This window comes from Electrona antarctica (assembly GCF_951216825.1).
Source record: "Electrona antarctica genome assembly, chromosome: 21".
Lineage (NCBI taxonomy): Eukaryota > Metazoa > Chordata > Actinopteri > Myctophiformes > Myctophidae > Electrona > Electrona antarctica.
The window spans coordinates 4,236,182-4,308,270 of record NC_136802.1 but is presented as its reverse complement, the minus strand read 5'-3'; the positions used below and the strand labels follow the sequence as shown (position 1 = coordinate 4,308,270).

General features: G+C 45.0%; 2 protein-coding genes across 3 annotated transcripts; both read right to left on the bottom strand.

Annotated features, from left to right (window-relative positions):
- Positions 1-12,792: 12,792 nt before the first annotated feature.
- On the bottom strand, positions 12,793-16,896 carry nop10 (NOP10 ribonucleoprotein homolog (yeast)). Its single transcript, XM_079490513.1, has 2 exons — positions 16,640-16,896; positions 12,793-13,672 (listed from the first exon to the last, which is right to left on the bottom strand). The coding sequence occupies exons 1-2, from the start codon at positions 16,691-16,693 to the stop codon at positions 13,532-13,534; spliced, it is 195 nt and encodes a 64-aa protein (XP_079346639.1). The 5' UTR covers positions 16,694-16,896; the 3' UTR covers positions 12,793-13,531.
- Positions 16,897-22,042: 5,146 nt separating this feature from the next.
- On the bottom strand, positions 22,043-65,189 carry lpcat4 (lysophosphatidylcholine acyltransferase 4). Of its 2 annotated transcripts, XM_079490762.1 has the most exons (14): positions 64,506-65,189; positions 61,127-61,502; positions 54,709-54,821; positions 52,806-52,866; positions 50,331-50,389; positions 47,507-47,541; positions 45,651-45,705; positions 37,373-37,455; positions 31,737-31,801; positions 31,570-31,630; positions 29,515-29,686; positions 27,400-27,492; positions 24,670-24,805; positions 22,043-23,754 (listed from the first exon to the last, which is right to left on the bottom strand). In XM_079490762.1, exons 1-14 carry the CDS (start codon positions 64,584-64,586, stop codon positions 23,567-23,569), a joined length of 1,578 nt encoding a protein of 525 aa, XP_079346888.1. In that variant the 5' UTR covers positions 64,587-65,189; the 3' UTR covers positions 22,043-23,566. The 2 variants fall into 2 exon arrangements, with proteins under 2 accessions (XP_079346888.1, XP_079346887.1); XM_079490761.1 differs by lacking the exon at positions 31,570-31,630 and having other exon boundaries at positions 31,676-31,801.
- Positions 65,190-72,089: the final 6,900 nt, after the last annotated feature.

Genomic DNA, 72,089 nt, shown 5'->3' with positions numbered 1-72,089 from the left:
TTATCCTGTCTTACTACTAATATTGCTGCTATTCTGTGATTATTCCATTTTTTAATCCCCTTTTTTATTGTTCAAATGTTTACAATTATTGCCGTTACAAAGTCTGACTCAGAATCGACTTCATTGTCATATCACAAGTTTACAGGTGTAAAGAAGTGGGTCAAATTATGTTTTGTCTAGTGTGTGCGTGCACACACAGATTTGGTAGTTTTCGTGAGAAGAGAGAGGAAAGAGCAGGATAGAAGCAGGTAAAACATCAATCTAATCAAAGATAGCATACATACAGTATACAGTATAGGCCATACAGATAGCATGTTTAGTAGCATGTATGTGGGGGCGACTGTGGCTCAGGAGGTAGAGCAGGTCGTCCAATGATCCATGGGTCGGCGGTTCGAATCCCGGCTCCTCCTGTCTACATGTCGAAGTGTCCTTGGGCAAGACACTGAACCCCAAATTGCTCCCGATGTGCTGGTTGGTCCTTGCATGGCTTCCGCCGCAATCGGTGTATGAATGGGTGAATGTAATGCACAATCTATGTAAAGCGCCTTGGATAAAGGCGCTATATAAATGCACCATTTACAATTTTATAACGTTTGCATCATACGCATGTGTGTTAGGGCATTCACTTCTAGTCATTTTTACTAGTTGCCTAGTTTACTGGTCGACTAGTCGACTAGTTGTTTAACTACCTATTATGTAAAAAACAAAACTGTGTACATTGGTGACTATAACTATAATCTACCTGATCTTGAGGCTTTTTGATCCCTTATCAGTTGCTTAATGCCCTAATGCAGGGGTGCCCTAATGCAGGGGTGCCCTAATGCAGGGGTGCCCTAATGCAGGGGTGCCCTAATGCAGGGGGGCCCTAATGCAGGGGGGCCCTAATGCAGGGGTGCCCTAATGCAGGGGTGCCCTAATGCAGGGGTGCCCTAATGCAGGGGGGCCCTAATGCAGGGGGGCCCTAATGCAGGGGTGCCCAAAAGGTAGATCGTGATCTACCAGTAGATCACAAGGGCTGTGCAGGTAGATCACATGACATGCCCCTAAAAAGTATTAAAAAAAACTATTTTTTGCATCTGCCACTTGAATTAAGGCGACTTGATTGATTGACATCAAAAAGGGCCTGTCAGCTCAAACCCACTATTTTGTTTTCAAGAGTGTTGCTTGTTGCACAAACGTCAGTAGCATTACAGATTAAATACAACAAACCCTAGCTATTCCATTTCTCCCCCTCTATTTCCAACTCCAAGTGCATTTGTCTTATATGTAACGCCAGCTCTGCTATTCCATATTTAAACTATTTTCAGCAATGGTATAATATTATTTTTTTCGGCGGGTAGATCTTGTTGAGCTTGTCATTTTGAAAGTAGCTCTCAAGTCAAAAAAGTGACTTATTATCAGAATATTATCATGGAACGACCTGCAGTCCAGACTAAAATTGGCCTCGAAGATTTCTTTGAGAGGTTTCATGGGGATCATCTCAGATGTACATGCACGTGTGCAGATGTGTTCTAGTAGCCTTGGTATGAAGGCCTCCATATTTATTATTGCTTTTAACCCATTTAGACCTGAGGACGATTCTACAAATGTCTTCTAAATCCTGTTTCTATGTCAGTGGTTTTCAAACTATTTCATGTCAAGGAGCCCCAAACATCTGTAATTGGCCGTCGACCCCCATCTGAAAATATGTTGTTCCAGGGACCTCCCCAGAAGCAAAGATTTGAGTTAAAAATGTTCGCTCTGAAATAATATATATTCAAAGATTTGTGCCACATTTTCACGTTTTTTCAAAAATAGCTAAAGTATAACATAATGCTTAAAACACCACAAGGGGTTCCCGTCCAGAATGGGTTTTTAATGCTGTACTTGTGAATTTTCTCTGTGTGCAATTTTGCGCCCTGTTTACCTAAAGTGTATCACTTTAGAGATATTTTTGTATTATATTTTATAGGTACTTTATGGTGGTACCATGGATGTATTATTGGCTGTTGTTGTGTAATTTGTCATGTATGATGTTGTAGCTTTGAAGTGTCATTTTATTTCTGCCTCTTGGCCAGTTCCCACTTGAAAAAGAGACGCAGTCTCGACGTGTTTTTACTGGTTAAATAAAAGGTCAAATAGAAATGCTGGTGTGTACATGTTCTTCAGAATATTAGCGTCATGTGCCAGGTGTGTACATGTTCTTCAGAATATTAGCGTCGGGTGCCAGGTGTGTACATGTTCTTCAGAATATTAGCGTCAGGTGCCAGGTGTGTACATGTTCTTCAGAATATTAGCGTCGGGTGCCAGGTGTGTACATGTTCTTCAGAATATTAGCGTCAGGTGCCAGGTGTGTACATGTTCTTCAGAATATTAGCGTCGGGTGCCAGGTGTGTACATGTTCTTCAGAATATTAGCGTCAGGTGACAGGTGTGTACATGTTCTTCAGAATATTAGCGTCATGTGCCAGGTGTGTACATGTTCTTCAGAATATTAGCGTCAGGTGCCAGGTGTGTACATGTTCTTCAGAATATTAGCGTCAGGTGCCAGGTGTGTACATGTTCTTCAGAATATTAGCGTCAGGTGCCAGGTGTGTACATGTTCTTCAGAATATTAGCGCCATGTGCCAGGTGTGTACATGTTCTTCAGAATATTAGCGCCATGTGACAGGTGTGTACATGTTCTTCAGAATATTAGCGCCATGTGACAGGTGTGTACATGTTCTTCAGAATATTAGCGTCAGGTGCCAGGTGTGTACATGTTCTTCAGAATATTAGCGTCAGGTGCCAGGTGTGTACATGTTCTTCAGAATATTAGCGTCAGGTGCCAGGTGTGTACATGTTCTTCAGAATATTAGCGTCAGGTGCCAGGTGTGTACATAATTAAACGTGCCACCATGAGGTGGCAAAAGCACCAGCAGTGCAGTGCAGTGTCCCGTACTCGTTCATAACCCATTCTGGGCGGGAACCCCTTTTGGTGTTTTAAAGCATTATGTTATGCTTTAGCTATTGAAAAATAGCAGATCTACAAGCTCGTAGCACGGCACAGAGTGCCGCGCTACGAGCTTGTAGAACTGCTATTTTTTGATAAATCATGAAAATGTGGCGCAAATCTTTGAATATATATTCTTTCAGAGTTTCAGTTTTTAACTTAAATCTTGAAAATGTGGCGCAAATCTTTCAATATATTCTTTCAGAGCGAATACTTTTAACTCAAATCTTTGCTTCTGGGGTGTCCCTGGAACAACATATTTCCAGATGGGGGTCGGCGGCATATTACTTAATTTTTGGGGTCCTTGACATGAAATATTGAGAACCACTGACATAACAATATGAGGTTTTTCAGAAAAAGAATTTAACTTAAAAAGACATTTTTAAATGTATTTCGACGTCAGGTCTAATTGGGTTAAGGCGCAGACAGTTGGGTTCACTAGGTCATGTTTGTGCCGCGAGGCGCTGATGAACGGCCAATGAACCATGAATGAACTATAAAAAGTGCCCCTCGGGGCATAGGTCTCCACCAGGGCAGGTCAGGTTGTGGCCTCCTGGTGGCGCTATAATAGGCCAATGTGAAAAGGGTGCCATTTCTTCATACGCCTTTGATGGCAATTGGATGATTTGAGGCATTTTGTTCCAAAAATGTGTTTTGCAAAAATCAACCTGTTGGTGGCGCTATAACAGGCCAATGTGAAAAGGGTGGAATATATTCATCAGCCTAGTAAGAAAATGTGTGAAAGATTTCACATAAATTGCACGCTGCGTTCATGTTTTGAGGCTTTTGTTCAAAACGGGGCAATCTTGCAAACTGTGAAAGCCAATTATAGCCAATTAGGATGGAATATGAAATATCGGACAGATCCGACTTGAGCACATGACCATAGAGATACTGTGTCACGATTTGTGAGATTTTTGGACAGAATCTGGAGGAGTAATATCAAAAAATGTGTTTTACAAAAGTGGGCCTCCTGGTGGCGCTATAAAAGGCAGATGCGGAAAATGCAGGTCAAAGGTTTGTCCTTAGCCTCTAGGGAGTGTGCATGCAACGTTTCACACAGATCGGTGCAGTTTTAGGTAAAAAATGTGAAAAGCTGCCTCATGGTGGCGCTATAACAGGGCGTTCTGGAAAATGTGGGGCAGAGGTTCATCGTTGGCATCCAGGGAGTGTGTGTGCAAAGTTTGGCATCGACCGGGTTAACGGTGCCGGAGATTAGCTGGTAACAGACGGACGGAAGGACACACACACGGACGGAGTGCAAAACATACTCCCTCCCCATGCCTTCGGCCTGGTGGAGACAATGAACCAGAACAAAACAGTTTTTACTCATACAAGATGTACCAATAAAACTAAAACGTTGACTGAATCTGGTTCTCCCTGCATGTACTCTTCCATTGAGAAAGTTAGACGCTGGTGTTGTCAATGCCCATGTCAACCCGTCTGTAAACCTTTTTTTGAGGGGCGCTATAGCCCCTCCTATATTCAGCTATTAGTGTAGATTTTCGTCTCACACACACCTTAAATTCCCATTGACAATGAATGGAGAATTTTCCGTCATAAGTGTCTGAGCAAATAGTAGTGTCTATTTTTCGTCATGATGATGTACGATGATAAGAGCGCCCCTCACTTCACACAGGTGTGATTGTATGCTTTCCGTCCGGAAACATTAGTTGGACCATATACTGCTTTGATGCCTGTTATTACAGCCACTATGGTTGCATGCTGAAAATAGCAGATCTACAAGCTCACGTTGTGAGCTTATAGATCTGCTATTTCCAGCATGTAAAATCAATCAACACGACGCCATCAAGGCCCGTTAAGATACATTTTACTAAATCAACTGTAGATTTAGTCGACTAAAATCTTATAATATGTACTCGACTAAAACTAGACTAACACTAACACATTCCAGGTGACTAAAATGAAAAAAAATGAAAACTATTCATGACTAAAACTAAAACTTTGCTGTCAAAATCAACACTGTTGCACACAGTCACTAATATGGCTCAGTAGGAATCCACAGGATATGTAGGGCTAATAGGTCTATGTGCTTCTGGTCAGTAGGAATCCACAGGATATGTAGGGCTAATAGGTCTATGTGCTTCTGGTCAGTAGGAATCCACAGGATATGTAGGGCTAATAGGTCTATGTGCTTCTGGTCAGTAGGAATCCACAGGATATGTAGGGCTAACAGGTCTATGTGCTTCTGGTAACATAACAGGATATGTAGGGCTAATAGGTCTATGTGCTTCTGGTAACATAACAGGATATGTAGGGCTAACAGGTCTATGTGCTTCTGGTAACATAACAGGATATGTAGGGCTAACAGGTCTATGTGCTTCTGGTAACATAACAGGATATGTAGGGCTAATAGGTCTATGTGCTTCTGGTAACATAACAGGATATGTAGGGCTAACAGGTCTATGTGCTTCTGGTCAGTGGGAATCCACAGGATATGTAGGGCTAATAGGTCTATGTGCTCATTCTGTACGCCCGTGGCCGGGCAAACAAACATTTTGAAGAAATGTTGAAGAAAACATGACCCCTGGGTGGCCACTGGTTGACAAGCAGTGGGCCTACTGTACTGCCTAAAGCTCATAAGCTCAATATCAGCTGGGATCCCCCCCCCCCCCCCCCCCCTTGGAGCAGCAGCAGATGATCGTCATTTAGCCTAGAAAACAGACAGTGCCGTGTGGGCCTGTACATCAGGGGTGTAGTGTGTGTGTGGGGGGGGGGGGGGGGTTGGGCAGTGACGTACAGTGACACGTAGACCCTGCATGTCATTTAGTCTGGATAACAGACAGTGACGTCATGTCTACATCACATGTAGGCCCGCTAACCTATATAAGTGACCCACACAGTAGGACTGCATTCCTTCAAGTCATTAGTTCAAGGTGATATCAGGACTGCATTCTATTACAGGGTGAAACCTAAAGAAACTACTGTGTGAAATGCTTCGTTGGACGGTGAACCTAAAGGGGCTTCCAGAGACATCGTATGATGCTGTTGTAGCCATGGACCACAAAGTGTACTGCTTTAGAGGAGACTTTATCGGGTCGGACTGAAGTGCATGTCTTCAACACGGTGTCTTTATGGAATTGAGCGAAATGTTACGTCATGATGATGTATAATGATAACAAGAGCGCTCCTCACTTCACACAGGTGTGATTTTTGAGGGGCGCTAGCCCCTCCTATATACAGGTTTAATGTTTGTCTTTAGTTCAATGTTTGTTTTGTAAACACCATTGACAACGAGGGGAAAATGTACGTCATAATGTGCCTCTTTACGTCATATTGTCTCTTTACTGTTAATGGCTTTTAATGTTTGTGTTGGCACCGTTTGTTTTACATCACCTAATCAACATGAGTTAGACTTTAATATATTAGCGTCCCTCACTTCATACGGGTGTGATTTTTTTTATTTTATTCAGCTCGGGGCTTTATATATATATACTAAAGTGTGTATCACTGATTGGGCCTTCACTGTGTTAAAAGCCTTTGTCAGTAATAATAACAACAACGTGGTAATGGTGAAAAACTAACAGATGGTCTTGCATAAAGCAAGCTAAGCCAATTACAGCACAGAGCCACCATCATAAGAAGAATTGCACTGGTCTCCCTCACTGAGCACCACAACACTATAACTAACTGCTACTAAGCTGGAGCAGGGAGTCCCCACAGGGGCGTGCACATAGAGACGTCAAAGGGGGCTTCAGTCCCCTGCCCTTTTTAGCCTTGCCGAGCCATGAGGCCCATAGGGGCAGGAGCCCATCTCCTGTTTCTGTAGCCATGAGGCCCATAGGGGCAGGAGCCCATCTCCTGTTTCTGTAGCCATGAGGCCCATAGGGGCAGGAGCCCATCTCCTGTTTCTGTAGCCATGAGGCCCATAGGGGCAGGAGCCCATCTCCTGTTTCTGTAGCCATGAGGCCCATAGGGGCAGGAGCCCATCTCCTGTTTCTGTAGCCATGAGGCCCATAGGGCAGGAGCCCATCTCCTGTTTCTGTAGCCATGAGGCCCATAGGGCAAGAGCCCATCTCCTGTTTCTGTAGCCATGAGGCCCATAGGGGCAGGAGCCCATCTCCTGTTTCTGTAGCCATGAGGCCCATAGGGCAGGAGCCCATCTCCTGTTTCTGTAGCCATGAGGCCCATAGGGGCAGGAGCCCATCTCCTGTTTCTGTAGCCATGAGGCCCATAGGGCAGGAGCCCATCTCCTGTTTCTGTAGCCATGAGGCCCATAGGGGCAGGAGCCCATCTCCTGTTTCTGTAGCCATGAGGCCCATAGGGCAGGAGCCCATCTCCTGTTTCTGTAGCCATGAGGCCCATAGGGGCAGGAGCCCATCTCCTGTTTCTGTAGCCATGAGGCCCATAGGGCAGGAGCCCATCTCCTGTTTCTGTAGCGTGAGGCAGCTTGATGTACGTACAAGTACACCCCCTGGACATGACGCTAGTATGTCGCAGGGACTTACCCCCAATCCAACCCTTGATGCTGAGTGTCAAGCAGGGAGGCACTGGGTCCCATTTTTACAGTCTTTGGTATGACCCGGCCAGGGATTGAACCCCGACCTCCCAGTCTCAGGGCGGACACTCTCACCACAAGGCCACTGAGCTGGTCCCCTGCCCTTTTACCCGTCTGTAAAACAACTGCCCTTTCACCCGTCTGAAAAACAACTGCCCTTTCACCCGTCTGTAAAACAACTGCCCTTTTACCCGTCTGTAAAACAACTGCCCTTTCACCCGTCTGTAAAACAACTGCCCTTTCACCCGTCTGTAAAACAACTGCCCTTTCACCCGTCTGTAAAACAACTGCCCTTTCACCCGTCTGTAAAACAACTGCCCTTTCACCCGTCTGTAAAACAACTGCCCTTTCACCCGTCTGTAAAACAACTGCCCTTTCACCCGTCTGTAAAACAACTGCCCTTTCACCCGTCTGTAAAACAACTGCCCTTTCACCCGTCTGTAAAACAACTACCCTTTCACCCCTCTGTAAAACAACTGCCCTTTCACCCGTCTGTAAAACAACTGCCCTTTCACCAGTCTGTAAAACAACTGCCCTTTCACCCGTCTGTAAAACAACTGCCCTTTCACCCGTCTGTAAAACAACTGCCCTTTCACCCGTCTGTAAAACAACTGCCCTTTCACCCGTCTGTAAAACAACTGCCCTCTCCAGACCACGAATGTAGCATTTATACTACATGGTGAAAGAAATGCAAATTATGCCACTCCTTTCCCTCTGTGCCATGCCGGAAGGCAGCATTTCAGGAGAATAGCTTTTTTTCCCCCAAAGTCTCCTGAACTTGAACACAGTATTTTGCGTCAAAACAAATTTGTTTAGAAATCCATGTCGTACACACCGCATCTCCACTAGCTAAAGAGCGATGCGTTGCGCCCCGAAAATAGCTGATCTACAAGCTCTCAACGCGTCGCGGCACATTGTGAGCTTGTAGATCTGCTATTTTCACCCCAAATGTGCCCTCTTACGGGATTTCAGCCCCTGCCCCTCTAACACAACTCTCTGCACGTCCCTGAGTCCCCAGAACCAGGGGGTTCCCTTCACTTCTATGGCAAAAATATCACATTTATAAGCTCACAATGCAATATTATATATATATATATATATATATATTCGGGTGTAAAATAAGCTAAATTCATCATAATCCGTGAATCATTGAATGTCTGTCTCTTGTTGAGAGAGGAACGTGGATGCCAAGGAGGCAATGCGGCAGGCGTGCGTGTTTGTGTACGCACGCAGCAGCTCCCTATAGTCCCTACTACAAGAACCAACCACACCAAACCAGTTCCTTCCCCACACACACACACACACACACACACACACACACACGATAATAATAAGCCACAATGTATCCGAATGGATCCATTTCCTTAAAAACAATTGCACGTTTGTTTGTGTGCCTTTTTCCACAGTAACAACTACAGTATGTCAACAGGTACGCCCCATCCCGGTCCGGGTACACAGACCGGGTAAAGTGGTACTGTACACACACCGGGACCGGTACACATACCGGGTACACAGAGTACAGTTCGTTCTGCCTCAAATTAAACCACATGATAATGAGGATACATTGATGTTCCGCGTTAGTCATCGAGTCAGTTGCTGGTAACTTTGTATACTTTATTTATTATCGTGGGTGACATTGTTGCCAATCATAATAATACTCACGGTATTACATACATATAGTTACTTAGTTACAGACAGTAGCCATCGTTACATTACAGTGTTACATTGTTGCATCGTTGTTGCTACATGGTTTTGGGGGCTGGGGTCCCACTCAGACAGTCAGTCAGTCCCTCCTATTAAACTAATTGCCATGATCAAAAGAAACATCGCATTTTTATACATCTTTCCTCAGCATAAATAAAGTGAGTGATATTTTGGAGGTTGCCTGCAGTGTTTTCGCTACATTGTTGCAGTGCCTGTGATGCTTTATTATGGTAGCATCGCTGCTTCTTTGCGTCAGTGAGTGATCAACGCGTTGTTGTTGCAGCCATGCAGATATGCTGATAGATGGGGGGGGGGGTAGTCTACAGATCTACAGTGCCTGGGATGTTTTTATTTTCTCCTGATGAATTGAAAATGGTGGACCCTGTTGTAAACAAGTGATCATGGAAGGTGTCGTCCACAGACACACACACACACACACACAGTAACAGTATTTTGTATTGACTGTCTTGTTTGTGCCTTTCGGTTTTGAAATATTCCCATTCTGCACACTAGTAAAATGAATGTTCAATAAAATCAATGTGTCCAGTCAGTCAGTCAGGCCTGTCTGCCTGTCTGTCTGTCTGTCTGCCTGCCTGTCTGCAGCTACTAAGTAGGCTAGACATGCTGTGTCTTCTCTTCTTCTACAATAACATTATGTGACATGTTCCCATTCATAGCGACACACACACACACAAAGCCAAAGCAAGCAGCATTACATAGCCTACCTGGGGGTGGAGAGGAGGGTTCGAATCCTCGTTCAACAATAAGCTTCCATGTGAGGAGAAGAGGGGCGGTGAGGTGGTCCGCGGCAGGGCAGGCAGGGGGTCCTCTCTCTCTCTCTCTCTCTCTCTCTCTGCGCCTGCTGTGTGCTCGTCGGCACTTTGTTCAACAACAGACAGACAGACTACAGGGTCCAGCGCGGAGGACGGTGCGTGTTGTGTCGGTTGTCCTGTTCGGCTTGCCGTCGCTCGCAGTGTGGTTGCCAGGTTCTTTTTGGGTGGGTGGGAGAGAAACAAGCAACTCGTGTCTATGAAAAAAGACAAGCCCAAAAGAAGCGAATATACTGTAGTAATAGGCCCCCTAGGGTCACCACTAGGCCGCTGGTTCTCAAGGTGGGGTCCCTGAGGGTCCACCACAGCTAAATGATAGTTATAGGAACCAAATGGACCCTTAAGTTATGGGTCTGTAACTAAACTCTGAGAGTGTACAAAGGGAACTTTACACACCCCCTTTAGGGTCCATTTGTACACTCTCAGAGTTACATTAAAATTGATTTTACAATATACATTGGGGGTCAATGGAAAATATATCGTAAAAAACTGGGTCGTATTATAATCGGGGACTTTTTAGACCAGGGGTGGGCAACTGTCGATGGCGAGGGCCTTAGTATATATTTCCACACTCACTCCAGAGGGGCCACAGTGCATATTACTGTCGTAGCAAAAATAGCCAATCTACAAGCTCAAAACGCGTCGCAATGCGACGCGTTTTGAGCTTGTAGATCAGCTATTTTTTGCTATATTTGAATTGAAAACCTGAATAGTTTTTTGCTTTTTTTTAATTGGAATCCTTTTCAGTAAGCTTTGTATTGAATTTCAAATGCATTTAGTTAGTTATGTTAACTTTATGAACTGTGAACATTAAGTACTAGTCATTTCATACTAGTCATGAAGTAATTAAAGCGGGTTTGGAATTGTAAACAGCTGAAATCAATCAGTATTCTGATATTAACATGCGGGCCGCGTTACAAAACTTTGTTTGTGCCAACTGCTGTGGACATTTTAAATAATAAAATGTTTAAATAGTTCACCTAATACCCACTGCTCATGATCACTGTTGCTGTGTCTATGTGAATGCATTTTATATAGTATTTTAATGCACTTGTAATGTATTTTTTGTAATGTTTTATTGCTGTAACTGACTGCCCGTGTGCCAAAGACGAATTTCCATTTTATGTAAATTTAATGGACAATAAAGTTTTCTTTATCTTTATCTTTATTAAGTGAAGGTGGGGGCCACATGTGGCCCCCGGGCCACCAGTTGCCCACCCCTGATATAGACTATTTGACATTCAATGTTCTTTTCCCACAAATGAGTCGTTTTATAATCAGAGTGGTCTTAAATATTCGGTACAATACTGGTACATTCATCTGGGGCTCCTTGACATGGAAATGTATGAGAATGCCAGGGTTTAAACCATTGGTTCCAAAAGTGGGGTCCGGGGACCCCCAGGGGTCCTTGAGGGAGTTCCAGGCCCCCAGCTAAATAATAGTTCAGAACCAAATGGACCCTTATGTGTCTGTAACTCTGAGTTAAAATTAATTGATTTTATATAAATAAATTGGAGTCCCAGAGATAGAAAGATAAATGAAATGGAGGTCCGTAGACTAATGCATGTCACACTGGGGGGGTCCTTGAAATAAAACGGGTTGAGAATCACTGCTAGAGCCGTAAAGATCTTCTCTCATGGGGGTCCCTGGCATATCTTTTCAAATGGTGGTCCACGGACTAAAAATAAAACAATTTGGGGGTCCTTGACATGAAAAGGTTTGGGAACCAACATGATTAGGATTAGGAAACAAGCCCAGAAAATAAACCAATACAATTTAGAAACAAATAACCACACCCAGCATTGAATATCTATTATTACATCAAGCTACTTTACAGAAAAACTAGCCCAAAGTCGCTTATAAGAAGCGGACATGGCAACATGCTTGTGCCATTCGAGTTCGTGCATGCGCAGTGACGATGCAGCCAGCAAGGGTTCGTCGGTGACGTCACGGGCAAGCGGATGTTCATCTATGGACCGGGGTCACGAGCCTACGTCATCTGCAAGGCAGATAATTGTGACGTCGCCGTCTAGTCCCTGCCTTTGTTAATGTAGGGCTATTGATTATATCAGACTAGTACTCCACAATATAACATTAATATAAGATATATTATATATATAAAATTAACTTACATATGATTCAGGACTATGTTGATGCATTTGATGCATTACCATGTTTTGTTCTTGCTTACTGTAAATCACTCTGGACTAAGTCTGCTAAATTCCTAAATTATACATTGCAACATGATATTAAAATGAATATATATATATGAAGTAAACAATGACCAACTTTGTATTTTACATGCCAGTAAGAAGCTTTTTCATTTGTAATATTTATTTATAAAAACAAATAATAGGGAAGAACTATCACTAACGGCACTTGTTAAAGTCAATCAAGTTTGCACTGTGTGTGGGTGGGTGGGGGTGAACACACTCAAAGACAATGGAAAACTACAATCATTCATATTAACATGTTGTGCCATTATCATCATCACAAACAAAGTCTTTGGCTGCGTGCATCACTGCAAGCAACCACATCTGAAGGAAATAAAAACTATAACAAAAATAATCCTCCTCCACAAAAGAAATAAAATGTCACCAGCGAATTACATTAACCCATTCTGGGCGGGAACCCCTTTTGGTGTCAAGCATTTAGCATTAGGTTATGCTTTAGCTGTTGAAAAATAGCAGATCTACAAGCTCATAGAGTGCCGCACTATGAACTTGTAGATCTGACATTTTTGAAAAATCGTGAAAATGTGTGTTTGAATATATATTCTTTCAGAGCGAACGGTTTTAACAAATTTAACTCAAATCTTTGCTTCGGGGGGGGGGGGGGGGGGGGTCGTTGGAACTACATATTTTCAGATGGGGGTCGGCGGCCAAATACTAGAACTAGATAGAGTAAGTAGATCTGCTATTTTTGAAAAATCGTCCAAATGGGGCTGTTGAATTAAAATCATCTTTAAAGTATTGGACATTTTTGAATATTTTTTTTAACACACAAATAGTCTCAACACATTTTACTCTCAAGAGTTAAACTATTGTTACGTACCTGCATTAGGCTACTTAATTTACAAGAAGCCTACACAATTAGAGCATGCAAAATGATTGACATTTTGATCAACATTTTCCTTCGCTCTCCCTATGGTACCACATCAATACAGCATGGGGCAAAATCGGGGGTATGTGGGCAAAATCATATCCAACGACGACAAAAACTTATTTCGTTTTGGGTCTCATGAAATGGTGGTAGCGTGGCTCAAATGCCGAACAAATAACGGGCCTTGACAAGACATGAAAAAGGGTTGAAAACCATCGGCCTAAAGCATATCAAAGTGGAGGTCCTTGAAATTAAGAAGGCGAATGACAGCTCCACCTCTCCCTCCAGGACAGGTCGAGGCTCCCGCTAACCATCCCTCCATCAGGCTCTCCAGGGTGGGTCGAGGCTGCCTCCCTCCATCCATCCATCAGGCTCTCCAGGACGGGTCGAGGCTCCCTCCATCCCTCTACAGGATGGGTCGAGGCTGCTGGGTGATCAGCAGGTTGAAGCGTTTCTTCAGCGTGACTCTGTGGCGAGAGAACTTGTCGTCTGGAGAGAAGCGGGCCGGGTGGGCCGAGCTGGTGGGCAGGCCCGAAGGGTCCACTTTCTGTTGGGGGGAGGTTAAAATAATTAATATGGCGTTCAAATGGTGGCTGAAACCATATCGCTCAGTTTAATAGCATGTTAGCTCCAATTTATTTGAAGCACTTGAAAACTCCACAGCGTGCCCTATCCCTGGGGCGGGAACAGTCACCGAAAATAGCAGATCTACAATCTCACAAGGCGTGAGGCCGAGTTTGTATATCGGCTATTTTTTGAGTGGTGCAACCACTCCCTTACGGAGCTGTGTGTGTGGCTGGCTGGCTGGGTGGGTGGGTGTGTCTGAGCACGAAAACAGCATGGTTGTTTTTCACCACCTGTGCGCAACCCACACACACAAACGCACATGATTTCGGGTGTGATTTCGGGTGTGCCAGACTGCCAGGACAGTACAGTAGAGGGACCCCCACACATCATTTCTCAACCGTTTCGGACACGGGGCGGCTCGCCGGAATCGGGCCGGCACCCTGGGTGCTTCCCCCCCACACGGAGTTGCACCACTCACTTCACTTTTTTTTTTAAACCTTTTTTGTGAGAGTATTGTAGACAGAACAAGGGTCACGGTGTCCCAACTCAGGTGACTAACAAACACATTTTAATAATCACAATATAATAGGGTAAGTTGTTCAGTGTTACAGGGTAAGTTGTTCAGTGTTACAGGGTATCTGACTATTGTGTAATGTGAAATAACATAGATCAACTTTATTTACCATTTTTGATTGAATGATCGTAATGTAATAAAAAGTTGAATTCACGTTAAAAAGATTTCTGCAACCATTTTGTGTCGTTTGGATATGCCAAATTAATCCGAAGCATTTCTATTGTGCATCAAAAATGGGAATAAATGCACTTACTGGTCAAATGTTTGAAATAATCACAGTTGACATTAAAGGTATATTCAGTGATTTTACTTCATTCAAATATCACTTATTATTTTTTTTTTTGATAATCCTCCCTACTATAGAGTGTGCTGACCATATAAGGAGTTCCTCCCTGTCCCCAGTGAGCCCCTGGGGTCAAAAAACCCTAGTTTCAGTTTTGGTGGCGGGTGGCAAAGCCTTCATCCAATCAGGATGAGAGGGGCCTTCCTCCAATCATGATCGAGTGTGGGCGGGCCTTGGTGCACATGCTGTTGGCCTGTTGCACTTCCCCCCACTGTAGAGCGTGTGCACATTTTGTTACTGGGGCGGACTGGGTGGTTTTCCAAATCACCCAAATCACTGAATGCTCCTTTAATTGATCAAAATTTGGCCTCATCTTATGATCCTAGCCATGGTTCACATCATGACACGACACAAAACAACCTTTGTGTCGAACCTTAACGAGGCTATTTTACTGTAAGTGTAAACCACCTAAATCTGACATGAAGTCACATTACAATTTAGGCATTTAGCAAACGCTCTTAATCCAGAGCGACTTACATTAGGCAAGAACAAAAAGTATGGGAATACAATACACATATATAAAATGCATTTATCAAGAAACATGCGTAAGCTAAGAACGTAACTAGAACATATCTATATAATGACACTATACATATATACTATACTATGCTACACATATGTACTATGATGTGCTATGACTACATACAATGCAATTATTGTGCTGTCTACATGACATGCTATAAGTCTGTTTCAAATGCTATCTAAGTCTAAAAAGTGCTATCTAAGGGGGTTAGGGTAAGTGCTATGGTCACGGCCACACAGCCAACTCAAGGTACGGCCACGGAGACGACTTGGGGACCCAACGCAGCTCCTCCAAGGAAAACAAACAAATGAACGGAGCTGAACGTGAATCCCCCCACCGCCCACCCCTTTTTTCCCTCACTGTATGTGTTTCTTTTCCCTTTTTACCTCCTTTATGATGAATTCCTGTTCTGTCCTTTGTCTATATAGAAGTGTCTATTTGTACGTCTCTAAATGTTTTTGATGAATTGAACATTGTGGACCCTATTGGAAACAAGTGTAATGCTTAATTGGGTCGTCCACTCACAGTTAACAGTCTTTGTATTGAGTTTGTGCTTGAAATGTACTGTAATTCTGCAAACTGTTAATACATTTTTCAATCAATCAATCAATGATGGAGTCTGAAAAGGTGGGTCTTCATTAAATTATTAAATTAAATTAAATTAAATTATGATGATCTAGACTAGAGCAGAGCAGTGGTTTTCAAACAGCATTGAATTGTGGACATAATCTTAGCCAACGATAACAAAGTAATAAGTATTCTTCAGTTTTGGACCTGCGAGGCTAAATGCCATCAGATGGTGGTCCGTGGGTCAAATGGGTCTGAGAGGCTAAATGCCATCAGATGGTGGTCCGTGGGTCAAATGGGTCTGAGAGGCTAAATGCCATCAGATGGTGGTCCGTGGGTCAAATGGGTCTGAGAGGATAAATGTCATCAGATGGTGGTCCGTGGGTCAAATGGGTCTGAGAGGCTAAATATCAGATGGTGGTCCGTGAGTCAAATGCAGAATAAATAAATGGACCTTGATATGAAAATGGTTTGAAAGCAGTAGTTTTCAAAGCGGGGTCCGGGGACCCCCAGGAGGGAGTTCCAGGGGGTCCCCAGTTAAATGATAGTTTGGAACCAAATGGACCCTTATGGGTCTGTAACTCTGAGTGTACAAATGGAACCAAACGGACCCTAACGGGTCCATTTGGTTCCATTTGCACACTCTCGGAGTTAAATTAACATCGATTTTACAATATAAATTGGGGGTCCCAGAGATTAATGCATGCAATGCATGTCAACCTGGGGGTCCTTGAAAATAAACGGGTTGAGAATCACTGCTAGAACCGTAAAAATAATCTTCTCACGGGGGTCCCTGCTGGCATTCTCTCTTCAAAAGGGGGTCCGCGGGGATAATTACTAGTGTCAATTCGGGGGTCCTTGACATGAAACCCACTGTTCTAGAGTCACATTAAAATGTTTTAGTGCAGAGATAAAGCCCATGTGAATAAAGTAAACATACCTTCAGAGTGTAGATTCTCACTCCGTCCTCGTTGTCGTAAAACTGCAGGAACATCTTGGACGATACTTTCTGTGGCGTTAACTTTAGAAAAGAACGAAGTGTGTTTGTCAATAAAAGGTTTAGATTTAGAGAGAATAAAACGTGGAGTGTTTCTGTTCTCGCTTGGTTTGGTTTCCACGTGGAGAACTTTTCCTTGCAATGCTCGCTCTGGAAATGTGGAGCGGATATCCGGTAGTAGATAGTTCCGTACCGCTCAGCACCCTGGGAAATGGTGTTTCCATCGGTAGTCATGTTGTCGCTTAGAGCAGTGGTTCCCAAAGTGGGGTCCGGGGACCCCCAGGGGTCCTTGAGGGAGTTACAGGGGGTCCCCAGCTAAATTATAGTTTGGAACCAAATGGACCCTTATGGGACTGTAACTCTGAGAGTGTACGCATGGAACCAAATGGACCCTTATGGGACTGTAACTCTGAGAGTGGACAAATGGAACCAAATGGACCCTAACGGGTCCATTTGTACACTCTCAAGAGTTAAATGAACATAGATTTTACAATATAATTTCGGGTCCCAGAGATAGAAATGCCATTAAATGGGGGGTCCGTAGCCTAATGCATGTCAAACTGGGGGTCCTTGAAATTAAGCGGGCTGAGAATCACTGCTAGAACCGTAAAAACCTTCTCTCATGGGGTCCTTGGCATATCTTTTCAAATGGGGGTCAATTTTGGGGTCCTTGACATGAAAAAGTTTGGGAACCACTGCCTTAGAGTATATATACTCTTAAGTGTTGTCCATATCCGTACCGCTCAGCACCCTGGGAAATGGTGTTTCCATCGGTTTGATTGATTGATTGATTGAAATATTTATTAACAGTTTGCAGAATTTCAGTACATTTCAAGCACAACTCAATAAAAAAAAACACACCCGTGTGAACTGAGTGGTGTAAGGTTTTATATAGCATGATCAGCTGTGGTCTGACGTAATGTCTGACGTCCGATGTGAGGTATTATATAAGGTAAGGTATTATATACCCTGATCAGCTCTGATCTGACGTAATGAAATCACACCTGGATGTGATTTCACAACTGGCTTTTTTTGTGCAGAGAAAATGACCACGGTTGCTACGGTCATCCAGTTCACCCGGGTGTGATTTAATTACGTCAGAAATTATTTTGAACATAGCAACCATGGTCATTTTTTTCTGCACACAAAAGCCAGTTGTAGGAGTGGTTTGGTACGGACAGACACGTAAACTAACAAAGCCAGTTGTAGGAGTGGTTTACACCACTCAAAAATATATATGTAATTTTTGTCAGCTTACACTGTCCCCCACAGACAGTTTTCTTAGAAGTGTAAAGCAGCGTTCAGTGTGTCAATGAGCAGCCTTACTTACCACAGTTGAAGTTGATGGCCCCTATGAGTTCCAGGTACGTGTGTACTCTTACTTACCACAGTTGAAGTTGATGGCTCCTATGAGTTCCAGGTACGTGTGTACTCTGCCGATGCAGTTGACGTCTCCGCAGTTCTTCAAGCCTGGGCGCACTGACGTCTTGTTTAGGTACTTTGGCTTGCTCTTCAGCCTGACGAAGAATTGGACAAACTTATGTCAGCAACCAAGTCCTAATCTGTGATTTGTGAAAAGTCATGAAACCACACTAGCTTGAGCAAAATAAAATGACGTGTAGAATTATTATGAGGTATTATCGTGTTCACATGTTCTATGTGTTCTACAATAACCAGTTGAAGGAATTGTAGATTGAGAATCTTTGCTTTTATGAAATATTCGAGGAATCATGGAAGATGGATTATTAGGATTATTGGAAGATGCTTCTGAAAATGTATTCTATTGCTAGTTTGCTCACTTCAAATAAAAATTGATTTAATGTTCAAATACAAGCGCACAGCGTGTCGAAGAACTTATATCTAGGCATACACCTGTTATGCATAGGTTATTATTACAGATAATTGCTTGCTATATGTAATTAGGTGGTTGAGTGAGAGATGAGGTGAGCAGAGTAATACTGATGTTTTTACCACTGATCCAGGATGTAGTTTCTGATCTTCAGATATCTTTCTGGGGTCTTGGATGACCGTCCCTCAAAAAACTCTGGGATTGCTTGTTTCTCCTCCTCGGTGATGGTGTCCAGGTCCATCTCTACTTCTTGTTCTGGGGCTGTAAGCTCCTCCTCTTCGTCTGCCTCCTCATCATCATCATCATCATCTTCTGCTTCTGGTATATAAGAGACCAACTGACCCGCGTTGGCTTTATTATCTAAAAAAAAACACACCCGTGTGAACTGAGTGGTGTAAGGTTTTATATAGCATGATCAGCTGTGGTCTGACGTAATGTCTGACGTCCGATGTGAGGTATTATATAAGGTAAGGTATTATATACCCTGATCAGCTCTGATCTGACGTAATGAAATCACACCTGGATGTGATTTCACAACTGGCTTTTTTTGTGCAGAGAAAATGACCACGGTTGCTACGGTCATCCAGTTCACCCGGGTGTGATTTAATTACGTCAGAAATTATTTTGAACATAGCAACCATGGTCATTTTTTTCTGCACACAAAAGCCAGTTGTAGGAGTGGTTTACACCACTCAAAAACTGTTAACTGTGAGTGGACGACCCAATAAAGCACTACACTTGTTTACAAGAGGGTCCACCTTAATTGTTCAATTCATCATAACATTTAGAGACATACAAATATACACTTCTATGTAGTCAAAAAACAGGAAATCATTCATCATAAAGGAGGTAAAATGGGAAAATAAAACATATACAGTCATGTTGTTGCTTAATGTAAGTCGCTCTGGATTAAGAGCGTCTGCTAAATGCCTAAATTGTAAATTGTAAATTGTTGTTCATCCCATAGATAGAGGTTCTCAACCAGTGGTCCGGGGACCACCAGTGGTCCTTGAGGCGGTTCCAGGTGGTCCCCAGCTAGATGATAAGAGTTAGGTAAACCAAAAATCCTTATAGATCTTTATCTAGTGTAAAATGAAACCAAATGGACCCTAAATAAAGTATTGTATGCATTACTTACTTTAGACTTAGAGAAGTCTATACACAATTAGAGAATGTAGAATAATTGTTATTTTGATCAACGTTTGCCTGTTATTGAACTTGTTGTGGACAAAATCGTATCAAACGATAACAATTAAGTCTTAAATGGTAAATGGTGCATTTATATAGCGCCTTTATCCAAGGCGCTTTACATAGATTGTGCATTACATTCACCCATTCACACACACATTCATACACCGATGGCAGCGGAAACCATGCAAGGCACCAACCAGCACATCAGGAGCAATTAGGGGTTCAGTGTCTTGCTCAAGGACACTTTGACACTAACTCTGGGGGAGCCCGGGTTCGAACTGGCAACCTTGCGGTTCCCATCCAGCCACTCTACCCCTGAGCCACCGGCAGTCTTGGGCCTGAGAGGCTAAATGTCTTCAAATGGTGGTGTGTGGTTCAAATGCAGAATAACTAATGTTTCACATCAATGCCTTGATGTGAAAAGGGTTGAAAACCACTGCCACAGACACACAGAGCAATGGATTTCAACCCTATCGTTTATTACTTCTGCATTTGAGCCACGGACCACCATTTGATGAAACGTAGCCTCGCAGACCCAAAAAGAATGTTCCAATTTTCTGAAATTTAATCCAGATAAAACTGAAATCCGCAAAAAGGCTTGCAATATTTTTGACTATAGGCCTATCTTTTTTACAATTCAAATTTGTATTTGTTTTTCAAAATCGTACAAAATCTAGGTTCAGTACAAAGCAGCATTACAAACATTACAACATACCTTACAGATAGCCAGTCCAAGAAACATATCAGTTAAAATTAAAATAACAGGAAGGAAATCATTTAAGGTTCATATACATCCAGAACTCATCCCATGTCTCTTTCATTTTGCTTTCTGCATCTACCCTGCCCAACATATATTCATATGATGTTATTTTGATCATTTCTTCACTCCATTCTTTAAGCCCAGGTGTTCTGGGGACCAATGACGCAAGTCCAACCTTTAGAATAGTGAAATAATTTTTAGATATGCCAGGGACAGCAGTTCTGTCCCCTAATAGACAGAGCCGCGGATCTCTGGGCAATGTCAATCCCACCCATTTCTCAAGGAATTTCAGTACCCTACACCAGAAGGGTAATCAACGGACGATACAAGTATTGAAAATAAACTAATATTTGGAGTGACAGAATAGCATAGCCGCAATTTGCAACTCTAGATATTATTATAATGGGATGAATCTAGAGTTGCAATACCCTCCATTGACTCCCCATTCATCCAATTTTGCCTTTGCGATCTGCTTTCAGCTGTAGGGCAAGCTTAAATTATCCTCTTTCAATCTGCCAAGTGTTTGTTACATTAAAAAAAAATCCACCGTAGACATGTTATAGGGGCGACTGTGGCTCAGGAGGTAGAGCAGGTCGTCCAATGATCCATGGGTCGGCGGTTCGAATCCCGGCTCCTCCTGTCTACATGTCGAAGTGTCCTTGAGCAAGACACTGAACCCCAAATTGCTCCTGATGTGCTGGTTGGTGCCTTGCATGGTTTCCGCTGCCATCGGTGTATGAATGTGTGTGTGAATGGGTGAATGTAATGCACAATCTATGTAAAGCGCCTTGGATAAAGGCGCTATATAAATGCACCATTTACCATTTATGTTATGTTAGGAGCTACTTTCTGTCAAGAAAATCTCTGCAGGTGATTCTTTTTCTAAGTGTTTGGAAGCACTCGTCGAAGTCACTGAATGGCCCTGCCGTTGGTACACCCGTTTCCAATTTGTACATTATGCAGGAGGCAGCAGCGTGACCCGTTAAAAAAAAACGAGTGCTTCCAAACTCCATCACCTGAAGAGAATTTCTTGACAGAAAGTAGCTCATAACATGTCTACGGTGGATTTTTATGAAACAAAAGCTTGGCAGATTGAAAGAGGATAATTCAAGCTTGGCCTAGAGCTGCAATGTTGGTGAGTTTAACGTTGTTTAATACAAGCAGATCGCAAAAGCAAATTGGATGAATGGGGAGTCAATGGAGGGTATTGCAACTCTAGATTCATCCCATTATAAAAAAATATAGAGTTGCAAATTGCAGGTAAGAATAGCAAAGTCACAACACAAAACAAACGTTGACCCAATATTCATGTGCTTTAAAGCTATAGCCTTTGTCCAAAACGGCCAAAGTACCGGTATGTGTATATATTCTGTTTCGACGTTGATATTAGTCTAATTATGCTTGCATGCACCTGTTCACAGGAAGCTTGTAGAACAAATATTTTCACCAATCCTTTACACATGTAAAATTATGTGACAAAAAACTAAGTAAAGTTGGTGCATACAGCAAAAAAATAAAATAAAAAATAAACGAAGACAAACGGAAATAGCATTTCACAATTTATTACATGCAATGTTAAATAATTTCACAAAAATATAAAAGAATGAAGAAATATGAACAAAGTCTATCAAGTCTTCACGGACACCACAATCCCTTTTAAAGCACACAGGCTGGACATAAAAACAGAAGGAACCGAATACAAATATAAAAATACAATACATTTCAAGGCTTCGCGACACACAGTAAAATCTTCAACGCTTAATAATATTCATTTGTAACTCTGGGAGTGTGCAAATGTTAATCAAATGGAACCTTGCCACAAAAAAAAACCTTAAATTAAACTTTTTTTTTTTTTTTACAAAAGTTCCTCATGGGCTTCACAGTACCAGCAGATCACACACACACACACACACACACACACACACACACACACACACACACACACACACACACACACACACACACACACACACACACACACACACACACACACACACACACACACACACACACACACACACACACACACACACACACACACACACACACACACACACACACACACACACACACACACCCTATCCTTTCTCAGCAATTTAAAAAGGAAGAATATGGTGATTTGATGAAGACACATTTTCTCTCGCCCACACTCACTCACTCACTCACATAACCTCCTTCATCACCAAAGATGAAATATGAACACTACACAGATTGTCAGCAGCATGAAAAGGAAGCAGGGGATTTGTTTGTAAGATCAATACATAAAAAATCTTCAATTAAGACACTACGCTTACTGTAGTGTAGGGAGTATGTACGTTGTTTTCTTTCCAGTAGTCTGGGTGATGTATTCATAAAATGATGCTCACGTCAGCGCAGTTTTAAAATTAGATTGCTCATTCGCTCGCTCGGTCTCTCGCCCACGCGCACACACAGCGTACGTACATTCCCCTGTTGAACAGAGACCCTGAAAACCTGTGCAACAGAATATGCGAATATAACGACTTCCTGTGCTCGCATTCTGATGGCCCGCAGGTCGAAGATTAAAAAAAAAATATTGCACAAGCAGATGCACAACATACAGAACAGGTGCTATTTATGGCTTTTGGCTTCATGTAGTAATCCTGTCTGAGGGTCCTGTCCGTTCCATGTAGTAATCCTGTCTGAGGCTTCTGAAAACCATCGTAAAAAACTGCACCGGTGTTGGCGGCGTCCTCAATTCAACATCCAATCCATTAAACCAAACGGAAGACCAATCAATAATCTTGTCACCTGTCACACCCACAATAAACAAAAAAAAGCTTGTCCAGCTTTCTTATTGGGTGAGAAGGTTCCGACAATCGACTTTCTTATTGGACAAGTAGCTTCCAACAGATCTAATTGGACAAGTAGGTTCCAACAGATCTAATTGGACAAGTAGCTTCCAACAGATCTAATTGGACAAGTAGCTTCCAACAGATCACTTTCCCCAAATTGGACGAGAAGGCTCCAACAATCGTCTTTGTTATCGGACGACAAGTTTCTGACAGTCCACCTTCTTATTGGACAATGGATGAGAGAGGGGGCTCCACCATCAGTCTGCTTTCTTATTGGACGAGGGGATTCCGTTGCCGTTCTGCATGGTTCCGTTGTTGTTCACCGTCGTCTTCCCATTGGCTGAGGCCATGTATGACATCGGAGAGCCCGCCTCCTCAGGCTTCAGGTATTCGTTTACCACTCTCTGATAGGTCGGATGGGTTGTCAGCACTCTGAGCAGATCCTCTGTGGAAAAGAGGGTTTTGTTTTTTTAGGAGTTTTCAAACAATGGGCTCTATGCACACAGAATAACTCTTCCTACCTAACCTTCCCTACTTCCTTCACAGGTGTTACCGTCCGATGATACTAATTAACCCATTTTGGGCGGGAACCCCTTTTGGTGTTAGCATTATGTTATGCTTTAGCTATTGAAAAATAGCAGATCTACAAGCTCATACGAGCTTGTAGGTCTGCTATTTTTGAAAAATCGAAGAACGACTGACATATAAACATAGCTTTTTCAGAAAACTGTCAGGACGTAGAAGACATTTTTAGAATCTGATCTCAGGTCAGAATGGGTCAAGGCTCCGTTCCATTTAGTGTGCAGTGGTTCTCAAACCTTTTTTTAATTTCAAGGAACCCCATAACTCTGAGTGTACAAATGGAACCAAATGGACGCTTACGGGTCCATTTGGTTCCATTTGTACACTCTCAGAGTGTACAAACGGGGCCATTACAAAACTATTTTGTATGAGAGAAGAGCGACAACTCAAGTTTTCAACGCGTTGTCGCTGTTTTGAAAACATGACAAAAAAAACCCTCCAATATACAACAATGTGCAAACAAACACAGCAGCAAGACTCGTGAGCTGCTGTGATAGGAGAAGGATATCAAATGCAACACAACCACCCTAAAGACTAGTCATTGTGTGCATTCCTCCACTATACCTGCATCGAGTGATACATGGAAATTGATTTATTGGAGATTCTGACTTTCAATTGTACATAAATTTAGTTTTGACTGTATTGTTCCACTTTTTGCTTTGGCAATGTAAAACGTACGTTTTCCCATGCCAATAAAGCCCTTTGAACTGAACTGAACTGAAATTGACATACTGATTACTGACCGACTTATGACACACACCAAAGAATAGAGACTTACGCTCTGTAAGCTGGCCATTACTGGAGGCCACGGTGTGAAGCTGAGAGGTCTCGTACTGAGGAACGCCCAACAGTGCCCCCATGAGGCCAGACAGCTCCCCTGCATCCAGGCTGCCTCTGCCCTCCTTGTCAAACAGCTGGAAGGGAAGAAGAAGAAGATGATGCCTTCTGGCTAGTGTCGATTTCGTCGACTAAAACTAAGACGAAAAATGTTCGTCGACTACCTTTTTCCACTGACGAAAACTAAATGGAAACAAAATAAAAACTAAGCTACGATGACTAAAACCAAGACTAAATATAGACAATTTCGTCAACAAATAAAAACTAGACTAAAATGTTAGGAAGGGACTAGTGGACAAGAGATCCAGTATAAGTAATTTTACAATTAGTTGCATGCTGAAAATAGCCGATCTACAAGCACACAACGCGTCACGTTGTGAGCTTGTAGATGTGTTACGACGGCATCAATGCCCGCCAAAACACATTTTAGTCGACAAGATCAACTCTAGATTTAGTCGACTAAAGTCTCATGACATTTAATCGACTAAAACTACACTAACACTAAAACATTCCAGGGGAATAAAATGTGACTAAAACTAAATGAAAACTATTCAAAAGACTAGAACCAAAACTAAATTCAATTTTTGCTGCCAAAAACAACACTGCTTCTGGCCCAAAATGACACCTTGCATTTGAAACGGGAGACATCTGACATCTCTTATTGTTATTCCCTTTTTATTGTAGGATTCTTCACCCTAGCTCTTGGTCCATAGCCTTCTACTGCTAGCTCTGGTCCAGAGCCTTCTACTGCTAGCTCTGGTCCAGAGCCTTCTACTGCTAGCTCTGGTCCAGAGCCTTCTACTGCTAGCTCTGGTCCAGAGCCTTCTACTGCTAGCTCTGGTCCAGAGCCTTCTACTGCTAGCTCTGGTCCAGAGCCTTCTACTGCTAGCTCTGGTCCAGAGCCTTCTACTGCTTCTACGATTCTGCTCTGGTCCAGAGCCTTCTACTGCTTCTACGATTCTGCTCTGGTCCAGAGCCTTCTACTGCTTCTACGATTCTGCTCTGGTCCATAGCCTTCTACTGCTTCTACCATTCTGCTCTGGTCCAGAGCCTTCTACTGCTTCTACCATTCTGCCCTGCAGTTTAAGGCTAAGGGACTTTCGGTTTTAAATCTCAAATGGAAATCAGACCAGCCTCTCCTCTTTTGTGGAAATCTCACAAACGTTTGACCTACTCACCAATACAAAGACGGGTTGTGTCAATAGAAAGCCTACTTTCCTTAGTGGACGCACTCTGAGCCCTCCCACCACACGTATAAACGGTACTTTTCGGCCAGAAAGTGATTTTTTTTAATTCTCTATGAGGCAGTTCTCTGGGCAATATCGGTAGAGGGTGCAGCGGAGTAACTAAAATATTTGTTTTCCGGTGGAAACAAAATCCCTTTTGTTTTAATAAATTCAACTGATTAGTTGCACCCCCCTATTTAAAATAAACAAAGACGGGGGGGCCCGCTGGCCTAGCGGTCCAGGTGCATCATGCCACATATAGGCTCTGGCCCATAGACATATATACGTAGACGCCCTTTCCGGCTCTGAGGCGCGTGTCACCATTGAAGGTACCATTGTGTTCACTCTTTAATGTTTTCTGTTAGTAATCTAATCCCCCCTGGCTCTGATGTTGTATTGTTAATAACTTTGTTGTTTGTGTTTGTTTGTCTTGTTTTGTATTGTAATGTATATTGTCATGACTGTTATAAAGATTTGTTAAAAAAAAAAAAAGCCTTCAGCACTGCACTTCCGCCTTCATTGGGATACACGTCGCTCCAATGAACTGCAACGGCCAGTGAGGCATCTATTTCTTATAATATCTATGCTCTGGCCTGACAGCGTGTTGCGTGTTCGAGTCCCGTTCATGACGACCTTTGCTGCGTGTCTCTCCCCTTCTCTCTCTCTCTCTCTCTTTCCTGTCCGTCTTCACTGTAACTATCAATAAAAGGCACAAAAGCCAAAAACAAATCTTTAACCCATTCTGGGCGGGAACCCCTTTTGGTGTTTTAACTAAGCATTATGTTATACTTTAGCTATTGAAAAATAGCAGATCTACAGGTCTGTAGGTCTGCTATTTTTGAAAAATCGTAAAAATGCGGCACAAATCTTTGAATATATATTCTTTCAGAGCGAACGTTTTTTTTATTTCGACGTCAGACCTAAATGGGTTAAAATAACTACTCGCCCCGCCTGCCATCAGCCAGTGCCCTAACCCTAACCCTAACCCTAACCCTGACATCAGCCAGTGCCCTAACCCTAACCCTAACCCTAACCCTGACATCAGCCAGTGCCCTAACCCTAACCCTAACCCTGACATCAGCCAGTGCCCTAACCCTAACCCTAACCCTAACCCTGACATCAGCCAGTGCCCTAACCCTAACCCTAACCCTGACATCAGCCAGTGCCCTAACCCTAACCCTAACCCTGACATCAGCCAGTGCCCTAACCCTAACCCTAACCCTGACATCAGCCAGTGCCCTAACCCTAACCCTAACCCTGACATCAGCCAGGGCCATGCGGTGGAATCATGTACACAGCTGACGTTACCATGAAAGCATGCAGACAGCGAAGGCGTGTCCGTCACACGCCTCTCCGCACATCAATGAGTCACTCCAACAGGTGACAGTAGCGTGGACGGTTTGGGTGTCGAAACCAAACACAGCAGAAGAGGAGGAAGTACTTACGGCGAAGGCGGTGTGAAGGGTCGAGCTGAAACTGACACAACCAGATATGGGCGCGACGCTGGAGTAGACCTGCCGCAGATCCACCGAGTCATCCTAAAACAAACACATCACATAACAGAGGCATGGATTAAAGCTAAAAGAATGTCGTTAGACCAAATCCTATTATGTGATTGGTGGAATGGTGTGAAAGGGGCGCGGTTACCTAAACAATCTTATCCAACTATAAATGCTCTGTGTACGTCTGTACGTGCGTCTGTAATCCACGTGACTCGAGAACCGTTCGCCCCACCGACTTCAAATTAGACACGCGCCTTCCACACCCCACCACAGAGTGTGCAACACACACACACACACACACACACACACACACACACACACACACACACACACACACACGGGAGCTGACCAGTACAACCACAGTCTTATACAGTTGGCCACTAAGCAGCTCCAGGGGGAGCAGTTGGGGGTTCAGTGCCTTGCTCAAGGGCACTTCAGCGGTGTTGGGTGAGTGATGACAATCACTTCCCCAACCAGATTTTTCCTGCCCGTCCGGGGAATCGAACCGGCAACCTTTCGGCAACAAGGGCGCTCCTCTAACCCTTAGGTCACCGCTGCCCCAAAAGCGGTGTTGGGTCGGTCGGACCCACGGTTGTCCAGAACCGCCACAAAAGGCCTCTGCCCGGGCTCTGGACAGGCTAAGCTCTATATGTGGAGCTGGCCAACACTCCATATTTGGGCATGCCTGACACAGGCATATAAGGGACACAGACAGATGGGTGGAACGGGTACTCTGACACGGGTACAACGGGTATGGCAGAGCCGGGAGGGCATGGATGGATCTCCAACTTCCATCGTTACCGACTCAGTGCTCTACAGCCGGGCACCGCTCTAGTCAACACAGAATAGATAGAATAGAATCAATAGAATTTTGATTTATTTTTGCAATATTTTTCCTGTCGTTCTACCTGGTTGCGTGCCAACCAGGTGAAGAAATTACAAACCTGAGGCTTCAACCTTTGCATTTATGAATTATCCGAGACCATTTATGTATGGAAAATGCTTCCTTCGAAAAATAAAAGTTTGACCACTTAAAATGACCACTAGCTCATGCCGGAGCACTTGGCTGGTTCTGGGAACAGATTTTGCGTAAATATGCTTTAAACAAGTTTACATAATGTGTATTACTGTCTAGCCTGAAAACCCTAAAATGCCTATATTGAGCATTTTCTTGGTCATACTAACATACAGTATGTGGATGTACTCAAGAACGATGCAGGAGCTCAAAGCACCAACGAGCTGGTCAGATGTATGGAGAACCACGAAGACTGGAAGCGACGATGGAGGGCTCGTCTGATTGATTGATTGATTGAAGAATTTATTAACAGTTTGCAGAATTACAGTACATTTCAAGCACAAACTCAATACAAAGGCTGTTAACTGTGAGTGGACGACCCAATTAAGCATTACACTTGTTTCCAACAGGGTCCACCATGTTCAAATCATCAAAACATTTAGAGACGTACAAATAGACACTTCTATAGACAGAACAGGAATTCATCAAAAAAGAATTCATCAAAAAGGAGGTAAAAAGGGAAAAGAAATATATACAGTGAGGGGAAAAAAGGGGGGGGGCGGGGGGGGGGGATTCAGATTTTACGGGGGCCAGTTTCGAATTGCAGCCATCCGTAGGTGCCCTTTGAGAGCGGTTTTGAAGGAGTCAAGGGATTCGCATGTCTTAATGACAGTTGGTAGGGCGTTCCACATTTTGGTGGCATAGGAGCGTCTGAGGACGACCTAGAGAGATTGTGTGTGTGTGTGTGTGTGTGTGTGTGTGTGTGTGTGTGTGTGTGTGTCAGAAGTGCTGCATGGCTAAAGCGGACTGATAGTCTTGAAAATGATGGGCCTTATAGAGTAGAGAGCACAAAGAGTGGTGTCTGCCTGCCTGCCTGCCTGCCTGCCTGCCTGCCTGCCTGCCTGCCTGCCTGCCTGCCTGCCTGCCAGTCCTATATACGAGTAGAGAGCACAAAGAGTGGTGTCTGCCTGCCTGCCTGTTCTACCTTAGAGTAGAGGGCACAAAGAGTGGTGTCTGCCTGCCTGCATGCCTGCCCTATATACCTTAGAGTAGAGGGCCTTAGAGTAGAGGGCACACAGACTGATGGCCGTCTGTCCGTCTGCCAGTCCCAGAATAGAAGCGAGTTCCTGGCTGCTGGCCTTCCACCCCTGGGCTGCAGACCTACACCAGTCAGCTAGTCTGTATAGCACGGCCTCCACCTCCGACGCCCCCAGCCTGGCACACAGAGAGAGAGAGAGACAGAAAAGCGAAAGCATGGATTAATGCAGTGGATTTCAACCCATTTCATATCAAGGCCCATAATTACTTGCGCAAGCAGAGCGCGCAAGTACTAGTTTCGCCCGACGATGCGTATGCACCGTCCCAGGACGATGCGTATGCACCGTCCCAGCAGATGACGTAATGACTACTTGTGCCTGATACGGCAGTGGTGCCAGACTACATACATAGGAACATTACCTCGAATCCTCCCGACACTAAAACATATCGTCATATCGTCATCACTCGACAGAGTATAGAACTGCCCTCGACAGAGGGCAGTTCTAGTTTAACCTGCATTTGATTTGAGCCACAGAACCACCGTTTGATGACATTCAGGCAGCCTTGCACAACCAAAACAGTTTGTCCACAGTTCCATGCTGTATGTGTATTGATGTTGGTACCATTAGGAGAGAGAACAAGCAGACACTGCTCAAAATAACAATTCTTCTACGTGGAACTTGAAACCACGAGAAAGTTATACCCTGACGTCATATGCTGGGACGGTGCATACGCATCAAAAGTAACCACAGTATACCACTAATCAACTTACAAATTACATACATAGAGGCATTTCCTGTAATCCACCAGACATTGATCGAGATATACGTCACCATCGAAGGCATTGGGTCCTTTAATCCACATCTTTATTACGTCATCATTGAGAGCTAGTCATCATTGAGAGCTATAATGATATACCCTGACGTCATATGCTGGGACGGTGCATACGCATCAAAAGTATCCACAGTATACCGCTAATCAACTTACAAATTACATATACATATACATAGAGGCAATTCCTTTAATCCACCCGACACTGATCGAGATATACGTCACCATCGAAGGCATTGGGTCCTTTAATCCACATCTTTATTACGATATACGTCATAATACTACTTTTTCACGTGCAAAAAGTAGGTACGTAGCAAATAGCTAAACCTAATAATTCAATATTTCAATCGTTCTTTCAAAGAGAAGCTGAGATTTGACAGTTTGTAGCGGTCGACAGTACTTGCGCACTAGTAGGCCATAAATGGACTACTAGTGTGCAACAAGCAAGTAGGCACTCGACAGAGTATAGAACTGCACTCGACAGAGTATAGAACTGCACTCGACAGAGTATAGAACTGCACTCGACAGAGTATAGAACTGCACTCGACAGAGTATAGAACTGCACTCGACAGAGGGCAGTTCTAGTTTAACCTGCATTTGATTTGAGCCACAGAACCACCGTTTGATGACATTCAGGCAGCCTTGCACAACCAAAACAGTTTGTCCACAGTTCCATGCTGTATGTGTATTGATGTTGGTACCATTAGGAGAGAGAACAGGCAAACACTGCTCAAAATAACAATTCTTCTACGTGGAACTTGAAACCACGAGAAAGGAATGACAAAAAGACAAACATTAAAGACACAAAGAAAGTCTTACGTAGGTAAAAGACTTTAGCCTATAGCTAGCCTATATATAGTTAGCCTATAACCTCACTGTAATAGGCTAACCCAGATGGTAGGCAACCTTAGGCACGGGTGCCAACATTGGCACAGCAGAGGGTGATCACTGGCACACTGGCACAAGTGTGAGAGATGATTCTTCTTTTAAATTTAAATGTATATAAAGAAGTTTACAGTTTAAGTCAATAAGTCCACTCACATCTGTATGCAAATTACATCCTGCACATAATTCTACATTCATTTAAACTCAAATTCATTGAACTCTGACTGAGGAGACAGAATAATACAATCATACATGCTGATGTGAAAGAAAATGTTTCTAAAGAAGAAGACGTTTGGATTGGCCATTTATTTTGGCTGGAGAGTGGTTTGCGTGGGTCTCCTTACCCAGCCTTGTGGAGCAGCCCCAGGGCCTTCCTGGCAGGAGGATCCACGGGCAGCGAGAGGCCTCCCAGTTTACACACATTAGTAACAGTGGCATCGGTCTCCTTACCCAGCCTTGTGGAGCAGCCCCAGGGCCATCCTGGCAGGTGGATCCACGGGCAGCGAGAGACCTCCCAGTTTACACACAGGAATACGGCCTTCCATCACATAGTCTGTGGCTGGGATCCCCAGGGCCCTGTGGAGAGCAGCACGGAACAGCAGGAAGAATTAGTGGAAGAACAGCCGTGGTTTTCAACCCTTTTCATATCAAAACGCCCATTTATTTATTCTGTACCTGAGCCACGGAACCACCTTTTGATGACGTTTAGCCTCTCAGACCCATTTGAGCCACGGAACCACCTTTTGATGACGTTTAGCCTCTCAGACCCATTTGAGCCACGGAACCACCTTTTGATGACGTTTAGCCTCTCAGACCCATTTGAGCCACGGAACCACCTTTTGATGCCGTTTAGCCTCTCAGACCCAAAAGGGACTTTAGTTTTTGTTAGATAAGATTTCTGTCCCCAATTCCACGCTGTATTGATGTTGGTATTACCCCATTTAGGCCTGACGTCGAAATTAAAATAATCTTCTAAATCCTGACAGTTTTCTGAAATACTGTTTTCTGACATATTTCTATGTCAGTGGTGTTCAATATTTCATGTCAAGGACCCGCAGAATTGTGTATTTGGCCGCCGACCCCAATTTGAAAATATGTTGTTCCAGGGACCCCCTCAGAAGCAAAGATTTGAGTTGAAATGTTCGCTCTGAAAGAATATATATTCAAAGATTTGCGCCATATTTTCATGATTTTTCAAAAATAGCAGACCTACAAGCTCGTAGCTATGAGCTTGTAGATCTGCTATTTTTCAATAGCTAAAGTATAACATAATGCTTAAAACACCAAAGGGGGTTCCCGCCCATAATGGGTTAAGTAATGCAGATGTAACAATAAGGGGTCCATTTGGTTACCAAGTCTCCATCATTTAGCTGGGGACCACTCGGAACCCCCTCAAGGACCAGAACGGTGCAGCACTAGTTGGCTGTCCAATTCATTTTTAGTTACTCTTGTTTTTACTACAAGAGAGAGACTTCTTTAAGAGAGGTTTAAGTCGAGCACTTTGATGTCGTCTGTTTTAAAGCCACAGTAGTTCTGACTCCAAGTGCCACATTTTGAACGTAGTTAATGTTCAGCAACTACAGACTAAAGACAATACATATTTTCACGGAAAAAATGAGAATCATGTGATAATCGTGATCTCAATTATTCTCAATTCCATCTCAGAGATTCACATTTGCGCAAGAATCACAGATGGAAAGCAACAGGTGCAAGTAAGTACTCTCCTTGCTATAGTAGCTTTTTTGCACAATAAAGAATACAGAAATCACACCCGTGTGAAGTAAGTGGTGCAACTCCGTGTGGGCGTCCCCGGGGGGGGGGGTTCCACATGAACGCACACAGGGTGCCGGCCCGATTCCGGCGAGCCGTCCCGCGTCCGAAACGGTAAGAGTTACCGTGTGGGGGTCCCTCTACTGTACCCTTCACTGTACTGTACTGTACTGTCACGGCACACCCGAAATCACCATATATACTGTTAATATGTGCGTGTGTGTTTGTGTGTGTGTGTTAGGTTGCGCACAGGTGGTGAAAAACAACCATGCTGTTTTCGTGCTCAGACGCAACCAGCCAGCCACCCACCCAGCCACACACATAGTCACTTAAGGAAGTGGTTGCACCACTTAAAAATAAAGTAATAATGTGTAAGTAAGTAGGTGGGAGACAGAGGCGTATTGTCGGTATGAGCCAGAGTGTGGTTTCACACTCTGTTCAACTATTTTTGGAAAGCCATGAATCACAGAGTGATTTATCAGTGAGATGTGACGCAATCTGGAGGAAGGTCCATTTATGAAAGCAGCATATCAGCCATTTTTCAACTTCATCTTCATATAATTGGTCTTTACTCATGCATGCTCATTATGGGATGGTGCTCTGGGCTCTGTGGCGTGGCCTGTGTGGACAGTTTGGAAACCTACCTGCCAATGACCACATTGGTGGTGGATTTAACCCATTTTGACCTGAGATCATCAGATTCTAAAAATGCAGATTCTTCTACATCCCGACAGTTTTCTGAAAAAGCTATGTTTCTATGTCAGTCGTTCTTCGGTTTTTCAAAAATAGCAGACCTACAAGCTCGTAGCGCGCCGCTCGGTGGCGCGCTATGAGCTTGTAGATCTGCTATTTTTCAATAGCTAAAGTATAACATAATGCCAACACCAAAAGGGGTTCCCGCCCCCAAAAAAAACGTTGTTTAAGCATCCAAGTCATTTCATACATTGGCTATTCAAAAATAGCAGATCTACAAGCTTGTATGGTTATACGGTATGTCTCTGGGCTTGGAAAAAAGAATTGTGAAAATGTGTGTAAATCTTCGAAAATATATACATTTCTTTTAATCCATTTAGGCCTGACGTCGAGAAAAAAAAAAAAAAAAACGTTTGCTTTGAAAGAATATATATTCAAAGATTTGTGCCGCATTTTCAAGATTTTTCAAAAATAGCAGACCTACAAGCTCGTTGCGCGCCACTCGGTGGCACGCTATGAGCTTGTAGGTCTGCTATTTTTCAATAGCTAAAGTATAACATAATGCTTAGTTAAAACACCAAAAGGGGGATAAAAATGTAAACTAAAAAAAAAAAAAAACACCAAAAGGGGTTCCCGTCCAGATTAAGCAACCATTTTTTTTGCTTCTGGGGGCCCTGGTACTTTGAGATGGGGGGGGGGGGGGGGGGGGGTCTGCGGCCAAATACATAAAATGTTGGAGGTCCTTGACATGAAAAGGTTTGAGCACCACTGATATAACAACATACGTTTTTCAGAAAACTGTCAAAACTGATTTAGAAGAGGTTTTTAGAAGCGGCCTCAGGTCTTCTTGTTGTTGTTGTGTTTTGTTCTTTTTGAAGAACAATGGATTCTATTTCAGCGCCAACTAACCTTCCAGGAAGAAGGAAGGCTGTAGTTTCAAATATCTTGGAATTCCCACTGAACATTTATTTCCCTGTTGGGCAAGCAGGTTTCAGAACCGCTCACAGCCGGAAATGTCCAATCTTCCGCCGTAGTCTGAAAACCCACCTTTTCAGACTCCATCATGGCCCATAGCACTTACCCTACCCCCTTAGATAGCATTTCTGTAGACTTAGATATCATTTGATACAGACTTATAGCATGTTATGTGGACAGCACTAAAATTGCATTGTAGTCATAGCACATCATAGTACATAATGTATAGCATAGTATAGTATACATGTATAGTTTATATGTATAGTTTCATTATATAGATATTCCACTGTTACGTTCTTAGCTTACGGTACGCATGTTTCATGATAAATTATTTTTTATGTGATGTATTCCCATGCTTTTCTGTTCTTGCTTAATGTAAATCGCTCTGGATTAAGAGCGTCTGCTAAATGCCTAAATTGTAAATTGTCCCTATTGACGTTATGCACACTGCGGCCATCTTGCCAGCAAGGTGGTAACTATAGGTGCAACTTCCCATTGGCAGCCCATTCATCCAAACAGAAAAGTCCTATATCTGATGGTATTAAACAACGTCAAACTCACCAACATTGCAGCTGTTCGAAAAGCTTGAATTATCCTCTTTCTGTCTGCAAAGTGTTTGTTTTATAAAAATCCACTTGTCATGTTATGAGCTACTTCCCGTCAAGAAATTCCTTGCAGATGATTCATTTTCATGCAAGTAGCTCATAATAACAGTCTATAGCAACATATTTGTTTTTCAGAAAACTTATTTTAAAAGGATTTAGAAGGATTGTTTTTACAATCAGCCTCAGGTCTCAATGGTTTAACCACTTAGAGCCCTATTCAGTTGACCGGAGACCCCAGGGCTCCAATACCCAAAACAGGTTGTATGCGTCATAAACGATGAGACACATTGTGAGTGTCTTAGAGAGGAAACAGCTGGACAGGGTGGTACGCTGCGTACGCACGGCATCAAAGGGTGGTACGCTGCGTACGCACGGCATCAAAACTCATTGGCCTCGACCTCCCATCTGTCTCCTCTATCTACTCCACTCGCACCAAGCGTAGGATGCAGAAGGTGATCGCAGACCCCTCCCACCCTGCCTGCTCTCTCTTTGCACCCTGCCCTCTAGGTAAGAGACTGCGGTCTCTAAAGTGCAACACCTCCCGCTTTAAGAACAGCACTTATCCCGAGGCTGTTCGCCTCCTGAACGCTGACCCTCTTTTCACTCGCACTTTACAGCGTGAAGCTGCTTTGTAAGAATGCTGAACTTCGAGGAATTGCTATTTATTTACCGTGAATCGTAACGTTTTTGCATTCTTCTTATTTATTGGTCTCTCTCTCTCATGAATTGCAACGTTTTGCGTTCTTATTTATTGGTCTCTCTCATATGATGTTTGTACTTTTGTATCTTTTTCTACTGTCTGAATATGTGATGTCTATTTGTATGTCTGTTTTTATTGCACTGAAACAAATTCCAATCAACTCTGTTGACATGGCAATAAAGTATTGAATCTTGAGCTTGTAGATCTGCTATCTTCGTGTTCATGTCGTTAATTGTAGACAGTACTACTCATTCCAGCCTGGCTATGGAAACGTGTATTTGATGTGGTGGGAGAAGCTGAGTCCTTACTAGGCCAGTCACAATGAATTCCTGAACCCATTTAGACCGGAGGACGATTCTACAAATGTCTTCTAAATCCTGACAGTTTTCTGAAAAAAACACTATGTTTCTATATCAGTGGTGTTCAACGGACCCCCATCTGAAAATCTGTTGTTCCAGGGATCTCCCAGAAGCAAAGATTTGAGTTAAAAACGTTCGCTCTGAAAGAATATATCTTGAAATATTTGCGCCACATTTTCACGTTTAAAAAAAAATAGCAGATCTACAAGCTCATAGCGCGGCACAGAGTGCCGCGCTATGAGCTTGTAGATCTGCTATTTTTGAACAGCTAAAGTATAACATAATGCTAAAAAAAACACCAAAAGGTGGTTCCCCCGTCCTGAATGTGTCGAGTAATTCAATTCATTAAATTACGAAGGAAAAAAAATGAATGAATAACATGCTCTCAAAAAGGGTTGTTTTGAAATATTGAGAGGAACATTACGGTATGTAAACAATGTAAACAATGTCAGCATCCCAGATGCTCACGTGTAGAAGCTCTTAAAAACACAGCCGTGTTGTTAAGAGTGATTTCATAACAAGATGAGCACTATTTAAACATTATTCCTGGCACTGTTGGTGTCGTGATTAACATGATTCATGATCATTTAGTTGGCGATAAATCTATCATCATACAAATAATTGCGATTGAACTATTGAATTATGTTTTTAGAAGTTGAACATTAGTTAGAACATGTTTCTGTTTGGCTTTTATGCTTCGTAAAAAAAACAAAATAGTGCACAGGGCAGAAATGACAAATGAAATGACTGACAAAAAAAACCTGCAGAAATGGCAAGCTATTGTTGTACTAGGAAGGGTCGGGGAAGGGTTGGGGTTGTTTAGTTAGAAAATGTATTTATTTATAGGTTGCATTTTATAACTGTATGTAAATGAAATGTTAAAAGTAAATAAAAGATAATAATTAAAAAAAAATGAAGCTGAAAAGCCAAGCAGAAATGCAATTTGCGTACACGTCCAATATGCCAAAAACAATTAAATTCATCAATCGCAATAATTTGTAAATGACAATCAATCGTCAACTAAAAACATGATGACGGTCCTTACTTGGCCATGAGTTTCTGGACGTTGTCTGCATACAGGCTGGGGTCGTCCTTCTCTTCCTGGGATGGTGTGTAGACCGGCAGGAACTGGGAGCACAAAAACACAACACAATTCATTAAAAGCACCACCAGAGCTCCAGACTTCCCTCTCCAGAGCAACATTAGTGACTTCCTCCTGGGGGATCCAGAGACGTTCCAAGGCCAGTGAGTCGATTTGTTCCTTCCAACTGATCCTTGGTCTGCCCCTGGGTCTCCTCCCAGTGGGACGTGCCTCGAGGACCTCCCTCCTCCTTTCCAGGCGAAGAAGCAGCGACTCTATACTCAAAGTCTCTCTCGCGTGACTGAACGTCATCTCTAAGGGAGATGTCAGCCACCCGTAGAAGAAAACTCATTTCGGCCGCTTGTATTTGCGACCTTATTCTTTCAGTCATGACCCACACTTCATGACCATAGGTGAGAGTAGGAACACTTCATGACCATAGGTGAGAGTAGGAACACTTCATGACTATAGGTGAGAGTAGGAACACTTCATGACCATAGGTGAGAGTAGGAACACTTCATGACCATAGGTGAGAGTAGGAACACTTCATGACCATAGGTGAGAGTAGGAACACTACATGACCATAGGTGAGAGTAGGAACACTTCATGACCATATATAGAGTAGGAACACTACATGACCATAGGTGAGAGTAGGAACACTTCATGCCCATATATAGAGTAGGAACACTTCATGACCATAGGTGAGAGTAGGAACACTTCATGACCATAGGCGAGAGTAGGAACACTTCATGACCATAGGTGAGAGTAGGAACACTTCATGACCATAGGTGAGAGTAGGAACACTACATGACCATAGGTGAGAGTAGGAACACTTCATGACCATAGGTGAGAGTAGGAACACTTCATGACCATAGGTGAGAGTAGGAACACTTCATGACCATATATAGAGTAGGAGCACTTCATGACCATAGGTGAGAGTAGGAACACTTCATGCCCATATATAGAGTAGGAACACTTCATGACCATAGGCGAGAGTAGGAACACTTCATGACCATAGGCGAGAGTAGGAACACTTCATGACCATAGGTGAGAGTAGGAACACTACATGACCATAGGTGAGAGTAGGAACACTTCATGACCATAGGTGAGAGTAGGAACACTTCATGACCATAGGTGAGAGTAGGAACACTTCATGACCATAGGTGAGAGTAGGAACACTTCATGACCATAGGTGAGAGTAGGAACACTTCATGACCATATAGGTGAGAGTAGGAACACTCCATGACCATATATAGAGTAGGAACACTTCATGACCATATATAGAGTAGGAACACTTCATGACCATAGGTGAGAGTAGGAACACATCATGACCATATAGGTGAGAGTAGGAACACTTCATGACCATAGGTGAGAGTAGGAACACTTCATGACCATAGGTGAGAGTAGGAACACTTCATGACCATATATAGAGTAGGAACACATCATGACCATAGGTGAGAGTAGGAACACTTCATGACCATATATAGAGTAGGAACACTTCATGACCATAGGTGAGAGTAGGAACATGTCATGACCATAGGTGAGAGTAGGAACACTTCATGACCATAGGTGAGTTTTCCTTTGTTGAATAATTATAAAACCCACAGACATACAAATGTTCAAATATAGCAGATCTACAAGTTCACGATGTGCAGCGTTGTGAGCTTAAGTTGTTATATATATCAGCCATTACTTTTGCGCAACACTCGCTCATAACGACGAAGGAGGACGTTCATTTATGAAAACGTTTAAATAGGGAGATATATGATTTCTGCCCAACCACAACGACAACATGGGATGATGTCACAGCCTTCCATGTGCTCAAAAAGACCTGTTTAGAAATAGAGAGAAACGTTACAGCACACTGTAAACATCAGCATTCCAGACGGTCACGTGCAGAAGCACTTCTACAGAGCCGTGTTGGAAGAAATCATGTAAAACAAGCAGGACGTCGACCATTTAGAAGAAAAACCCTACTCTATTTACTCTACTTATTCCTGGCAGCGCTGGGCTGCCGTTAACACGAGTGATGTTTTGAACTTTTGCTAACATTTAGCTTTTCGATAAACCAGCTGTTGAGGATGCTAATCATCTGTGCCACGTTCAACATCAACAGACAATATGGCCAAATTAATCCTTCCAGTACAGTCATTTTCAACCAGTGGTCCGGGGACCACCCGTGGTCCTTGATGGGGGTTCCAGGGTGGTCCCCAGCTAAATGATGGAGATAGTTGGTAACCAAATGGACCCTTATAGATCTCTAGTACCACAGACGAATAACAGTCTAAGTCCACACTATTGATCCATAATGTATAAATGATAGATAAGGGTTCAGGACAACGAGGCCTTTTCGTGGAGGGGTCAGAATGACATTTGGACTTAGACTGTTTTTCGTCTGTGGTACTGAAAACAAATGGACCGATATCGATTTGGTTTAATTTTACAATCTCAATAGTTAAATGGTTACACCTGCATCACTTCAATTACAAAATGTAGAAGAATAATTGTCCTTATGGTACCACATCAATACAGCATGGAATTTGGTCTGCGAGACAAGTGTCAGACAACTCCCACTCCCCCCCCCTGAATTGACATCAGTGTAAATAGAGAGCTGAATGTCATGTCTAAAAATGGGCAACATGCCCAAAACAACGCTGCATGACAAAGTGTATAAGCAACCACTCGCATGCAGGAAGCTACAGTTCACAAATAAAGTCAACATCAGTCCAAAAATATCACATGGAAATCCAGATAACAATTAATGCCAGTCATTTTTGGATCAATTGGAGAGGCTTAAAGGACCACTTCACCACTTTTCAACTTATCTTCCTATAATTGGTCCTAACTGATGTTCATGATAAAATACCACCATTTTTTCCTACTCAGTCTGTGTCTCATAGGAAGGCTGTGGGCAGTTCAGAAACCCGTCCACCAGTGACATCATCGATGGTGAATCCAAGCTAATAGAAACGGCAGGCTTTCTTTTCCTGAAAAGTTGCAATGCAAAAGTTGAAGCCATCGTTCTCACAATAATAAAAATCTAAATATATTTTAAAACAAATCTCGTTTAAAAAAATATCTGCCTAATGATGATGTCATTGTCTATGGATCACCATTAGTGTAAGCTATTTAGATAAAGTAATACAGATCGTAGCAAACGCTGCGACCAATGTTGCGTGAATCTGCTCTCACCCACCACCCCCCCCAACGCTCCGACACCCCATCAGGGGGCGTGGTGCCTCACACTTTAACTTCTGGTCCATTTTAATGTTCATATTATATTCCATACCCAACCTTTATTTGCCCTAGGTGTGCACTGGTGGTGAGGGCTGTGATAAGGAGACCGAGCAGGTGATAACAATAAGTGATTAATCAGCACAATGTTGATAAGCTGTGTTGTTTTCATCGACTAAAACTAAGACGAAAGATGTTCGTCGACTACCTTTTTTCACTGACTAAATGGAAACTAAATTAAAACTAAGCTATGATGACTAAAACTAAGACTAAATGTTTTGACAATTTCGTCAACAGATAAAAACTAGACTAAAATGTTAGGAAGGGACTAGTGGACAAGAGATCTAGTAGAAGTCATTTTACACTTTGTTGCATGCTGAAAATAGCTGCGACGCGTTGTGAGCTTGTAGATCGGCTATTTTCAGCAAGTGTAAAAACAGTCATTACGACGGCATCAAGGCCCGCCAAAATGCATTTTAGTCGACCAAATCAACTGTAGATTTAGACTAAAATCTTCTGATATTTAGTCGACTAAAACTAGACTAACACAAAAACATTCCGGGTGACTAAAATGTGACTAAAACTAAATGTAAACTATTCAAAAGACTGACTTAAAACTAAAATAAAAATGTGCTGCCAAAAACCACACTGGTGAAAAGCCTCCACACCAGTGACCTCCCTGTAAGCCCCATGGTCTCAGTGACCTCCCTGTAAGCCCCATGGTCTCAGTGACCTCCCTGTGAGCCCCATGGTCTCAGTGACCTCCCTGTGAGCCCCATGGTCTCAGTGACCTCCCTGTGAGCCCCATGGTCTCAGTGACCTCCCTGTGAGCCCCATGGTCTCAGACTAAAGCCTCCACACCAGTGACCTCCCTGTAAGCCCCATGGTCTCAGACTAAAGCCTCCACACCAGTGACCTCCCTGTAAGCCCCATGGTCTCAGTGACCTCCCTGTAAGCCCCATGGTCTCAGTGACCTCCCTGTAAGCCCCATGGTCTCAGTGACCTCCCTGTAAGCCCCATGGTCTCAGTGACCCCCCTGTGAGCCCCATGGTCTCAGTGACCCCCCTGTGAGCTTCATGGTCTCAGTGACCTCCCTGTGAGCCCCATGGTCTCAGACTAAAGCCTCCACACCACAGTGACCTCCCTGTAAGCCCCATGGTCTCAGACTAAAGCCTCCGCACCACAGTGACCTCCCTGTAAGCCCCATGGTCTCAGACTAAAGCCTCCACACCAGTGACCTCCCTGTAAGCCCCATGGTCTCAGACTAATAGCCTCAACACCACAGTGACCTCCCTGTAAGCCCCATGGTCTCAGACTAAAGCCTCCACACCACAGTGACCTCCCTGTAAGCCCCATGGTCTCAGACTAAAGCCTCCACACCACAGTGACCTCCCTGTAAGCCCCATGGTCTCAGTGACCTCCCTGTGAGCCCATGGTCTCAGACTAAAGCCTCCACACCACAGTGACCTCCCTGTAAGCCCCATGGTCTCAGACTAAAGCCTCCACACCACAGTGACCTCCCTGTAAGCCCCATGGTCTCAGTGACCTCCCTGTAAGCCCCATGGTCTCAGACTAAAGCCTCCACACCACAGTGACCTCCCTGTAAGCCCCATGGTCTCAGACTAAAGCCTCCACACCACAGTGACCTCCCTGTAAGCCCCATGGTCTCAGACTAAAGCCTCCACACCACAGTGAGCTCCCTGTGAGCCCCATGGTCTCAGTGACCTCCCTGTGAGCCCCATGGTCTCAGTGACCTCCCTGTAAGCCCCATGGTCTCAGACTAAAGCCTCCACACCACAGTGACCTCCCTGTAAGCCCCATGGTCTCAGTGACCTCCCTGTAAGCCCCATGGTCTCAGACTAAAGCCTCCACACCACAGTGACCTCCCTGTAAGCCCCATGGTCTCAGTGACCTCCCTGTAAGCCCAATGGTCTCAGTGACCTCCCTGTAAGCCCCATGGTCTCAGACTAAAGCCTCCACACCACAGTGACCTCCCTGTAAGCCCCATGGTCTCAGTGACCCCCCTGTGAGCCCCATGGTCTCAGTGACCTCCCTGTGAGCTTCATGGTCTCAGTGACCTCCCTGTGAGCCCCATGGTCTCAGACTAAAGCCTCCACACCACAGTGACCTCCCTGTAAGCCCCATGGTCTCAGACTAAAGCCTCCGCACCACAGTGACCTCCCTGTAAGCCCCATGGTCTCAGACTAAAGCCTCCACACCAGTGACCTCCCTGTAAGCCCCATGGTCTCAGACTAAAGCCTCCACACCACAGTGACCTCCCTGTAAGCCCCATGGTCTCAGACTAAAGCCTCCACACCACAGTGACCTCCCTGTAAGCCCCATGGTCTCAGACTAAAGCCTCCACACCACAGTGACCTCCCTGTAAGCCCCATGGTCTCAGTGACCTCCCTGTGAGCCCATGGTCTCAGACTAAAGCCTCCACACCACAGTGACCTCCCTGTAAGCCCCATGGTCTCAGACTAAAGCCTCCACACCACAGTGACCTCCCTGTAAGCCCCATGGTCTCAGTGACCTCCCTGTAAGCCCCATGGTCTCAGACTAAAGCCTCCACACCACAGTGACCTCCCTGTAAGCCCCATGGTCTCAGACTAAAGCCTCCACACCACAGTGACCTCCCTGTAAGCCCCATGGTCTCAGACTAAAGCCTCCACACCACAGTGACCTCCCTGTAAGCCCCATGGTCTCAGACTAAAGCCTCCACACCACAGTGACCTCCCTGTGAGCCCCATGGTCTCAGTGACCTCCCTGTGAGCCCCATGGTCTCAGTGACCTCCCTGTAAGCCCCATGGTCTCAGACTAAAGCCTCCACACCACAGTGACCTCCCTGTAAGCCCCATGGTCTCAGTGACCTCCCTGTAAGCCCCATGGTCTCAGACTAAAGCCTCCACACCACAGTGACCTCCCTGTAAGCCCCATGGTCTCAGTGACCTCCCTGTAAGCCCCATGGTCTCAGTGACCTCCCTGTAAGCCCCATGGTCTCAGTGACCTCCCTGTAAGCCCCATGGTCTCAGTGACCTCCCTGTAAGCCCCATGGTCTCAGTGACCTCCCTGTAAGCCCCATGGTCTCAGTGACCTCCCTGTAAGCCCCATGGTCTCAGACTAAAGCCTCCACACCACAGTGACCTCCCTGTGAGCCCCATGGTCTCAGTGACCTCCCTGTAAGCCCCATGGTCTCAGACTAAAGCCTCCACACCACAGTGACCTCCCTGTAAGCCCCATGGTCTCAGTGACCCCCCTGTGAGCCCCATGGTCTCAGTGACCTCCCTGTGAGCTTCATGGTCTCAGTGACCTCCCTGTGAGCCCCATGGTCTCAGACTAAAGCCTCCACACCACAGTGACCTCCCTGTAAGCCCCATGGTCTCAGACTAAAGCCTCCGCACCACAGTGACCTCCCTGTAAGCCCCATGGTCTCAGACTAAAGCCTCCACACCAGTGACCTCCCTGTAAGCCCCATGGTCTCAGACTAAAGCCTCCACACCACAGTGACCTCCCTGTAAGCCCCATGGTCTCAGACTAAAGCCTCCACACCACAGTGACCTCCCTGTAAGCCCCATGGTCTCAGACTAAAGCCTCCACACCACAGTGACCTCCCTGTAAGCCCCATGGTCTCAGTGACCTCCCTGTAAGCCCCATGGTCTCAGACTAAAGCCTCCACACCACAGTGACCTCCCTGTAAGCCCCATGGTCTCAGACTAAAGCCTCCACACCACAGTGACCTCCCTGTAAGCCCCATGGTCTCAGACTAAAGCCTCCACACCACAGTGAGCTCCCTGTGAGCCCCATGGTCTCAGTGACCTCCCTGTGAGCCCCATGGTCTCAGTGACCTCCCTGTAAGCCCCATGGTCTCAGACTAAAGCCTCCACACCACAGTGACCTCCCTGTAAGCCCCATGGTCTCAGTGACCTCCCTGTAAGCCCCATGGTCTCAGACTAAAGCCTCCACACCACAGTGACCTCCCTGTAAGCCCCATGGTCTCAGTGACCTCCCTGTAAGCCCCATGGTCTCAGTGACCTCCCTGTAAGCCCCATGGTCTCAGTGACCTCCCTGTAAGCCCCATGGTCTCAGTGACCTCCCTGTAAGCCCCATGGTCTCAGTGACCTCCCTGTAAGCCCCATGGTCTCAGTGACCTCCCTGTAAGCCCCATGGTCTCAGTGACCTCCCTGTAAGCCCCATGGTCTCAGTGACCTCCCTGTAAGCCCCATGGTCTCAGACTAAAGCCTCCACACCACAGTGACCTCCCTGTGAGCCCCATGGTCTCAGTGACCTCCCTGTAAGCCCCATGGTCTCAGACTAAAGCCTCCACACCACAGTGACCTCCCTGTGAGCCCCATGGTCTCAGACTAAAGCCTCCACACCACAGTGACCTCCCTGTAAGCCCCATGGTCTCAGTGACCTCCCTGTAAGCCCCATGGTCTCAGACTAAAGCCTCCACACCACAGTGACCTCCCTGTGAGCCCCATGGTCTCAGACTAAAGCCTCCACACCACAGTGACCTCCCTGTAAGCCCCATGGTCTCAGACTAAAGCCTCCACACCACAGTGACCTCCCTGTGTTGGGGCAACAAAATGTGCGAAAAAATGCCAGAGCAACGGACTGACCTCATGCTTCAAGCCACTTCTTTTCACCTGACAGGAGGGAGGAGTTTCCTCGGTTGGACGTACAGTAGCGTGTGGAAGGAACACGTTATTCCGACCAGTTCCTTTCCCCTCCATCAGGCGCCCCGAGGCAGTTTTAACTCATTATTAATTATTATGCCTGGGCCGTGGCTCAGTGGTCCAGGCACCTTGGCTGGTAATCCAGTCTGACAGTGTGCCGCGGGTTCGACTCCCGATCCCGACGGCCTTTACTGCATGTCACCCCCCCCCCCCCCCTCATCTCTCTCCCCATTTCCTGTCAGCCTACTGTCTGTCCCTCCATATAAAATAAAAAGGCAAAAGCCACAAAAAAAACATTATGAATTATTATTATGATCATCATCTTACAGTACCTCGACAGTGATGTTGGTGTAGAGCTGTGAGGATGTGTACCACAACGTCTCCAACCTGAGACACACAGGGAGACACAAACAATGGAAGAAGATGAAGAACAATGAATGGACTACTGACTGAATACCTGCCGGATGTTCTCCACACACACTATCTTTTTTTAAACTACATTTTTATCCCACGATTTTGTAACCCATTTTCACCCCTGTGTCAATTATCTAATGTGACCCTGGGCTCTACACACCCTCCGCCAACCTGGGGAGAGCAACGGACTTGAACTCATGCTCCTTCCTCATGCCTGAGTGTCCAAGTTGCTCCTTTACACCTGACAGGGGGGAGTTTCCCTGGTTGGACGTAGCACGTGGAAGGAACACGTTATTCCAACCAGTTCCTTTCCCCTCCATCAGGCGCCCCGGCTGGCCAGGGGGAGGCAGTTTAGAGACCAGGATTACTGCATGTTTTTTGTGAGGGTACCTACCCTAGGGGACACGGGGAGAACATGTGAGGGTACCTACCCTAGGGGACACGGGGAGAACATGCAAACTCCACACAGAAAGGCCCTTTCGCCAACGCCGCCTCGGGTATGGGCACTGATGACGCGGAGGAGGGAACACGCCGCCAGCGCCCACAGCGTCACCCCAGTGGGAATCGAACCCAGGACCTTCTAGCTGTGAGGCGACAGCACTACCGACTGTGCCCATCTACACACTCACTTTAATTCATTTGCATAATGTGTTTCGTTGATTGAGTCCAAGTCCAATTGGACAAGAAGAGTCCAATTTGTATAGATGTATATCTCTCCAACAGTCTAAAAAAATAGTTTCCCCCCCCCCAATGGAAATATACAGTATATACATTTACTTTCACATTTACGTTTCACCAAACCTCCCGTTGACATCAAGGGCAATAGAATGTTTAGGGGGGCATATTTGTATGTTTAGGACATGTTGTAAACAGTGTTGATTTCGTCGACTAAAACCAAGACGAAAAATGTTCGTCGACTTACCTTTTTTTCACTGACGAAAACTAAATGGAAACTAAATGAAAACTAAGCTATGATGACTAAAACTAAGACTAAATATACTGACAATTGTCAACAAATAAAAACTAGACTAAAATGCTAGGAAGGGACTAGTGTTTTTTTTACACTACTAGTATATTTTACACTATAGTATATTTTACAATTGGTTGCATGCTGAAAATAGCAGATCTACAAGCTCACGCGATGCGACGCGTTGTGTGCTTGTAGATCTGCTATTTTCAGCAAGTGTAACATCAGTCATTATGACGGCATCAAGGCCCGCCAAAATACATTTTAGTCGACTAAAGAAACTGTAGATTTAGTCAACTAAAATCGTATGACATTTAGTCGACTAAAACTAGACTAACACGTATACATTCCAGGTGACTAAAACTAAGATTTCTGCCAAAAGCAACACAGAGGTTGCAGAGTGATGACATTTTGTATGGGGATGATATTTTGTATATTGGTGCTTATCTTATATGTATATATGAATAGAGACCCTGAGGCCAAATGGACATAGTGGCCTGTTGACCATCATGTTATTGGGCCCATGACACGTGAACGAATGTTTCATACGTGAACGCAGCGCAAACGGCGCAATGATAGTCAACGGACCAGCGCGTTCATGTTATTGGGGGCAATCCATCCCAGAATGCACTCTGTTCCTACCCGGAAGGAGGAGTGAAATCGCCTCATGCGCTTTTGAGCAACTTAATGCAAGTGGATGGGAGGAGGAATCCGGTGCCGTCTCTATTAATATATACTCTATATAGTGGTTCCCTTGTATATTTTGTATATTGGTGCTTTATATGTGGCCGAGTGAGAAGGACTCACCAAGTCGTTCCCTTGTAAGTCCACCGGACGCTATCCTGGAAGAGGCCGATGACAAAACAAAAACAACCATAATCTAATTAATTTATGAATGCAATAAAACAGAAAAAAAAAAAAGCTGAAATCACACACATTATGTATGAACTTTGTTCACCAAGCTTCCCTTCACACTCACTATCCCTTCACTCCCCATGAACAAACAGGGAGTGAAGTATGAAAATTGATAGCTTGGACAAACAGTGCCAAAGGTCAGCAAATACAGTATAGCCACACAATACGTTAATTATAGGGGGACTGAAATGAGGAGATTAATACAATAATATTTGACCTGATCTACAGGCTCACAACTCATGTTTTTTTTCTTGTTTCTTTTCTTAAAGGCTTAAAGGTTACAAACCGGCATTCTTTTTTTCTCTTTTAATTTTTATCCCACGATTTTGTAACCCATTTTTCACCCCTGTGTCAATTATCTAATGTGACCCTGGGCTCTACACACCCTCCGCCAACCTGGGGAGAGCAACGGACTTGAACTCATGCTTCCTTCATGCCTGAGTGTCCAAGTTGCTCCTTTACACCTGACAGTTTCCCTGGTTGGACGTAGCAGCGCGTGTCAAACCGGCATTCTGAACTCCGCCGCATTGCCATTCCGACGAGTCGTATTACTAAACCTCGTCACTAACCTTAACCCCAAAGCAGACATTTTGAGGAACTCAAGCATTGGTATTTCATATAGCCCACTCTTAGAATAAGATTTTTCTTAATAAGCTTTTTCTTTTTTTTAGTCTCAAGTGGGAAATAAATGGGCACCTTGTGCAGCGTGTTTTTGGGGCATATATAAAATTATTAAAATAATATTAGATTTTAACACAGAATTGATCGATCAATTCACCATGGGTCACATACTGTACATTGTACAAAACACACGGTACCGCCTCTGGCCCGCCTCTCTAGGCCAGAAAGCGCGCTGGCTGGGCCAGGCCAGGCTACCTGTTGAGCTACACAGGGCCATTACAGAGCGTCGCAGTCCCCCCCCCCCCCCCCGAGAGAGACCCAGAAAATTATTCCCGGGCGGCTGTGGCTTAGGAGGTAGAGCAGGTCGTCCAATGATCCATGGGTCGGCGGTTCGAATCCCGGCTCCTCCTGTCTACATGTCGAAGTGTCCTTGGGCAAGACACTGAACCCCAAATTGCTCCCGATGTGCTGGTTGGTACCTTGCATGGCTTCCGCCGCAATCGGTGTATGAATGTGTGTGTGAATGGGTGAATGTAATGCACAATCTATGTAAAGCGCCTTGGATAAAGGCGCTATATAAATGCACCATTTACCATTTACCTGTTGAGCTACACAGGGCCATTACAGAGCGTCGCAGTCCCCCCCCCCCCCCCCCCGAGAGAGACCCAGAAAATTATTCCCGGTTAATTTTCCTCATAGACTTATCAAAAAAGTATTTATTTAAAGACTCTTGTCGTGACAAATCATGACAACAAACACAACGTTTTGGGCCGAACTAATAATTAGAAAGAAGAAAAAAAACGGCAGGTTAGAACCCTTTTTTTGTTGTTTGTCTTCTTTGTAATTATTTGTTTGGTCCAAAATGTGTTGTCATGATTTGTAACGACTCGAGTTGGCTTCGTACGACGCTTAAAAAGGTCTTTAAATACTTTTTGAAATGTCTGAGGAAAATGCATTGGGAATCATTTCCTGGGCCTGGCGTCGTCATGAAAGGGGGCGGGACTGCGATGCTCTATAGAGCAGGGGTTCTCAACGTTTTTGGCCGGGGACCCCCGGAAATGCTTTGGCAATGTCTCGGGACCCCCGCCCCGCCCCCTCCCGACCCCCAATATAAATTGACTGCTACAATAACCTTAAACCATTTTGGGCGGGAACCCCTTTTGGTGTTTTAAGCATTGTTATAATTTAGCTATTGAAAAATAGCAGATCTACAAGCTCGTAGCGCGCCACCGAGTGGCGCGCTACGAGCTTGTAGGTCTGCTATTTTTGAAAAAAAGTGAAAATAAAATTTAAAAATATTATTTTTTTTTTCTTTTTTTTTTGAAAATAATTTGGCGACCCCCCTTGGGGTCGCGACCCACGGGTTGAGAACCCCTGCTATAGAGAGTGTTCCTACTCTCAGAATAGAATAGAGTAGGCCTAACCTAGTAATAGTTTTAATCTTTTCATACTGTACATATGCTGTCCTCTCATGAGAGTTTTATTTCGTGTTTAACCCATTTAGGTGCGACATCGAAAAAGATTGTTGACAGTTTTCTGAAATACCTATGTTTCTGTATCAGTGGTGCTCAATATTTCATGTCAAAACTTATATGTAATTGGCCACCGACCCTCATCTGAAAATATGCTGTTCCAGCCAGGAACCCCTCAGAAGCAAAGATTTGAGTTAAAAACAATCACTCTGAAGACAATATATATTCCAAATTTGTGCCACATTTTCACGATTTTTCTAAAATAGCAGACCAACAAGCTCGTAGCGTGGCAGTCGGTGCAGCGCTATGAGCTTGTAGATCTGCTATTTTTCAATAGCTAAAGTTTTAAATAATGGTTAAACACCAAAAGGGGTTCCGGCCCAGAATGGGTTAATGTCCTAAAGGGAATATACGGATGGAAATTAGCATCTCTGCTAAATGCGGTGTATTTATTTACGCTTCATGTTTTATATGTAATGTTCATTAATATGCTCTGTCCCGTCAAAATAAACCAATAAAGTTAAAGTATGAAGAAGCATTTCGTTAGTGATCAATAAGCACACGCACGCACGCACGCACGCACGCACGCACGCACGCACGCACGCACGTAAACAGACACTCACCAGTGTATTAGGGTAGTGCAGAAGAACAGGCTGGACTGGAACGCCGGCTAGGAAGGCACCTTTCGTGGACAAGGAGAAAAGAATGTGGAGACATTCAGACAGGATGAGACGAGACGTCAGCGTCGCTTTGCCTCCGGGGTTATTTCAGACATGTCACAAGAATGAACCACATGGCAAAACCTTTTAGGTTTGGTGGAGAGAGATAACAACGGACAAGTTAATGACAGTTATCTCATAGCGTGATATGGGGGGGGGGGGGGGGGGGGGGGGGGGGTCAGAAATGGGACACACAGAAGAACGCACAGCTCGAAAGGAGAGACAAGGGGAATAAATCAAATCGGCATGAAGTCAGACACACCCGTTTAGTGTAGAAGCTGCAGCGCATGCCAGTCATTTCTTAGAGGTTTAGACCAGCAGCAGCAGAGCCTGACTCATGTGTGTGTGAAGTCGTATACTGTAGGTATAACCATAGTTGCTGCGAGAGTGAGGTCTAGCCAACACTTAACTCGGGGATTCCTGGATCGCTGCCCTCCGCAATTTCCTATCCAACATCAGGTTCTTGAGCTCTGCAGTGTTGTCGGCCAAGCTGTCGCGCTGCAACACGCACGTCTACATAGGTGGTACACTTCTATCCTTCTGTCTCAGAGGAGGGCTGTGGACAGTCCAGAAACCTGTCTACTCACTCTGTGTCTCAGAGGAGGGCTGTGGACAGTTCAGAAACCTGTCTACTCACTCTGTGTCTCAGAGGAGAGCTGTGGACAGTTCAGAAACCTGTCTACTCACTCTGTGTCTCAGAGGGCTGTGGACAGTTCAGAAACCTGTCTACTCACTCTGTGTCTCAGAGGAGGGCTGTGGACAGTTCAGAAACCTGTCTACTCACTCTGTGTCTCAGAGGAGAGCTGTGGACAGTTCAGAAACCTGTCTACTCACTCTGTGTCTCAGAGGAGGGCTGTGGACAGTTCAGAAACCTGTCTACTCACTCTGTGTCTCAGAGGAGGGCTGTGACATTGCACAGTTCTGCATTACCTAAACACGTTGATATAACCGCTCACTATCGCAAAGGCTACATGTTATCTGCAAGGACGTACGCAGCTATCTGCCAGGACCTGTCTGAGTTACGTTGCCATGTCCCGCATCAACACAAAAAGCATGACCATCGGTTTACACTTGAGCGCAGCACGGATTAAAGCTAAATAAGATCTGACGACTGATAATGTTTGTATGGCCGAGTCCGAACGTGTGATGTTAACATTATGATGTTTTAGCAGTGGTTAACCAGTGGTCTGGGGACCACCAGTGGTCCTCGAGGGGGGTTCCAGGTGGTCCCCAGCTAAATAATGGAGAGTTTGTAACCAAATGGACCCTTATAGATCTTTAACTCGTGAGAGTGTAAAATGAAACCAAATGGACCCGTACGGGTCCATTTGGTTGCATTTTACGCTCTCACAAGTTAAATTATTGTTAAACATCTGCATTACTTAATTTACAAGAAGTCTAAACAATTAGAGAATACAGAACAATTGTTATTTTGAAAATATGTTTGCCTGTTGTCTCTTATTGTGGACAAAACCTCATCCGACGGCAACAATATATTCTTTAGTTTTGGGTCTGAGAGGATATGTACAGAATCTCATCAAATGGTGGTCCGTGGCACGGTGGCTCAAATGCAGAATAAATGTGACCAAATTTGACTGAGGGACTGCCATTGGATTTTTTTACATTTTCGTTTTTTCACGTCATATGAAAGCAGTGAATCATAGCTTCAAATTGACATATTGGTTGTTCAGTTTGACCCAACAGTTTTGGAGATATGGCTTATAGAGTAATGTCTTGCAGAAAACAGCGAGTTGAGAAAACAGGCTTGAAAGGTTCACTTCTGTGGACTCTATCATTACACCTAGCTACATGTTTAAGCATTTATTTCATATTTACATGTCGATTTCAGCTCCGACACTTATTTCAGACATGCTCTAGTATGTGAAAAAAAATGTAATTTGCGCGATGGCAGTCTCTCAGTCAAATCTGGTCACAAATGATGAGCCTTGATGTAAAAAGGGTTGAAAAGCACTGTTCTAGCAGTATCGTTCCTGCCGTTCTACTGCCAACCAGGTGAACGAGTCCACTGTTCTAGCAGTATCGTTCCTGCCGTTCTACTGCCAACCAGGTGAACGAGTCGGACTGAGGGGTTGCTTTTATACAAAAGTATGAAATATCCAAGACTGTTAACATTTAATGGAAAATGCTTGTGAAAATATTGCTAGTTTGACCGCTACAAATGCTTAAAATATAGTGATGATCTTGTAGACATGTGGCTGTTTTCGCTGCACAACACGCTTCTGTGGAATCCGACAAATAACTGAAGTCGCCTGTGGTGACTGAGAACTTCCATGTGAGCACTGAGCTCGTATGTGTGTGTGTGTGTGTGTGTGTGTGTGTGTGTGTGTGTGTGTGTGTGTGTGTGTGTGTCTAACTCACCTGGCTTGAATTTAATCAAACTTCTCCCGTTGGTAGTCGTGCCCTCAGGAAACATCAACATCTGCACACAAACAACAGATGGATTGATAAGACAGAGAGAGAGAGAGAGAGAGAGAGAGAGAGAGAGAGAGAGAGAGAGAGAGAGAGAGAGAGAGAGAGAGAGAGAGAGAGAGAGAGTACGTGACTGATGTAAATACAGATATATCGCAAGATTAGCAGGAGAGATTAAGGTGACATTTCACCTAATAGTTGGATACACAGGGTGGATACAAAGGGTGCAAGTGATGCTAAGAGAAACAGTTGTTTGTCCACTTTCTGCCTCATGCATAGTCAGTAAACTAAATCAGTTCCGATTGAATTTGCAGCAGAGTGCGTTAGAAAAAATGAGTATACGATTGATCATATCACTAAAAATCTTTATGCACTGGGGTCGATTCGGCTGTGACACTCAGGGACACTGCAGGGGGACAGTGTTATAGTCTCATAGTCTCTTGAATAGTTAATTTAGTTTTGGTCACATTTTAGTCACCTGGAATGTTTTAGTGTGACTAAATATCATAATATTTTAGTCGACTAAATCTACAGGTGATTTAGTCGACTAAAATGTATTTTGGTGGTTGTAATGGCTGATTTTACACTTGCTGAAAATAGCAGATCTACAAGCACACAACGCGATCTGCCATTTTCAGCATGCAACAGAGTGTAAAATGACTTATACTGGATCTCGTGTCCACTAGTCCCTTCCTAACATTTTAGTCTAGTTTTTATTTGTTGACGAAATTGTCAGTATATTTAGTCTTAGTTTTAGTCATCATAGCTTAGTTTTCATTTAGTTTTCATTTAGTTTCCATTTAGTTTTCGTCAGTGAAAAAAAGGTAGTCGACGAACATTTTTCGTCAACACTGCAGGAGAGCCAGAGGATCAAAGTCACCTTGACCTTCTGATTTCCATACATCTGTTCAGAGCCAGAGGATCAAAGTCACCTTGACCTTCTGATTTCCATACATCTGTTCAGAGCCAGAGGATCAAAGTCACCTTGACCTTCTGATTTCCATACATCTGTTCAGAGCCAGAGGATCAAAGTCACCTTGACCTTCTGATTTCCATACATCTGTTCAGAGCCAGAGGATCAAAGTCACCTTGACCTTCTGATTTCCATACATCTGTTCAACCTACTGATCCACTGCTGCCAGATCCAATCAGGCGGTTAACTTTACATAAGTCGTTGAACCAACAAATCTCTTTGCCAAAGACAGCCAATCTACGCACTGCGACGAGTCGTGAGCTTGTGAATCAGCTATTGTTTGCAGGGAACAGGGATACTAGTTTCGTTTTGTGGTCGCCCCATTCAAGAAGAGTTGAACTATCATTGTGACATTTGTCCCACAAACCATGCGCAATCACTGATGATATAGAGAGACACGGCGACCTCCATATCCTACCTGGGGCCAGCAGGACCAGGACCTCCATATATTCCTACCTGGGGCCAGCAGGACCAGGACCTCCATATCCTACCTGGGGCCAGCAGGACCAGGACCTCCATATCCTACCTGGGGCCAGTAGGACCAGGACCTCCATATCCTACCTGGGGCCAGTAGGACCAGGACCTCCATATCCTACCTGGGGCCAGTAAGACCAGGTCCTCCATATCCTACCTGGGGCCAGCAGGACCAGGACCTCCATATCCTACCTGGGGCCAGCAGGACCAGGACCTCCATATCCTACCTGGGGCCAGTAGGACCAGGACCTCCATATCCTACCTGGGGCCAGTAGGACCAGGACCTCCATATCCTACCTGGGACCAGCAGGACCAGGACCTCCATATCCTACCTGGGGCCAGTAGGACCAGGACCTCCATATCCTACCTGGGGCCAGTAGGACCAGGACCTCCATATATTCCTACCTGGGGCCAGTAGCCGTTGGAGGTGAGCCTCTCCTTGATCTGCGTCACGGCCCTCTTTCTGGACTCGGGGTCTTTCCTGCTCACAATGACTGCCTGGTTGTACTCCAGGAGAGCTGCGGAAAACAGACGTAAAATAAATGATGTGCGCACGCACGCACGCACGCACGCACGCACGCACGCACGCACGCACGCACGCACGCACGCAATAAATACCAAAAACAGAAACATGGACAGAAGACACAATTGTAAACAAAAAGGAACTATGTTTAGCGTTGATTACAATGAGGTGCAATGATCAACCACACACCAGAGACACATCCAGGCAACACAGTGAACATATTGCACACACACAAAACACGCCACATTTAATGAAAAGCAGAGCCAACACTGTCATAATGCCAGGAGGGAGAGAAGTTATGTAAGCTGGGTTTTTTACTGTAGTGAGATACAGAAGCTGAGCAGACACAATCAGGGTTTTTTACTGTAGTGCGATACAGAAGTTGAGCAGACACAAGCAGGGTTTTTTACTGTAGTGAGATACAGAAGTTGAGCAGACACAAGCAGGGTTTTTTACTGTAGTGAGATACAGAAGTTGAGCAGACACAAGCAGGGTTTTTTACTGTAGTGAGATACAGAAGTTGAGCAGACACAAGCAGGGTTTTTTACTGTAGTGAGATACAGAAGTTGAGCAGACACAAGCTGGGTTTTGGTTGTGGTCAGCCAGTTGTGGTAGGCCTACACCACGCCATGATCCATTCGACTGCCAGATCATTTTGATTTGACCATAAAAGATTGGTGTAAAACAGTGGTTCCCCTAGGGGTCCTTGGGAGAGTTCCAGGGGGTCCCCAGCTAAATGATAAGTTTCGGAACCAAATGGACCCTTACGGGTCTGTAACTCTGAGAGTGCACAAATGTAACTCTGTACTTAGTTTAGACAGTACTTGGTTTAGACTAGTCATTGGTTAGACCAGTCATTAGTCCTACAACTACAACCTATCTCAAACCCTCACCCTAAACCTGACCTCCCACGGGGCAGCACACCTAAACCTAACCTTAACCAATGTCAATTAGCACTGGTTTTACAATATAAATTGGGGGTCTCAAGAGATAGAAATGCAATTAAATGGGGGTCCGTATAGACTCATGCATGTCAAACCGGGGGGGGGGGGGGGGGTCCTTGAAATTAAACGGGTTGAGAATCACTGCTAGAGCCATACATATCTCCTCTCATGGGGGTCCCTGGCGTATATTTTCTAATGGGGGTCCGCGGGCTAATTAGTGTCAATTTGGGGGTCCTTGACATGAAAAAGTTTGGGAACTGCTGCTGTAAAACACAGTTTCCCAAACAGTGGGTCCGGAAACCATGTTTGTGTCACGGAGCAATTTTTGTGGGTTTAAAAATCTATTTATAATTTTTTTTTAAATCTCTCAACTTTATCAATTAGTACAATTAAAACAAAGTATTTCAAACATAAACATCAAAAACACATCAAACATCATGAACTAAAAATAAAAATCAAATAATTTCCGGCATAAACATATGAAAATGTTTAAGAAGCCGTGAAAATAGCAGATCTACAAGCTCACAATGCGGCCTGAAGCACCGCATTGTGAGCTTGTAGATCAGCAATTTTTGTTTTGTACTAGTTTGGGTCCCAGGCAAACTCTTTTGGGCCTTGAGCTAAGAATGTAATATCGCCTACTGATCCAAGTCCAACAGCCAATCCAATCACAGTCCTGGATACTACTACTAAGTATTTGTGGCATTTAGAAACTTGAGCCATAGAAACTTCACCCCATTTAGCTCCGGAGCAGTGTTTTTATTTGTGGGGAGTGACCACAGTAGCCATGTGGTCGACCGCCAGCCCTTCAATCTCAGACTCATCAGTCCCAATCTTCCCAAAAACCTCCACTTCCAATCTGCCCAGTGCGTGCCATCGATGGGGGGCGTACGTACGGTGTCCTAAACCTAAGTTATGTCCGTCTCTCTCTCTCAACACAGAAGTTAGGAGGTCAGGACTTGTGGCGACTGTCATCAGCCTGTGAAAAAACTTTGTTCCATTTACGCACATGTGCACAAGGAGACGAGCCTGTAGATTTAACCCCAACCCTTGTATATTCAGCTGTTAAATTGAGACATTAAAACATACTGCACATATCAAACTGGGTGCGTTTCCCCCAAAAGGAAATGCAATGTTTGTATATTGGAAGTTTGTTTATACATTCTGACCAGAAGCAGATAAAACATCCCCAGAGAAGAGTGGATCAAATGCACAATTAAAGGCCAAACTAATGGCCTAACATTTACCCCCATGTCCCCCAACACAAACCCTCAGAGACTCGGTGAGAAGGAGGTCAATGCTCCTCTCCTCGTGCAAGGAGTCGATATGGAGGAGACAAACCAAGGGAGAGGGGAGGAGGAGTGTCGTCACAACATATTTTACTGCTCCTTGACTCGGGAGGCGAAGAGGAAGAGACACGAAGGGGACCAAAAGGGAGAACGCGAGAAGGAGGGCAAATGAAAATCACTACATAGTACATAGTGTACATGCTAAAAAAATAAAAAGGTCAACTTTGACATTGTCGATTCCGTGACCCTAAACTGAACATGGAAATAAACATATTTATCCCTCAATTAATGGCCTAACATCTGACACAACAAGCAGGTTATTTGCAGCGGTGTGTACGATTATTGCGGAGGGGCAGTAGTGGCTCAGGGGTAGAGTGGCCGGATGGGAACCATGAGGTTCCCGGTTTTATCCCTGTGGGATCCCCCAGAGTTAGTTAGGGGCGACTGTGGCTCAAGAGGTAGAGCAGGTCGTCCAATGATCCATGGGTCGGCGGTTCGAATCCCGGCTCCTCCTGTCTACATGTCGAAGTGTCCTTGGGCAAGACACTGAACCCCAAATTGCTCCCGATGTGCTGGTTGGTACCTTGCATGGCTTCCGCCGCAATCGGTGTATGAATGTGTGTGTGAATGGGTGAATGTAATGCACAATCTATGTAAAGCGCCTTGGATAAAGGCGCTATATAAATGCACCATTTTATGAGGTTGCCAGTTCGATCCCTGGGATCCCCCAGAGTTAGTGTCGAGGTGTCCTTGAGCAAGACTCTGAACCCCTGATTGCTCCTGATGAGCAGGTTGCATGGTTTCCTCCGCCGTCGGTGTGTGAACGGGTGAATGTGACGCACAATCTCTGTAAAGCGCTATGTAAATGCACAATTTACCGGTTTATTGCAAGAGACAGGCTTAAAATAAAAGCCTCTCATCCCAACCTCTATAATGTTATCCCATTTTGGGGTGGGAACCCCTTTTGGTGTTAGCATTATGTTATGCTTTAGCTATTGAAAAATAGCAGACCTACAAGCGTAGGTCTGCTATTTTTGAAAAATCGAAGAACCACTGACATAGAAACATAGCTTTTTCAGAAAACTGTCAGGATGTAGAAGACATTTTTAGAATCTGATCTCAGTCAAAATGGGTTAACACAGCAAGCTCAACTGTCACCATTTACATTTTCTACCGGCTACTATATAACTATATGGATGCACCCACCAACCACCAACCACCCAAATGCACCCTCACCAGACCACGATTGTACTTGTATGTGTGGCAAGGATGCCATTATCCAAGTCTACAATCAGAGTGGTATTTGAGAGCTAGAATATTTAGACTAAGAGCCTAATAAATGAGCCAGTGAAGTGATTACTAGAAACTAAGGTTGAGCAGGTGGAGGTAGCGGCCTTGGCGTGCTAATGGGATTACAACATGTTGGCACATATACAGGCTTAGAGCATACATGTACACTGCCCAGTGATGACAGAAACCAAAACTAAAGTTTAGATTTCGCTCGTCTTCCTTTCACCGGCGCTGGTAGTCTGACTGTGTTTACAAACTGTGTGAGACATGATGGTCTGACTGTGTTTCAAACTGTGTGGCTGATAGTCGGACAGTGTTTCAAACTGTGTGTGGCTGATAGTCGGACAGTGTTTCAAACTGTGTATGGCTGATAGTCGGACAGTGTTTCAAACTGTGTATGGCTGATAGTCGGACAGTGTTTCAAACTGTGTGTGGCTGATAGTCGGACAGTGTTTCAAACTGTGTGAGACATGATAGTCTGACTGTTTACAAACTGTGTGTGGCTGATAGTCTGACTGTGTTTACAAACTGTGTGAGACATGATAGTCTGACTGTGTTTCAAACTGTGTGGCTGATAGTAGACTGTGTTTACAAACTGTGTGTGGCTGATAGTCTGACTGTGTTTCAAACTGTGTATGGCTGATAGTCTGACTGTGTTTCAAACTGTGTGAGACATGATAGTCTGACTGTGTTTACAAACGGTGTGTGGCTGATAGTCTGACTGTGTTTCAAACTGTGTGAGACATGATAGTCTGGCTGTGTTTACAAACTGTGTGTGGCTGATAGTCTGACTGTGTTTCAAACTGTGTGTGGCTGATAGTCTGACTATGTTTCAAACTGTGTGTGGCTGATAGTCTGACTGTTTCAAACTGTGTGTGGCTTGATAGTCGGACAGTGTTTACAAACTGTGTGTGGCTGATAGTCTGACTGTGTTTCAAACTGTGTGAGACATGATGGTCTGACTGTGTTTACAAACTGTGTGTGGCTGATAGTCTGACTGTTTACAAACTGTGTGGCTGATAGTCTGACTGTGTTTACAAACTGTGTGTGGCTGATAGTCTGACTGTGTTTACAAACTGTGTGTGGCTGATAGTCTGACTGTGTTTCAAACTGTGTGTGGCTGATAGTCTGACTGTTTCAAACTGTGTGAGACATGATAGTCTGACTGGGTTTCAAACTGTGTGAGACATGATAGTCTGACTGTGTTTACAAACTGTGTATGGCTGATAGTCTGACTGTGTTTACAAACTGTGTGGCTGATAGTCTGACTGTGTTTCAAACTGTGTGTGGCTGATAGTCTGACTGTGTTTCAAACTGTGTGTGGCTGATAGTCTGACTGTGTTTCAAACTGTGTGAGACATGATGGTCTGACTGCGTTTACAAAGAATGTCAGAGCTAATGCTGGGAAAACAAAACGGTGCCAAACAATGGTCCACACCGCACCCTCAGACACGTGCACGCCCCCCCCCCCCCCCCCCCCCCCCCCCCCCCCCCCACACACACACACACACACACAAACACACCTTAACCATGTAATAAGGATAGGCATTAATAAGCCAATAGGTCATCATGGAAGCAATCTGGGGAATCACTGACTGCACCCTTATCAACGCACGCCCAGAGCGCATGTGGAAGAACTGGGACCCCACCCAAAAAAACACACAAAACTCACCCCACACAGCGGCACCCACTCAGTGATGTAAATAGGTTTTCAATGGAATGGGTCCCTTATGGGACTGTTACTCTGAGAGTGTACAAATGGATTTGGATTCCATTTGTGCACTCAAAAGTACACTTAAAAGTTTACAATATGGGAGACCCGAGGCTTTCTTCACCCTCCCAATGACTGATTGTGGGGGTTAGCAGAGATGGAGTACTTGTAGAGAGGCTGGGGAATTGGCTTTACTAAATTGGGACTTGAAGGGGAGAAAATGTTTTTCTTTTGTCTTGAAGGGGCATGTTTTGAACACTTTTCATTATGTCTGCCCACGATATCTGTGATTCATACAGCAGGCTACGTTTGTTTACCTCAGTCACTGATACTAAAATCTGACATTTTATTTTTTTCCTATGAACCTGTGACTTGACACCCATACTGTTATAAAACGAAAATAAAAAAAGATTTTGAAAATAAAAGTTTACAATATAAATTGGGGTCCCCAGAGATAGAAATGCAGTTAAAATGGCCGTCCGTAGCTTAGCGCAGGTCAAACTGGGGGGGGGGGGGGTACTTTCCTTGACATGAAAAGGTTTGAGAACCAATGGAGTGTCACTATCTCACCTCCTCAGTGTTGATTTCGTCAACTAATACCATGACAGAAACTGTTCGTCGACTACCTTTTATCACTGACGAAAACTAAATAGAAACTAAATGAAGCTGTGATGACTAAAACTAAGACTAAATATATTGACAACTTCAACAAATAAAAACTAGACTAAAATGTTAGGAAGGGACTAATGGACAATAGATCCAGTATTTTCCAGTCATTTTACACTTGGTTACCTGCTGAAAAAAGCTCACAAGCTTGTAGATCTGCTATTTTCAGCAAGTGTAAAATCAGCCATTACGACGGCATCAAGGCCCGCCAAAATAAATGTTAGTCGACTAAATCAACTGTAGATTTAGTCGACTAAAATCTTATGATATTTAGTCGACTAAAACTAGACTAACACCAAAACATTCCAGGTGACTAAAATGTGACTGAAACAAAATGAAAACCATTCAAGAGACTTCATGACTAAAAAAAGAAATAAAAAAAAAACCAACACCGTCTCACCTCCGATGACGGGTATGGCGGTGTTCTCGGAGCGCGACACCACGGTGGCGAGGCGCGCGGGGCACAGCACCAGCATGTCCAGGAAGCCGCTGTGCGGCGCCACGGCCAGCACGGGGGCCTCGCGCAGGTCCGCGCGCCGCCCCTTGACCCTCACCCACAGGAAGCCGAGGCAGAAGAACACGGCGCGGCTCAGCAGCCACACCAGCGGGGGGAAGAGGCGGTCGCGCCAGCCGCCGCCGCCCGCCAGCGGCCGCGAGCGCCGCTCCTCCCGCGACAGGCCGACCAGACGTAGCCTCGCCAGGCCCCACAGGACCAGGAAGCAGACGGAGGCCAGCGCAATGCGCACGGGGAACAGGACACTGGCCATGATGAACACCTGTTGGGTTTATTAGATAAGAGAACATTGATTGGTTTTACGTCATAGTGTCTGAGGAGCGAATAAGACAGTTGAGCAATATTACACGAGAGGGGGGTGGTTTAACGTCATTAACGCACGCACGCCATGCGATGCTGCAGGAACTCCGGTTCCGATTGCAACACAGAAGTGCGGAACGCCCGGGGTTATTTAATCCATTAAATCATAGCGCCCAGTGATTTATAGCAGCGGAGCGCTTTTAGCGACGGACCGGATGTTATCCCGGATGTGGCTGAAGTAGCTTGTTGTAGCCAAAACACTCTCGAGGCGATCGACAACAACGGGAGGTATGATTAATTCTAACGCGACTAGACGGCCCATCGGGACCGCGATGGGCCGTCTAACACATAATCTTTTCTTAGGATTGGACGGAATGATTTAGATTTAGAGTTATTAACGATTTTCGATCTCGTCGGCTAAAATGGGGGGAAACATTTTCGATGACATCCCACCGGAAAATAACATTGAGTGTTGCGCAACAGACGCAAAAACATATTTTTTTAATGACAGATGTAGCCACTACCATAGACATATAAAGGTAGACGCCCCGTTCGGCTCTGGAGCGTATGTACTCAAGGGAGGGCAAATACCAGAGGTTCCTTGCGAAGCCCCGCGGAAGCATGAGCGTGCTGCGTCACAGCGATTGGCCAGTAGTCACTTGAGTGGCAGCGTGACGTAACGTGCCTTCCACACTTCCGGCGTACTTCCTCCCCCAGTGTAAATGTAAAAGCGTCATGTAACGTAATGTTATGATCGAGACCGGCCGGTTGAGAGGAGCGTTCGTTACTAAATAAAGAAACCAGTCCTTCTTTCACCTGACAAATATCACTATGTGATCAATTCTTGTTTTTTGAGTGGTGTAAACCACTCCTACAACTGGCTTTGTTAGTTTGTCTGTCTGTCTGTTCGTACCAAAAAATGAGCATGGTTGCTATGGTCACCCAGTTCACACGGGTGTGATTTCATTACGTCAGACATTACGTCAGACCACAGCTGATCATTCTATATAAGACCTTACACCACTCAGTTCACACGGGTGTGATTTTTTTTATTGATTGATTGATTGATTAAAATACATAATATATGATCATATTGGTACATATCTGTCAAAAGGATATGAACACAAATCTGGACTCATTTCCATTGTAGTCCCAAGCGTAAAATGTTGAGTATAAACAGAATTTTAAGTGGCTCTTAAGTAAGTTTAGCCATTGAGTTATTGCCAACTCCCTTGTTATTGTCTCTTTGCAAAGCACGTGGTGTTTCAATGTCAGTTTTTGGGGTGACAGCCAGGCATAACGATTTATGACTCAAGGCAAAATGGGTAAAATAATATTCAGCCATGATATAAGAGGCGATGTCCCTCTCTCTCCTCCAGTCTGGACATACAGTAAAGTACACAGCTTCTGTACTCTGACGGACCCCTTTTCCACCGGTTGGTTCCCAATGGGAACCGGTTCAGTTCTTTTTGGTTCTTAGTCCATGAGCCAGAGCTCCAAAATTGGAACGTTAATTATGAATTGAGTGGAGCAAAACCATACCTATATTAGATTGTTATCACCATGAAACTTCAGTTGATTACTTACATGAAGACAATGATTTATTGTATTACAAATTTTACATTTTTAAATATGCAAATGAGGCATTATGTAGGAAAATATGCAAAATAATAGAAAATGTGAAAAAGCTACTACTGTGGAAGGGTTATCATGTATTAATTTACTTGTATTGATCCTATAAACAATTTAATATAGGTCTAGTTTTTCCCACTAATTTTGGAGCTCTGGCTCATGGACTAAAAACCAGAAAGAACTGAACCGGTTCTGAACCATTGGGAACCAACCGGTGGAAAGGGGGTCACAGTGGAGAGATGATGCTTCGACCAGGCACGTTCAGGGGGTGGGGGGGGGACTCCCTGCCCTTTTGCCTCAAGGTGCCCCTTACCTCCCCCCCAACAAAGGGCCACAGATGACCCGTGGCCCCAGTGGCGTGCACAGACATTTAGAGGGGCAGGTGATCAAGTGAAAAAAGGGCACCTTGTGAAGCACGTGGAACCGGCCGGTTGCCTTAATAGTGTGAGATTTATAGATTTTGGGGCCTAAATAATGTATTAGAAGCTTTTTATCAAGAATTGATCAATGTCACCATGGTCCACATACTGTACAGTGTACACTGTAAAAAATAAAATAAAAAATGACATGGCTCAAGTTATGGAGGGTATGCGCGTGACATCATCATCATCATCATACCGGTAAGTTATGCGGGAACGCCTACTGAGTGGCAAAAAACTACTTTCTGGCCTTGACATTTATACATCCAAACAGAAAAGTCCTATATCCGATTGTATTAAACAATGTTAAACGACATTAAACTCACTTTGCCACTCGATTTGCCACTCACTTTATGCATGCGCATTACCCTCTATAGCAAAACGATATGTACATAAAACTTATGGGGGCAGATTTTGCAAATGAGTGTGCCCCTCTGGCACCCCCGTAGCGCCGGGCCTGCTCTATTAGCATTAAGGGACTCGCAAACGGGGAGCGATAAAACACGCCTATAGTTCATTTTCAATGAGACCTGCGTTTTTGCTCTGAGAAGTCGCGGTGCGACAACGCAAGCGTATTTACGTGATCGCCTCTTGCGTTGTCACGCCTCTCTTCAACAGACCTGTGTTGATCCAGGCAACAAAGCCCTTAAGACATCCAATGTAGGTCCACTACATTTCTGGTGTGAAATGGCACGATCGAGGGGAGGACCCCACAAAAAGACCACCTCCAAAAGTGCCCTTTTTGGGGCTTTGGGCCCCCCTGCGGGCCCTGCCCCCTCCCTCAGTGCTCTCTGCACGGGCCTGACTTCGACCGTGTCGCTCGCCTTAAAATAGCATAGCAGCACATTGTCTGTACATGAATGATGAGGGTTAGACTGAGGAGGGGAAAGTATTTAAGAGTCCAGTGAACTCACCCTGATCCTCTGCGCCGTGCTCAGCTTTACTTGGTGCACAAATGGATGTGGAAACTCACAGGTGTCATGATACCTCTCCATGGCAACTATACACCCACCCCACGCCCAAAGCGACGATAATAGCTACTGCTAGTCAATAAAAGACAGTCCTCTGCTGTAGAAAAGTTTAAATAAAAAAGGAAAGTCGTGCGTAAAACAGTGGTTATTAAAAGTTATAATTTATTCAGGCTACTGCAATGTGGCCAAGGCTGTTTGCATTGGAAGGAGTGAAGAAGCGACCGCCAGGAAACCAAACAAACTCGTGGTGGGAATGGTGACTATACAAATCTAAACCCGTAAATCCAACCTATATGTGACTTAAATGTGAGTGGAAACTAACTAACACTAAAGTAACTGAAAGTGTAAACCCAAAAAAGTGAAACTTGAACTCTATCCAAACTAAAGTGGCGTGCGTAAAAGTACGAGATGTGATGTGATGACGATGAGTGGAAAGTATTAATAAAAACAAATCCGCGTTTAAAATCCGTAATCCAAAACGTCCGTCCGTGCACTAAACACACGTATAGTGAGTGTGAAGTAAAGTGGTGTCAGTGTCTGTTGAGTATCCTGGGAGACCAGAGAGAGAGAGAGAGAGAGAGAGAGACCACACCACCACCGCTGCTTCCTTAGTTCCACATGGGCCGGCGATCCATGATCCATCCGACCAAGACCAACCCCTTCATAATAACTCTACCTGCAGGCCCTCCCCCTGTGAAAAGATACGGGCACGGAGCCGCCTTGGGGATCCATCGCAAGGACAACGCATGAGACGGTCACGGCCACACAGCCAACTCAAGGTACGGGCACGGAGCCGTCTTGGGGACCCAACGCAGATCTTACTTCGGCGGCAGTCGAGGCAAAAGACACGGACAACACCACCATCTACAGGCGTGAAGAGTCTCCACATCCAACCAAGGGGGACAACGAGGCTGGAGACGGACACCGTGATACTTTACCTGCTATTTCTGCTGTTTCTCCGGTCGACACCATGGCTCAATCGGCCCCACCAGAGCCCTCGGGACCCCATCCCCCACTCCCGCCACCCCACGACGACCCCCACGCACCCCCCACCCTCCCCCCACGGCAACCCGCGGCTTCTACAGACAACAATGGCCCTCCGCTCCCCTATTTCGCCATGGAGGAGATAAGCACCATAGTCAGAGCCAACGGACTTCATATCTTTCACCTGAATGTCAACAGCCTTGGACCCAAAATGGCTGAAATCAGGCATATGTTTCAATGCGGTAAGGCGAACATCATTAGCTTCTCTGAAACCAAACTTGATGAGTCAACCAAAGACCCAGAAGTTGAAATAGAGAACTATTCTTTGATCAGAAACGACAGAAACAGGCATGGTGGTGGCGTGTGTATGTATATTCACAAAGACACTGAATATGTTACTCGTACTGACTTACAGCATGATGAAATTGAAACTGTGTGGGTTGAATTAATTTTCAAAAAAGCTAAATCAGTATTAGTGGGCACCGTCTACAGACCGCCTGACCAACATGGGTTCTATGATATACTTGAGGGGTGCTTAGCTGAGGAGGAATGTGTAGAGAAAATCCTGATTGGCGACTACAATACAGACATGCAACGAAAGGAAGCACCTGTGTTTAAGTCATTCAGTAAGTTCTGTGATCTACATAGTGTCAGTCAGCTAATTACCCAACCCACTAGAGTGTGTGATTCTACTCAAACTGTCATTGATCTCATTCTGTCCTCGGACAAATCCAGAATCTCCAAGAAAGGGGTTATTGTATGTGGGCTTAGTGATCATTTTATGATATTCTGTACCCGCAAAATACAAAAACTTAAGACCGGCTGCCACAAAACAGTCATATCAAGGGACCTCAAAACCTACTCTAGTGAGGTCTTTAACCAAGTATTGGAGAGTCTGGATTGGTCCGATGAGCTTAAATGCACACATGTCGAAGAAGCTTGGCTTGGCTTCAAAACCAAATTTACATCAGTACTGAACAACATGGCTCCTTTGAGAACCACCAGGGGCAAAACCCGCTCGGAACCATGGATGAATCCGGACATACTGGCTGCAATGAAAGCCAGAGACAAAAAATGCTCTGAAGTTCTAAAATGCAAGTCAAAGCTAGCCAAGCGCTTCGACAGTGTTCGCCAAGCTCGTTTGAACAACCTAAATACACAACGAATCAAACTACGAAACAGTGTAACTGCCATGACCAAATCAGCTAAATGTAACTTCATTAATGATAAAGCTGAGGAAAACAAAAACAATCCTCATGAGCTCTGGAAGCTACTAAACAATCAACTAAGCTATGGTCAGAAACTAAAAACCAGATTTTCGAACATAAACATCAAATCTGACAACACTCTCATCACTGACAACCTTGATGTGGCCAACTACTTGAATATCTTCTTTACAAACATATCAACAACTCTGGTTAACAAACTGCCCTCCCACTCTGGGCTCTTTGGTGTAGAGCACATTACAACCTTCTACAAAAACCTAGGTGTTTGTAAAGACGATTTTAAACTAGTTATGGTAACAACTGATGAGGTAATTAAGAAACTGAGTGCCCTCCAACCCCACAAGGCCACAGGCCATGACAACATTCCCTCCAAATTTCTCAGAGACTCAGCCATCTCTATAGCTCCAATCATCACCCACATAGTAAACCTCTCCATCAAACAGGGACAGGTCCCCCAAGATTTCAAACTGGCCAAAGTAACCCCCTTGCACAAGAAAGGGAGTAAATTAGACCCCGGCAACTACCGCCCTATTTCTATTCTTAGTTCCATCTCGAAAGTGATGGAAAAAATAGTCTATGAACAGGTTGAAAAGTATCTTGCCACTAATAAATTATTGTACGAGTTCCAATCTGGCTTCAGAACATCCCACTCCACTGACACATGCCTCCTCTATTTGAGCGACCACATCAAACAAGAGGTGGACGCGGGCAAATACTGCGGCATGGTCATGCTGGACCTCCAAAAGGCTTTTGACACCGTGAACCACTCCATACTGGTTAACAAGCTAAAAGCAATTGGTTTCGATAGCACATCAGTGAGCTGGATGCAATCCTACCTGGAGGGGAGAGAACAGATGGTGGAAGTGAACGGAACACTGTCCCCCCCCCTCCCAGTGAGCTGTGGCGTTCCACAAGGAAGCATACTAGGGCCTCTACTGTTCCTAATATATGTAAACGACATGACTTCAGCCTGTGACTGCAACTTGTTCCTGTTCGCAGATGACTCAGCACTGCTGGTCTCGGACAGGGACAAACTGCAGGTTGAAAATGCCCTCAGCTCTGAACTCGGTAGAATCTGCACCTGGCTCGCTGATAACAAACTATCTTTACACCTGGGAAAAACTGAATCCATTCTCTTTGGCTCTATTAGTAATCTCAGCAAGGCAAATGGCTTCTTGGTTAGAGTGGGTGACAATGTTATCACACGTAAAGATGAAATTACCTACCTAGGTTCCATCCTGGAGGCTAATCTTTCCGGTGATAAAATGGCCACCAACGTAATCAAAAAAGTCAACCATAGAACAAGATTCCTCTACAGGATCTCCTCACTGGTCAACAAAAACACCTTGAAGACCTTAACAGGAGCCCTTGTACAGGGTTTCTTTGACTATGCATGCACCTCCTGGTACCACAGCACCTCAAAGGCCCTTAAAACCAGGCTCCAGACTTCCCAAAACAAACTGGTCAGGCTCCTACTTGATCTAGCCCCCCGAACCCACCTCACCCCTGCCCACTTCGACAGGCTGGAATGGCTTAGGGTCGACGACAGAGTACAGCATCTTGCAATGGGTCTGGTCCACAAGATTCGATACACCACCAAGATACCCATGTACCTGTCTAGATACTTCCTTAATGTTAACGAAGTCCACACCCACAACACCAGAGGGAGTGCAACGAACCATGTACAACCCAGATTCGGCACAAACAAGGGACTAAATTCTTTTCGCTCCTATGCCACCAAAATGTGGAACGCCCTACCAACTGTCATTAAGACATGCGAATCCCTTGACTCCTTCAAAACCGCTCTCAAAGGGCACCTACGGATGGCTGCAATTCGAAACTGGCCCCCGTAAAATCTGAATCCCCCCCCCCGCCCCCCCCTTTTTTCCCCTCACTGTATATATTTCTTTTCCCTTTTTACCTCCTTTTTGATGAATTCTTTTTTGATGAATTCCTGTTCTGTCTATAGAAGTGTCTATTTGTACGTCTCTAAATGTTTTGATGATTTGAACATGGTGGACCCTGTTGGAAACAAGTGTAATGCTTAATTGGGTCGTCCACTCACAGTTAACAGCCTTTGTATTGAGTTTGTGCTTGAAATGTACTGTAATTCTGCAAACTGTTAATAAATTCTTCAATCAATCAATCAATCAAAAAAACCACCCAGCACGCACGCACGCGCGCGCACACACGCAGAGACACGCGCGCGCACACGAACCGGTCCTTAAAATAACCCAAGGTTTTGAAGGGAGATAGTGTAGGGGAGGGTTTGTTGTTGTTGTTATTGTTGTTAATAATATTATCAATATTATTAATTATTATTATTAATTATAATAAAAAATATTGAATTGAATTGAATGTATACTGTATCTATTGTAACGGCACTCTCCACGGTTTTAAACCCGGCTTGAACCCTGCACTCAGCCAAAATAGCCGGTCGGCTAATTTCAGCGAATATTCTTTGCGTAGAGTAGAGCTAAAATAGGAGGGGGACTACTATAGTCCCCTGTGGGACTCCATAATGCGGTTGAATAACCACTAGACCATTTAAAATTGTAATTGAATTACACTTCATTCTGTCTACACCAAATATTTGGCCGATCAGGAATGCTGGGATATTGAGACTGTAGATCACAGTTTACTATGAGAAAGTCAGTCAGTCAGTCAGTCAGTCAGGCCATCCGTCCGTCACGCCTTGTGACACGCTCCATATATGGCCAATACAGAATTCATTCCATATGTTGATCTGACCTCATCTGACCTCATGAAACCCTGTACACTCAAGACACTGCCCCCGCTGCTATACGCTTTATAGATCTCCATATATGGAGCTGACCTGTTCTGACATTCCATATGTTGATCTGACCTCATCAAACCCTCTACGACACATTCCATATATGGCCACTTGGCCAGTACATAATTCATACCCATTTAATGGCATTTCTATCTCTGGGACCCCCAATTTATATTGTAAAATCAAAGTTAATTGGGAGTGTACACATGGAACCAAATGGACCCTAACGGGTCCAGACCCATAAGGGTCCATTTGGTGCCTAATTATCATTTAGCTGGGGAAACTCTTTCAAGGACCCCTAGAGGTCCCCAGACCCCACTTTGGGAACCACTGCTGAAATATGTATTTAAAATCTTCTGAAGAGAGCAGATCTACAAGCTTACAATGTGTCGCATCGCGATGCATTTATTATTTATAGATCGGCTATTTTCCAGTGGACGGAATGTATAGGGCTGAAGGGGTTAATGCATGTTTTTCTTTTTTTAATAAAATAAATTTTTTATTTATTTTTTATTTTTTTAAATAAAAAGTTTTAAAGTAATTGTAGTACAAAGTACAATTTACCTCTGAGATGTAGAGGAGTAGAAGAAAATGTACTGAAAATTAGAAATACTTGATAAAATAAAATTAATAAAATAATAAATAAATAAAATAAAATCGTATACTTGAGTAGCTATACATTACACCAGTGGTTCTCAAAGTGGGGTCAGGGGGTCCCCAGGTGTCCTTGAGTCAGTGGGGTCCGGGGACCCCCATGGGTGTCCTTGAGTCAGTGGGGTCTGGGGACCCCCAGGTGTCCTTGAGTCAGTGGGTTCCAGGGGGTCCCCAGGTGTCCTTGAGTCAGTGGGTTCCAGGGGACCCCCAGGTGTCCTTGAGTCAGTGGGTTCCAGGGGACCCCCAGGTGTCCTTGAGTCAGTGGGGTCTGGGGACCCCCAGGTGTCCTTGAGTCAGTGGGTTCCAGGGGGTCCCCAGGTGTCCTTGAGTCAGTGGGGTCCGGGGACCCCCAGGTGTCCTTGAGTCAGTGGGGTCCGGGGACCCCCAGGTGTCCTTGAGTCAGTGGGTTCCAGGGGACCCCCAGGTGTCCTTGAGTCAGTGGGGTCCGGGGACCCCCATGGGTGTCCTTGAGTCAGTGGGGTCTGGGGACCCCCAGGTGTCCTTGAGTCAGTGGGTTCCAGGGGGTCCCCAGGTGTCCTTGAGTCAGTGGGTTCCAGGGGACCCCCAGGTGTCCTTGAGTCAGTGGGTTCCAGGGGACCCCCAGGTGTCCTTGAGTCAGTGGGGTCTGGGGACCCCCAGGTGTCCTTGAGTCAGTGGGTTCCAGGGGGCCCCCAGGTGTCCTTGAGTCAGTGGGTTCCAGGGGACCCCCAGGTGTCCTTGAGTCAGTGGGGTCCGGGGACCCCCATGGGTGTCCTTGAGTCAGTGGGTTCCAGGGGACCCCCAGGTGTCCTTGAGTCAGTGGGTTCCAGGGGACCCCCAGGTGTCCTTGAGTCAGTGGGGTCCAGGGGACCCCCAGGTGTCCTTGAGTCAGTGGGTTCCAGGGGACCCCCAGGTGTCCTTGAGTCAGTGGGGTCCGGGGACCCCCATGGGTGTCCTTGAGTCAGTGGGTTCCAGGGGACCCCCAGGTGTCCTTGAGTCAGTGGGTTCCAGGGGACCCCCAGGTGTCCTTGAGTCAGTGGGGTCCAGGGGACCCCCAGGTGTCCTTGAGTCAGTGGGTTCCAGGGGACCCCCAGGTGTCCTTGAGTCAGTGGGGTCCGGGGACCCCCATGGGTGTCCTTGAGTCAGTGGGTTCCAGGGGACCCCCAGGTGTCCTTGAGTCAGTGGGTTCCAGGGGACCCCCAGGTGTCCTTGAGTCAGTGGGGTCCGGGGACCCCCAGGTGTCCTTGAGTCAGTGGGGTCAGGGGACCCCCAGGTGTCCTTGAGTCAGTGGGGTCCGGGGACCCCCATGGGTGTCCTTGAGTCAGTGGGTTCCAGGGGGTCCCCAGGTGTCCTTGAGTCAGTGGGGTCCGGGGACCCCCATGGGTGTCCTTGAGTCAGTGGGGTCCGGGGACCCCCAGGTGTCCTTGAGTCAGTGGGTTCCAGGGGGTCCCCAGGTGTCCTTGAGTCAGTGGGGTCCGGGGACCCCCAAGTGTCCTTGAGTCAGTGGGTTCCAGGGGGTCCCCAGGTGTCCTTGAGTCAGTGGGGTCTGGGGACCCCCAAGTGTCCTTGAGTCAGTGGGTTCCAGGGGGTCCCCAGGTGTCCTTGAGTCAGTGGGTTCCAGGGGGCCCCCAGGTGTCCTTGAGTCAGTGGGTTCCAGGGGACCCCCAGGTGTCCTTGAGTCAGTTGGTTCCAGGGGACCCCCAGGTGTCCTTGAGTCAGTGGGTTCCAGGGGACCCCCAGGTGTCCTTGAGTCAGTGGGGTCCGGGGACCCCCAGGTGTCCTTGAGTCAGTGGGTTCCAGGGGACCCCCAGGTGTCCTTGAGTCAGTGGGTTCCAGGGGGTCCCCAGGTGTCCTTGAGTCAGTGGGTTCCAGGGGGTCCCCAGGTGTCCT

Bases quoted from the DNA above. Each gene is read 5' to 3' on its own strand.
- lpcat4 (XM_079490761.1), bottom strand. From the start codon at position 64,586: ATGGAGAGGTATCATGACACCTGTGAGTTTCCACATCCATTTGTGCAC. The intron at 54,822-61,126 runs GTGAGACGGTGT...TGTTTTCCGCAG, and splicing joins CGCCATACCCGTCATCGGAG to CTCTCCTGGAGTACAACCAG. The intron at 37,456-45,650 runs GTACTGTAAGAT...TTGTGCTCCCAG, and splicing joins ACACCAACATCACTGTCGAG to TTCCTGCCGGTCTACACACC.
- nop10 (XM_079490513.1), bottom strand. From the start codon at position 16,693: ATGTTCCTGCAGTTTTACGACAACGAGGACGGAGTGAGAATCTACACT. The intron at 13,673-16,639 runs GTATGTTTACTT...TCCCCCCAACAG, and splicing joins TGAGAATCTACACTCTGAAG to AAAGTGGACCCTTCGGGCCT.